At 37.4% G+C, this 72089-nt stretch overlaps 1 long non-coding RNA gene across 1 annotated transcript; it reads right to left on the bottom strand.

Moving 5' to 3' along the window:
• Positions 1 to 28435: 28435 nt before the first annotated feature.
• On the bottom strand, positions 28436 to 53056 carry LOC124408134. The gene is made up of 3 exons (XR_006929399.1): positions 52929 to 53056; positions 37362 to 37363; positions 28436 to 28447 (listed from the first exon to the last, which is right to left on the bottom strand). It is a non-coding gene; the product is annotated as an uncharacterized LOC124408134 (long non-coding RNA).
• Between the last annotated feature and the right edge of the window lie 19033 nt (positions 53057 to 72089).

The raw sequence follows: 72089 nt of genomic DNA on the forward strand, positions 1-72089 counted from the left end.
TTTTTTTTTGAGCTGTCATTTGGAGTGGGCTCTTAAAACATCAAAATCTAACATTTTGTCACACGAGACCCGAAAAAAAAAATATAGTCGGATTTTTTTGCGCCACCCTAATATGTACGTATATAAGGGTTGCTTGAATTTGGGGCGGGGGTGAAGTTCCGAATTTTGAAACTTCCGGTAGAGCCTAATTCTGAATTATTTGCCGACGAAACTTGAGGCAAGGTATTGAAACTTTGAAGAAACAAATAAGTTTTAAACGGTTGGAAAACCGTCGGCTTAAAGTTCCGAAAAAATTCATGTTACGATAGAGCAAAATGTTTCGAAAAGTAAAATTTTCAGCGAGTCGAGTTTCGGAAATTAAGCGTAATTGAATCAACGATTGGTCGTTAAAAATCGGAATAAACAGGATTTCGGAATTGAAAATCTTGGATCGTTTGGAATTTCGACGTTTCAGATTTTAATACTTTCGAAACTGATTTAAGAATCTTGTGTAAATAAATAAATTTTTTTAAATCAATTTCAAGTTAATCAAACTTAACAAATAGAATTTTCATTATACACGATCCAAATTTGAAAAAAAATTGTCTTTCTATTACAACTTGACGAAACAATTTTCGATCGACAAAATTTAGCCGCTGTAACCAAGTTTTCAAAACACCCTTCATTACACCATCAGATTTTAAAATCACCACCCTGTCGATTTTTCAAATTCAAAATCGCTTCTCCGTCCACGTTCAGATAACCAATAGTTTATATATATATATATATATATATATATATATATATATATATGTATATAATCGATATGATATATGTACGTAACTCGATTCGTTTTTAAAATTGAAAATTAAAACAGTATTTGTTAGAAAGAAGAAAAAAAAGCAGAAAATTGTAAACATAATGTAGAACATGTATAGATCAAATTTGACACTGATGCAATCCAGTTGCGCTGACTCTCTCGCGTCTGCATAATTCAAAGGGTTGCGCACCCGAGTTCGCGAAGGGCGGACGAGGCGCGTCATAAAAAAAAAAAAAAAAAAAAAAAAAACAAGAAAATAAATAAAAGAAAGGTGAAAGTGAAGAGTAAAAAAACAAAATTGAAATGACCGAGGGTGCGAGTTTCGCGCGGACACTTTACGCCCCTTTTTTCACGCGCGACCTGGCTTCGAGGGTGCAAGAGAGAGACAGAGAGAGAGAGAGAGCGAAAGTGTGTATGTGTCCGAAAATCATAAAAGTCAAGTGAATTACTGTAGATAGGGAATACGAGGGCGCGCGGGTTCAAAAAAGAAAAAGAAACGACCAAAAGGACCAGAAAAAAAAAAAAAAAACAAACGTGACGCAAGTGAGGAAAAAAAAAACACATAGACACAAAGAAAAGCGACCGGGCGAACTGAAAAATAGAAAAAAAAAGAACGCAAAGAAAAAATAGAATGTAGCGGCTCGGGGGGCGAACGGAAAAACGGCGCGAAGTGAGAAGCAAAACTAAAAACAAAAAACAGTGGTGCAAAAAAAAAAAAAAAAAAAAATCCACCAAAAAAAAAAAAGAAAAAGAAAAAAAAGAAAACACTGTATCCACCTCCTGGGAAATGCGAGCCGTCGAGAGGGTGGGAGTAATAAATGTAGAGAGTACTGCAGGTAGGGCAAGCGAAGGATAAAGAAGAGGGCGAAAAGCGAGGCTTGGAGAAAAAAAAAGTAAATAAAAAGAAAACTAATGAAATGAATAAAATATAATTACTCGTGTCCCTTTCGCATTTTTTCTACCTATACCTTATGTACCTATGTATAAATGACTGCCTTATACACGAGGGGGGAATCCTTGAAACAGTGGCCTGATTTTTTTCCGATTTTCTATTCTGTTACTTAATTTTAGACATTGAGTGTTTAGGGTAATTTGAAAAAGGTCCTTATTTGAGATTCTTGAAAAGTTTTCCAAAACTGAGAAAAAATCGAGACATCGTGGACTCGGTTTTGAAATGATTGGAAAAGATGATGGAGTTTTTGAGAATTTTCAAAAAAACGATCCTTCTCAAATTAACTTGGAATATTTCGCGTGACGAATGCCAAAACGGCGTTATTACAGCAGTTAGATAGGATTTTGTGTCAAAAGGGCGTACGAAAGAAAAATTTTGTTGCCATTCAACTTAGAATTTCTCAAAACGTAAAGATCTGACGGAAAAATTTTATGATGCACCAACGCCAAAAGGGCGTATAAAAAAAAAAAAAAAAAATTCAAGTTTCGCTCTGAAAGCGCAAAAGAAAATATTAAAAGATGTATAGACGGAAAATTTGTTTCTTGGAATAGTTTTTAAATAGTAAAAGAAAAAAATTTGTTTTATTCTCATTCGGTTACATTTTCTAATTAAAAAAAATAAATGTTTTATTCTTTTTTCATTTTTAGGCTTAGAATATGTTTGCAAAGCGATTGGCACAAAAAAAAAAAAATCTACGCCTTGTTGTTCCTGCAAAGGCAAAATGGCGTATAATTTTGTGAAAATTCTTTTCTCGCATTTGTTACACGATTTGTAAATAATTATTTGGTTTAACAGAAAATTTCGAGAAAATTCAACGTACTGCTTCAGAGTCGGGATAATTGCGGAAAATTTTTTTAAACAAAGTCCGAAATGGAGTGGATCAAGCATTGGTTGGATGCGCTTTAATCATCGTCTAGACTCGTGTCGCGGTAAAACCACGTGCCTTAACTCCCTCCCCCCCCCCCCCCCCCTCCCCCTCCATTTCTAACCCCTAACAGCTCTCGCTCTCTCTCGCTCTCTCTCTCTCTTTCTCTGAGCTTTTTGCATACATTATACCACGCGCCGCACGCGTTTAAATTTAATCGCTCAAGCCCTAAGGGTTATTCCCGGAGATCAAAGCGAGTCGCGTCGCGAAAGATTGATACTGTTTAAAAACCCTCGCTTCGCCAGGTTCTCCCTTCGGCAACGTGGCGTCGTCCTCGTCCTCGTCCTCGTCTTCACCTTACCCTTCGTTTCACAATTCCACTGAGAGACAACGGGGTGATACAATATATATATATATTTATAATATAAGTTTACCGCAAGTCTTGAGATCCATTTCTCTCTCTCTCTCTCTCTCTCTCTTTTTCTCTCTGTTATTTCACCGAGTTGTTGTGCTTCAGCAATATGTTCTCTAAAAATTCAAATTTTCATTTCGAACGCGCGTTTAATTGTACATTTTTTTTTTTACTTCCTCTACGCGATGCGGAAAATTTTTGCAAAACAATGAAATTTCATTTTTTTATTTTCATTGTTCCTCTTTCGAGTCAAGTCAAGAGACGGTTTTCAATTTCTCACTGTGATTTGTTTTTTTTTTTCTTCAAATTTTTCGCTCACATTCACTATGCTAAGATTTAACCAAAACGATCGTGATTATTGTTATTATTTTTGTTGTTGTTGTTGTTGTTATTATTATTATTTTTCGTTTCAAACTGTATCGAGATTTCTATTTAATTTAATTTGATTTGATTTTTGTTGGATTGTCAAGAATCGTGACATCGAAGTCATTGCATAATCCAGACGATCTATAACCGTTTAAACAATTTTTCATGCGAAAAAACAAAAAAAAAAAAAAAAAAAAACAACAACTCCGTTTATACTTAAATAAAGAAATTTTCATTCTATACATCGAATAATAATGAAAATCTTCATTCATTACTTGTAAAGTATATTTTTCTCTCTTTTTTTTTTTTTTTTTTTTAAGTTAACAAAGTAAACTTTATCTGATATAAAACTATTTTTTCTTTTATTAGTTAGCTGCTGGAAAAAATAAAAAAATTCGTATCGTTAATCAGTGTTATCACATATTTTTTTCAAAATGCATTCATTCTCCATTCATTCACTATATTACATAATATTCACTGGCTAGCCTTCAGCGGCGAAAAACATCCAACCTTTTCGAGATTTGGTTGCTTCTTCTCTTCTCCTCTCCTCTCTTCTTTTCACTTCTCTTCTCTTCTTTTCACTTCTCTTCTATTCTACTTCAGCTCGATGAACACAAATCTGTCGCAGTGCCAGGCACGCACGGGTCGCGGGATGCTTAATTTTAGCGAGACGACGAATGGGGGCCTCTGATCTCGCGGGACATATATTCTCAGAGCTGGAACGCGTCGACTGAGACGCGATGAACCGTGGCGTCCGCAAGACTATAACGCACCCTGGGAATCATTCGCTGCGTGTTTCGAATACCCCGCGCATCAACCTCCAAACTCCAAACTCCAAACTCCAAACCAAAGATGCATTTCTATCGCTCCACGACTCCTTTCGACTCTTCACCACTGATCGTCTCTTCCTTGCAACTACGTTTTTCCCATAAAAAAAAAAACTCTCTCATCCTCATCTTTTTTTGATTCAACAAATTCATCGTATGGGTAATTTGATTTTTGTACTGTTTTGAACTGTTTGGAAATTTTATGAATGAATATTAAAGTAATCATAGACACACACACACACATTGACATTGTACGTAAGCTCAACTTTATCAAATCCAAAGTTTCGGAATAGTGATTTTTTTTTTTTTTTTTCATCAAACTTGCTACCCTACTCGATGTTTTCCCTGAAATGAAGACCAACGTTGAATTGTAAAGTTGATCATTTTCTCGGATAAACTTTCCCTCCGCGATGTTGACCCGAAATCAGGGAATGAACGAAGCTACATCCGAGAAAAGGATCCAAGGATGAAGACGGGTCGAATTTGGGATCACAGAGTAGCTCGGGGGTAAGCGATAAGCGTAATTTCGAAGGAAGTGAGTCTCGAGGGTAATGGAGTTGGGGCATTAGTGGTTGTACCGGCCTCCGCGAGGAATTTCTTCTTCTTGGGGGTGGTAATTCATCCCCCAACAATCGTACCGTCGGCTACTCAACGGCCGAGGAGTAAAGAGTGAAGAGTGAAGAGTGAAGAGTGAAGAAAGCGCGAATGGGGTGGACGAGGTCAGTTGCTCCACCGTGAGCATTGGTATCACAGGCATCAGGATCAGCATCAGTAGAGCAGGTTCTTAAGGTTCTTAAATTGGCGGCCGACACGAGATCGTAAAGATCTTTTTATCAACCCGGTGCAGCGGCGGAAGTAGCAGCAGCAGCAGCAGACGAGAGTATATTTCTGGGGTTCTCTTGCTGGGAAAGACGAATAACACTCTCTTGGCTAAGTCTGATCTACGACTCCAGTTATTCTCCTGCCAAGGAACTACCGACCTTCCTTCCCTTTTTCCCCTTGCAACAGTTCGACATGGTCAGACCTGCTTCCGTACCTCCAACTTACTCTTACTTACTAGTTCCTATTTCATACATTTTCCAACCTGACATTTTTATACCGTCGTGGCTCTTGTACTCTCGCTTCTCCAGCCTTCGACGATACCTCAACTGGACAGCGCCAGGAGCCAGAAGACTCTGAGAATCGGGATGAGAGAGTCAGCTGGTCTGATATACTGCGAGAATAGACTATGTTTCAGTTTGGTTAGCCTTTTTCTTCTTTACAGAAAACCGTTCCAATTCGCAATTCTATTTTTCACCTGGCTTATGGATCCCCAGTCACGATATACATGCCAGTTTCGGCGTACAGATCCCGATACCGACGGTTACCGACATTCTTAGCCGCCTCAGAGCTTAGACACAAACCCTTTTTTGGCCCAGGAAAATCCACGCTTTGGTTGACTTCATCGATCATCAGGGAAAAAGGGTTTGTGTCTAAGCTGTGAAGCGGCGAAAAATGTCGGTAAGATGTCGGTAATGGGATCTGTACGCAGAACATCTTCAAACACTTTGATCTCGCGCTAAAAACGGATGTTGGTGAATATTAATTAACGATGCAGGTTGTCGTTGCGAGAGTTGTTTGGCGAGTAATTAGGATCATCGAAATGATTCTTGTTTGGAAGTTTCGAGGAGTTAGAAGCTTTCGACTGGAATTGTAAAGAAGAGAAGAATTCAATCGAATCATCTTCTTTCGAAATGTTATATATAAATTGAATGATTTTCTTCTTCAATGACAATTTCATTGTCAATTCAATTCCAAATCCTTCAGGATATTCGTTTACGCAGATGATGATGTAGATTTGACGAAAAAAAGGAAAGCCAGTCGCTGATTTTACTCTGCTGGTATCAACGTCGTTCTTTATTGGCTATTTTTATTATACACTATAATCATTATCGATGACTTTTGACGCGGGGTTTTGTATCGTATAGAACTAAATTCAACGAAATACGATTTTGCCTGGTTTAATTACTGTTTTGTAATCCAATCAGTACAGTCAGCGTCTGAATGTTGGTTAATTATTCGTTGATGATTGTATTTACATCCATATAAAGGGTGGAATCACCCTTATATTTTCATCATTTTGGTGGAGTAATTATCACAGATAAAATACATACGAAAGCTTTCGAATGTTATTAATCAAATGAATCAGGTTGCTACGTCAATCCATATTGTTATACAAACGTTCCTGTTTCAGACTTTAAACCGGAAACACGTATTGAGGATATATTACACTTAAGTAATTGTTTTTCGCACAAAATTAAATTGAGTTTATGAATAATTGGTTTATGATATCATATACTTTTCCAGGGATTTTTATTCACAGTCAACGTCATTTGTAATAAAAATCGTCAGAAAATCGTATTAAGGATATTGAAAAACGTTAACGAAGTTAAGAAAAGAAAAGGAAGGAAAAAGTATTTTTGAAAGGTTATCGTTGAACAATCCGAATGAAATTTAAATAAATTTTCTATTTATTCAGAATACTTAATTGCGTAAGTGCACGGATTGTATTTTGAAAATCAAATCTTTCCGAAGATCGTAGAAAAAAACAAATAAAAAAGGAAAAAGAGATGAAATTTCTTTGAATCATTCAAAATTTTTATTGTACAAAAGGATAAATCACATCCTTGTGTGTGTGTGTGTGTTTTTTTTTCTTTGAATACGAATGATTTCGTTGCTTTTTTTCTCTCTCCTCTCCTCTCCTCTCCTCTCTTCAGCAATGAAAGCGTCGCAAAAACAATTTACTCGTTCGTCGAACGAATAGAATAACAGAAGAACGAAAGTGGGAAAGAAAATTAAAAAAAAAAAAAAAAACGTGGCAAAAATACCAACGAACTAGAAAAAAAAACAACAAGAAAACAAAAAAAAAAAACAGAAAAAGAAGGAAACGGGAAAGCCGTTCGATTTCTCTATGCACACGGTTTGCGATAAAACGGCAACGGCAACGGAAGATAAAAAAAAAAAAAAAAAAAATAGAAAAAGGATGAAAAAAAAAGAGGGATAGAGCGAAAGAAAAAAAAAGGAAAAGGGAGAAAACGCTGTGCGGTTATATACGACAAAACGGCAGTCGGCGTCGCTGGCAGAATGAAGCAATCAACGCCGGTGATGTTTGCACAGCTACGATTTAAACGGGCAGAATCCCCTCGTCTCTCATCTATCGTTCTATTTCTCTCTCTCTCTCTCTCTCTCTCTTTTGCTATACCTCATCGTATGTTTCTCTCCTGTTTAGCAAAATCAATCAGCGTTGGATGCAGCTTTATTTACGTTTATTTTGGTATATATTTACGGGACAATGATTAAAAGTTAACTGATTTGTTCTGCGTTGATTTAATTTGTAAAATAAAAACAAAAACGTGATTTAGACAGATTATATCGTCGATTCTATGACAGCGAGAAACGAAATCAATTTGCGATAAGGGAAGACCCATCAATACCTATATATATATACATATATTAGGGTGGTAAAAAAAAAAAAAAAAAAATAACAATTCCATTCTTCACGCTCCTATCCCTAAAAATTTGAGTTTTTATAGAAAGATACATTCACGCGAATTTTATTCTCAAATTAGCGATAAAAGAAACGAAATTTTATTGAGTTATGTTTTTTTTTTTTTTTTTTTTGTTCAATCCTAATTGCTGATTGATACATTTTTTTTTTTTTTTTTTTCAATTCATATCCGACACCATCGCGTTCTTAATGATAATTCAGATCGATTTTAGTCGTATTTTAATGAATAATTTTACGATTAAAAATTGTTTGTAAATTGTCACGGGCAATAGGAATGTGGTCGAGTTTTTTTTTTTTTTTATTTGTTTTTTCTTAATTCGAAATACAATCCTCATCCAAAAAATTCGTCAAAGACGTCAATTGGCATTCGATTTCTCAACAAAACTCAATTTTTTACGCGCAGGAGCATGAAAAATGGTTTTTTTTTTTTCTTCTTTTTTTTTTTTCTGAAACACCCTAACGTATACATATGTATATATATATGTATGGGGCATTCCAAATAAAATCGAGGAATCATTTCTTCAGGTCATCGGGTCTTCGCATAAAAAAATATTTTTTTTTTGTCGCATTGATTTGACTTTTTAGAAGGTTTTTCATTGCGGTGAATGATGAATAATTTTTTTTTTTCCCGAAACACCCTGATATACATATATGTATAAATATACACGTGTACCTATATTACGCAAGCTTGCACCACCATACAGATCATTCACCGACCTTCTTTAATTGGAAAATCCTTTTTCCACAATGCGGTGCACGGAAAACCGCGATTCGAAGAGAGAGAGAGAGAGAGAGAGAGAGAGAGAGAAAATCTTTGGGGAAGTCGGGAAGCCTCATTCCTTATCATCCCGTTTCAGAAAGGGACTTCAATCTTCCCACTGCTGCTGAAGATTAGCGCCCCGAACGACAAGAAAGACGTAAGAAATAGGAGAATAAAAATGGGGAAGAAAAATTCTCGTTACCTTTTGCTACCGATTTTCTATACACCGTTCGCTCAAGAGTTAATCTCTAATCCTCGTCCTGCAAAAGGCTGAAAGTCGAACCTGTATTGGATCGGTCGAACCGGCTTCTCTCTCTCTGTCTCTTTCTCTCTTGATTTCTTCCTATCCTCCCACGTCGCTTTTTCACTATCCTCACCCCCCCCTCACCCCCCCCCCCCCCCCCCCCGCCCCACAACCTTTCTTATACGCTCGATCTGTCAATGATCGAAGGGTCGACGGACCTCCGAGGAAAACCAGAAGCCAAGGCGCAACGAAACAGGCGCTTCGAGGAACCAAAGGACACGTCCAATTATCGGCTGTCACCAGGACCTGGGATCGAGTAATGGCGCGTATCCTGTCGACTGACGAAACGATCCTTTTTTTCCTCCTGTGTCTAAAAATTTTTCCCTCATTTCGTCGTACCTCAATTGTTCTTATTCCACCCTTTTTAAATGTATGTTCTTTCAATTTTCTTAATTGTACGTAATTACTTCAGTTCGATTAGTCGAGATAGATATATATATATATATATATATTTAATATCGATTTTAATTAAGGAATCAGAAATTTATTTTGCTCGCGATTTTTGATATTCTTTGTTAAATTTTACTTACGCCTGAATGTGATGATGAAAAAAAAAAAAATATCTCATTATATCAACGATAAATAGATTAATTTTTTTTCATTCTTTTTATCTTCTTTTTTTTGTTACAGGTCTTCGTTTCATACGACACGATGCGATGCTTCGAATTGTCAGGAAGACATCGGATCGGTGAGTGATTTGAACATCCTGTAATAAACTGTAAAATATTTCGGAAAGACGATATATAGACAATATTTATAATAGTTGTTAGAATAAATCGAAAGTTTAACATTTTCCTATCGATACACCGAATTTTTTCATTTGCGTATAATTTATACATATATAATCCGTTCGTTAACCGCGTGAGAAAATACGATACACATTACGGAATTAAATCATTCAATATTCACCCTCAATTTCACCCTGAAGAGAATGAAGAAAGAAAAAAGAAAAACACTGATTTTCGGGTTGGAAAAAATCATACTAAAATACTAACTTTTTATATATATGTACTCCATTCGTTAAACGTATGAGATCGTGTACGATACATAATCCGGAATTAAATCATTCAATATTCATTCTCAATTTCACTCTGAAGAAAAACAAAAGAAAAGAAAAGAAAAGAAAAGTAGAAGAAAAAAAATACGAAACCCACTGATTTTCGGGTTTGAAAAATTGATGCCTTTGCATAATTTGTGTAAATTAAGAAATATTTTGCCTTTTGTATTGATATAATATTCAAAAGAAAAATAACAGGTCCAAGTATTGTACAATATGTGTATTAGGGTGGCGCAAAAAAACCGACTATTTTTTTTTTCTGAGTCTCGTGTGACAAAATGTTAGTTTTTGATGTCTTAAGAGCCCACTCCAAAGGACAGCTAACAAAAAAAAATTTTAGGAGGTCGCTCCAAATTTTAAAAAATGTCAAAAATCGTCAAAAAATTTAATTATAAAAATTATATTTTCAGTATTTTGTTTGATTTTTAATTCATGTCGTCGTGTATTGTTATCGATTCTTTCTTATTAAATTAAAGAAAAAAAATGTATGAAATTTTAATATGAATATTAAAAGGTCGCTCGAAAAGAAATGCACCAAAAAATTGAAAAAAAATTATGAGCCACCATTAAAAATTCAAATTTTGAACCGAAACTTTCGGAAGCTTATTTTTTTTTTGTCTATAAAATTATACCGTAACGAGAAAAAAAAATTAAAAAAAAAAAAAATCGATTTTTGACGATTTTTGACGTTTTAAAAAATTTGGAGCGACCTCTTAAAAAATTTTTTTTGAACTGTCCCTTGGAGTGGGCTCTCAAAACATCAAAAACTAACATTTTGTCACACGAGACTCGAAAAAAAAAAAAAAAAAAATAGTCGGTTTTTCTGCGCCACCTTAATATGTTTATATATTGTTCGAAAAATGTGGGGTTAAAACGTTGTTGGTAAATGGATACCCTGAACCCCTTAACCTTATTGTACATATATGCGTATATGTATACATAGATATATACGTATATACGTCGGTCTGAACCCTCGTTCATTTATTTTCATCAGGTTTATTTTCTCCGAAAGAACAACGCGGCGTTACGGCACCGTTTCGCCAATTTGTAAACGGGTTGAAAATTGTTTTTGTTTATATATGTATATATGTATAATGCACAGTGTAAAATATATTTATCTCTTATACTTTGTCCGTTTTATTAGCTACTCTGGGTAATAATACTTTCGACGGTTCGCATCTTTGCACACGTGTGTAGTGTTTTTGCAAAGGTGATTCGCAAATTTTGCCTCAACTACCCCCCCCCCCCTCGACCCCTCCCCCTCGACCCCTTTAATATCAACCCTTAACGACGCTCAATGTTTTCGGTATATTATCATATCAATCGCGTACCGATTCAAATGCAGATATGAGAAATAATTTTTCAGATCAGAGTCAGAACAAAGATTGTTGGAATAATAATAGTAATAATACTAATAGCAATAAAATTTCCTTCACGTTTTCTGGAAATTGAATTTTTTCTCATCCAGGGGTGGGGATGAATCTGTTTCTCTTTTTCTTTTCTTTTTCTTCATCTTTTTCTTACTTTTCTTTTTTCTCTTTCTCCTGATCTTATCACCGTAACGTAAAAACGATCACTTTGCACGGTTATTATCGCGTAGCTGTTCTCTGCAGTGTCGAATAATTTTACATTCTGTAATGGGAAAAAAATGATTTTTTTCTTTTTCGTTTTTTTCGTAGTCGAAATTCGTTGCAAATGAATATAAAACGTATTATTATGCAATTTAAAAAGACAAAAACGATGAAACAAAGAAACAGAAAAAAAAGTCGAGATCAAATCGAGATAAAAATCATACCTTGTGTGTCTATACGTAAAGCTTATAGGTTCAGCGAGCTGTTCGATCGCATCGCCATTCTTTTAATATTTTATTAACAGGCAAGTCGAGACGACGACGAGACGCGGTAAAAAAGAAACCGCATAAACGTGCCGGAAGGCGCGCGCGTTGATCGAGGATCGGGAAAAATACTCGAATTAAATTGTTGATCGGTGGGAAAAATTAGAGGAAGACGAACGAGAAAAAGAGGAATAATGGAAGAGGGGAAAAGCGGAGGGAAATAACTATAATAACAATAATCGGATAACGAAATAAGATACAAATACATTTGCGTTTTACAACGTGTGTGGGAATTTATTTTTATAAGTATACGTGTTCTGACATCTTAAACTTCTTTCTTTTATGGCGTTGGTTTAGTTTTTTTTTTTTTTAGTTTTTTCTCTCTATTTCTTTCTTTCTTTCGTTACGTATCGACGAAAGAGAAAATGTGAGAGGACGGTTCGATTCACTTTAGCGACGAATTTTCTTCTACATTCAGACTATTTTGTACCCTTAAAGTTTGATGAAAAAAATGTTGTTTTCAAAATTTATTTTAAATAGTCAAAAAATGACTTCCATATCAAAGTTATGCATCATTATTTTGAATTTTCAAAAATTAAATTCATATTTAATACTCGAAGCTTTCATGAATATCTGTAGGTAGTTGAAACTTTGTTCGTTAATTACATGTTTCAAATTGACTCGAGGAAAAGTATTTTTATTAGAAAAAAAAGGGGGCGTTTGAAATTAACGGTAAATTAATAAATATACATACACAAACAGATATTGGAATTGTTGATAGAAGAAATTTTTTCGCACTTCGGGAAAGTCTCGACGTTTCATCGAATCTGGATAAATGAGTGAGAAAAGTTGTTTTCCTTACTTTCGTTATTTGAGAGGAGAAAAAGAAAAGAAGAAAAAAATGAATTTAGCGAATCGGAACAATTTTACAATACGGAATGTTTTTATCGGCGAAATGTAGAGGCAAAAAAAAAAAAAAAAAAAAAAAAAAAAAGAGAAAAATGTCTTGCGAAAAATCTGGTATAAAATATAAAAATCTTTCAGCAATCATCCATAGTAAAACGATTGCTGCTTCTAATTTTTTTAAAGTTTTTTTTTTTTTTCTCTAAAAAAGCTTGAAAACAGTGAGAAAGAAATACGTACTTTTACCCACTTCGGTTCTAAGAGCTTGAAAATTTTCAGATTCTTAAATTGCGTCGATATCGATAAGATAGTTTTGAAAAATTGTTTGCAAATTCGAAACGTGTCGAAAAAACGTAGACTAAAAAAAAAACAACAAAAAACAAAACAGTAGTGCTTTTTAAAATTAGAAGAATCGTATAAAAAATTGCTGACCAAATACGAGAGGTCAAGGAGTGTACGTAGGTCGACGTGACCTCGACTGTCTCTTATACATATATATATATATCATTACACATACATGCATATTGTATAATATATCCGACGTGGTTTTCTGCATCGCGGATGTGCGTGCCTCGGCAAATGGTTCTGACAAAGGGTGAAACCGGCGGGGATTATTCTTCCGTGAAATAATTACACCTTACACACCCTGTATGATATATATATATATATATATATATATATATATATATATATATATATATGTAATAAAACATGCATATCATATACGTATACCATATAATACATATATATCTGTGTATGTATTATTTTTTTTTTTTCATTCATTATTTTTTATTATCAAATTTCTATATTATTTTTACTCCTTCCTTTTGCTCGTTCAAAGAAAAAAAAGAAAAAGAAAAGAAAAGAAAAAAAAATGTTCACTTTTATTTTCGACGTGTGGACAATCGGAGGAGCTTTGTATCGTTACTGATCGTGCGATTATTCGTATTTTAATCGGTTTTAATTCTAAACATCTATATACGCGTACAGAATACGATTAGAATGAGACGAAACGCTGATTTTTGCGACTTTCAACCCCCCAACCTCCCCCCGAGTAACGCACTATAACGTTCGTAAAGGCTCGTCACCCCCTCCCCCTTCCCCCCCTCACCACCTTCCACCCCTTGCCATGCCACAACATCTCCGACGTTACGTAAAATTACGAGAATCAGACATTTTACCAAGAATCATATTCAAATTACTTTCGTTCAACCCCCCCCTCCCCCCCCCCCCCTACCCGGGCGTTACGTAATATTTGAACGGTGCCTCTACGGAGTAACTCGCTGCGTTATATTTCTCTCTCTCGCTATTTATATATATATATATATATAATATATCGGTCTAGCAGAATGAAATTAGAAGAAAAAAAAAAAAAAAAAATAGGTGTACAGATTTCAAGTATATACAATGTATAAATATTATCTGAACGTGTACACGCATACAACCATGAACACAAAAGCGGACACACAGGTATCAATCTCATCGAATTTCCTCACATCAAAGCGCGTTGCCCCCCTGAACCTTTAACCACCCTTGAACCACCCCCGTAAGACTTGGGTCGGCCGGGGTTTGCCTCTCCCTTTACTCTTCATCGTCCGTACTTCGTGGCATCTACAGGAACTGGAGAGAGTGCGAAGTTGGTCGGCTTTGCTCGGGGTTTTTGGCTACGGGGTGGTGGTGATGGTGGCGGAGGGAGGGAGGGGGTGGGGGTGGTTAGGCAGTGGTCTGTATAGCTGTAGCTTTGTCCAGTGCGGACCTTCGCCTAGCTTCCGTGGGCATTGTTTTCCCTTGTAATAAATCGTCGAGGGCCCGCACTTTCTTACCCCCAACCCCTCGCATCCCCCATCAGTTCACCACCAAAGTCGAAACGACGCAACGGGCACTGTTCGCCGTACTTGTAACCTGACCGTTCGTAGTCTACGTGTTTTTGGCTCTACGCGTCTCTGCAGCAGGCTAACGTCATCTCTCTACCGAATCGTGGAACTATAAGAGGGGTGGAAGGGAGAAGGAGGAGGAGGAGGAAGGGGGTGGGGGGTTAAAGGGAACCTCGGAGCTTTCCAGCCTCCGGGCGCCACGCCACGCCACGCCACGCCACGCCACGCCCGAAACCATTTTACCGCGTTCTGACGCTCCTTAACAGAATTAGGAACTGTTTGCGACGGAGATGTTATGACTGTGTGTGTGTGTGTGGAGGAGGTGATGTAGGCATATATATATATATATATATATGTGTGTGTGTGTAGAAAGTTTGTTACACGTGTGTGAGTGGAGGAGGATGTGCAGATTCTACGGATGGGGATGAGGACTTGTCGAACTTTGGGGGGGTGGGGGCGAAGCGGGTAAATTTAAGATTTTTTTAAATAACAAGAGTTAAAATTAACCAACTGAATTATTTTTATTGAATGTGAATTATTTGGAAATAATAATTGTTTTGTATATTTTATTCTGATTTTAGTATCTACCGAATCGATTGTTGTTACGACGTAATATTTATCAAATAGCGAGAATTTTTGTTCAGCATTTTTTTCTTCAAAGTTTTTTGTATCAAATTTCGACAGAGATTAAGTTTATATGCGTATGTACAGTATCGAAGGATAATCGAGTCGTATAGTAAGTATATAATTTTTACTGTCTTTTTTTGTTTTATACGAGGTTGATATCGAATATCGAAGAACAACAATTAAGATTTCGGAATAACGGTGGTGTTTTTTTTCTCTTTTTTTCTTTCTAAGAAACTAATTCTCGGTAGTAAATCTCATTTAACAAGTCTTGTGAAAATATGGTGAAATTTTTCGTACAGAGTAAAAAAGCACATATTGTAACGACAACTTTCTGTATCTTTCGAAATTCGCAGAGAGACGCATTGTGTTTAACACCCTATGATAAAAGTTACGTTTCGATTACTTTTTTTCTTTTTTTTTTTTTTTTTTTTTTTTTTTCCTGCTCAAGTCAACCGTACCTGATGACCCTGATAATTACGTGCCTGCGATGTTTGAAAAAAACAAAAAAAATAAATTGCTTACCTCAAATCGTTGAAATTGCATCATCGGTGAAAATCGTTAGTTAATAAAAACGTTTTCCTTTTTTCATCTCTGCTATTTTACGCCCATCGTATTGTATATGTACATATATATATATATATATATGTATATGTTTTTTTTGTTTTTTTTTTGGAATGTTTTTTTTTTCCATACGTTTCGTTCGATCGCGTCACGAGAGTGGGGGTGGATTTGGGAATATAGATAACGTCAAGCCCGGCACGGGCAGCTGCGGGAAGGGTTCGTAACTCCCATGAATAGATAGATGAATATAGAGGAAGAGGGAGGGGCGGGGAGGGGGGGGAGGGGGGGGGGGGTAGATAGCGCGACGTATATACCAACGCTATTAATTCAAATATCTACCCCCCCCCCCATCTATTTTCATCGGCACCCGTTCAGGGGCGCGGACCATTTTGAACCCGAAAAGGTCGCGCCGTCGCTGCATGACAGTGAAGATCTGTCGTCACGCTACGCCTGCATATTCTATGTGTTTATGTATATATGTATATATATATATATATTATATATAAATATTAGGGTGAATCGAAAAAATAAAGACTACCCTCAAAAATCAAGGATATCGCTGGAATAAAAGTCTCCGTGCAGCGATTCGATTTTTTGACAATTATATAATTATATAAATGTTTCATATCTTCGAGAGGAATTTTTGATAATTTGATATTTTCACGAATTTTTAAATTCATTATCATTAAAGACTGATTTTTTTTTTTTTTTTTACCTTTTGAAACGTTGTTTTATTTCTTTCATATTTTTTTCTTACAAAGCTCGGTATCGGTATTGCTTAAAATGTGAAAATTGGTGAAAAATAAAGATTCAATGAAATCAATGTAATATGAAAATTTTCAAAATAAATCTATTTTCAATATGTGTATATGTATAAAATTTAATTTTCCGAATTTTACTCATTCGAAACTTGATTTTTTGGAATTTCGTTCCATCGAAACTTTGCTCTATCGTAACTTGAATTTTTCCGACCATTAGAAACTTTGTTGTTTTGCAGAAATTTTGATTTATTTACTTGAAGTTTAGTCACAAAATAATTCAGAATTAGGGCGCTTTTCGAACTTTTTAACTTTGATACTTTAACCCCGTCCGGAGTTATCTGATGTTCGAGATGAAAATCGAGATAATTTAATTACATGTAAGCTTATTAAAAAGCCGATTTTTATTAAAATTTGGTTCGTCAGGTTTATGTATATATATATATATATAAGATTTAAACTTGAAAATTGGGAAGAAAAAAACATTTTTTAAACCTTTTGGAGTGCTATAAATTTTTTATATTGATATTCAGCGATTTTCACCCTCAACTTTTCACCCGATCAATATTGTGAAACTTTTTTCTTCACTATTCTGAGTTCGAGGTTTTGGTTTTGGATTATAAAAATCGTCTTGACTTTGACTAACGCGATTAAAATTTGGAATTGAGAAAAGCGGTGAAAAAAGCACTTTTTCCTGAAATTTGAAACAAATCACTGGAATGGATTCCAGAAAAAAAAAAAAAAAAGCAGAGACAAAAAACGGTGCGACATCGCTCAAAGAGTTGAAACGTGTTTCAAACGCTCTGAACTTTTCACTTTTCTACTTCTTTTTCTTCCGAATACCAGTTCATATGTACATACATCTCGCGTGAATAAATACGGCAAAATCCGATGCAGTCGAACTCGACTCGAAGCTTATCGATGAAATTCGGTCAAAGCTTGAAGCCACTCAAAGCGAGCGTGGCGTTAAGGGTGAAGCCGGCGTAGAGTCTAATCGGAAAAACGTCCGAACGAAAGAATTTATCCATGAAATAAAAAAATTGAACAAGTTTGAACGAAGTTATTCAAGCTGATTCAGGTCAGATCAAAAATATATTTCTCTAAAATGGGGAAAGAGAGGGAAAGAAATAAGGTGAAAAAAATTGATAAATAAATAAAGTAAATAAAAAATAACGCAGCATAATATTTTGCCTTTTTTTTTTGTAAACTGAAACAGCTATACTTCATATCTGATTTCAGCGAATATCATAAAACTCAGTTTGTTTGTTAAAATAAAAGTTTTTTCTTTTCGACTCTTCGTTTTCAATGGAAATAACGAACAACTTGTGTGAAATTAATACAGTTGTTCGCGAGTGATATTTTTAATAAAAACTTCGTGCTTCACTTCAAAGTATTTTCATGATATCGACGATCTGCGTGTCGGGTTATTTCATCAGATTTCATTAGCGAAAAAAGTGTATATCAGGTTCAACGAAATTGGAGAAACTGTCGTATGAATTTTGCCACCGAGAAATGTTATTCAATAATTATGTAAATCGTTTTTAAATCCGTTTAAATATCTTATATTTTACAAGTTTTTTGGGATCATGAAGAAAGTTGTAATTGTGTATGTGTAATAAGACTACCGAAATGATGATAAAAAAAATTTTCACTCATTATTCAGTTTTAAATTACGAAAAAATCAAAATTTTACTAAACTCTCGTTTTTCTCACTATATTTCCTACCCAGAGAAATATTTTTCTACTACCAAAGTGGGTGTCGAAATTAAGGAGTTTGTGGCAAACCGATTTCTATATCTATACGTATACATTTATAATAGAAAATTCTAAACCAATTTTTTCTTCTTCGGTAAAAATCGATTGTTTTGGAATGAGAGGTTTGAAAAGCTTGAAGAGTCAGCTTCAACGATTTATAAACGTGATTGAAAAATCTAGAACAATTGACGAGAATTTTGACTTTGATAAAAAATTGAAACTTTTTCCACGTCTATTAAACGAACAGGAAAATTTGAGTAAAAAAAAAAAAAAAAAAAAAAAAGGCGATTCGTCAAATTTGAGCCAGAAAGCTCATCTTTTGGTTTCATATCTTTTTTTTTTTTTTTCTTTTTCTTTATTCAAACACCAATACTTTAGGGGACAAGAGCGGGAAAAAAGTCATGTTTTTTTATTTATTTATTCTTGACCCAACCTAATATACACCGACAAAAAAAAAAAAAAACCTATTTCAAAAACGATTCCGGCGGCCCTCGAACAAACAACTTATGGAGAGCGAGACGTGCAACGAGCGTTTAGAGAGCCTTAAGCCGGAGACGATTATCCCCTGTAATCGTCATCCGCACAGTCCATATCTAACCCCCCAACCCTCAACCCCCGAGGCCGCGTGCCGCGTCTGCGACGCCGACGACGACGACGACGACGACGATGCAATGACGCCTGGTTCGAGAGGGTTAACAACTCGGGAGCAGAGAGTCCGTCCTGGATTACGCTCGTACCGTATTGTCGGGGGTGCGAAGACCCCGCGTCACCCCCACCGGTAGCTGAATATACAAAGATAATGTCACGGTGCGGCTGCCACCGCCAACCGAACCAACTCCGGGGGTCAGAACCCCAAATGCCAACCAAAGGTCGCACGAATCTGTGCGGGGGTGATAAGCCTCGCGTTGTTTTTACTTGTAGTTTTTTTTTTTGTTTTTTGTTTCTTATAATTGCAACCCCGCGGTATGTCGAATCGCAATTCGTACGAGAAATTGGTGGAAACGGCTGAGCACTTGGGGTAAAAGAACACGTTTTTGCGTCACACTTTGGAAGGGAACGAATTGTCAAATTTTATGGTACTTTGTTTTATTTATCTGTCGGTAGACTTATATAGACGTGAAGGTGGAAAATATTTTGAATGATGAAAAATGAAGAGGAAATTTTTTTTTTTTTTTTTTTTTTTTTTTTTTTTGGGAATGCGGTAAAGAATCGAGTCAACGTGATTTGGTTTCATCTCGCAAAGAAGCAAACTGTAGAATTTTGTGTAAATTTTTTTCTGTATTGGCAGATTGATCAGTAACTATAAATTGGAGAATATAAATTTATACAGAATTGAAGGTTAATTTGAATTTTTTTATTTTTATTTTTTGAATCAGCAAGAGTCAGAATAATTTTTGATTCATAGTCATAGTGCAGTCTTGATTCAATTATTCTTACAATAGATTAATAAGTGGTTTTCGGGGCTTTAAATATCTACGGAATTACATTTATTATACCATTGATTGATTGAAAAACGGTGAAAAAATGCAATAAAAAAAAGAATAACATTAACAATAATGAAAAAAGAGAATCGGGAGTGTAAAGTCGGGTGGAGGTTAAAAATTTAGAATGATTAGGATTAGGAATTAGATATGTAAAATATCAGGCATTTCTCAGTGCTATTAATTAATCCCGAGTTAAGGACTCGAATACGCGTAAAAATCGCGTTTAAATGCTCGACGAAGTGTCGATTTTGCAATAAGGGATGAAACGAGATAATTTATTTATCATCATTCCCTTGATTAAAAAAAATTATCATCGTTTAACAATTAATTATTCGCAACTGTTCGCAAATTTTTTTTCTCTCTCTCTCTCTGCTTCGTTCACCCCCCTCCCCCTCCTCCCTCCCTCGCCCCAGCCATCTTGAAGATCTTTTTTCGCTTTATAAAATGAAAATAGACAAAAAAAATCATCTGAAGGCGCATGCAAAAGCGCAAGTGGGTGTGCAAAATGCCGATGTCGCTTTTCGTTCTTTTTCGCGTTTTTGCTGAGCTTTTTCATCTTCGCTGCCCCCCCCCCCCCCCCCCCCCCCACTTCTTCACCCCCGCGCCTGCGAGCTTTTCGCTCGCTGGTACAGAGGGTAGTTAGGAATATTCCAACTTCGCCTGCTCTTCGCTCGTTCTTCACCAGCGCGAATATTCCTCCTCTGAAGAGAAGCTTTTCCAGAAGTAGGTCGAGCCTCGACTCAACGACGCTCTTCGGCTTGCGCGCTCCTTCGCATCTGCAGCCGAGAGAACCGCGACCGCCACTAGAAGCCGGGCCCGGTGCCTTGGTTGGAGGGGTCGTTGCCTTACGCTTCTTCGCGATGACGGGGAAAAGGGAAAAGGTAAAACGAGGAAAGGAAAAGGGAAAACGGGAAGAGAAAATCGGAGAATAGAAAATGGAAAATCTAAGATGGGAAAAGAAAAGAGGAAAATGGAACATGAAAGATGGGAAGTCGAAGAAGGATGAAGGATGAAAGGAAAAAAGAAGGAAGGTAAAGGGGATAAAGGAAAATGAAAAAAGAGAAAAGGAAACAGCAAGAGGAAAGAGGAAAGAGGAAAGAATAAAGAAGAAAATGGAAGATGAAAAGGGAAAAAGGAAAGAGGATAGAGGAAAATGGGAAGTCGAAGAAGGAAGAATGAAGAAGGAAAAAGGAAGAAAGAAAGTTCAAAGAAGTGTTTGAAAATTCGGTTCACTTCAGAATCTCGAGAAAGAAGTTTGACGAGAATATGATGGAATATGGCGAGTTTCGCATTTTATTTTTTCTTCTTTTTTTTTCTTCCGCTTCTTCAGTTTTAACTCCCTTTTTTTCATTTGATTTTTATCACCTACCAGAGGGATCGAAGGAAGGTTTTGGCGGCGGATACAGACACTCGGATAAGATATCGGATCCTCCTTATTCTTCTCTCACTCACTTTCTGCCTCTTTCTCCATCTTTCTTAGCCTCTTGAAAAAACTTTCAACGAAAACCACTCAACCGTTGCACGCATATCGTTCTCTTCCTCAAACCTCTCTTATATATACATATATATATATATATGTATATACCATACGTATCCCTGATCAAATAAAATGAAACGATAAACCCGCGACGCCCTTTGCCTCGCCATATATAATACATCCGCATTCTGATCTGCAGACTCCCTTTAAACCTACCCTTCATTGCATCACTCCGTATTTTCAATTATTCGGATTCAGTTTCACCTCGCCTGAAACCGTTGACGTTTGAAAGACCAAAACAGACAGAGAAAGAGAGAGAGGAAATAAATTTTTTGTGTACACGATCAGTTTGACTGTCTTAATTCTTTTTTTTTTTTTTTATTTTTTTTTTTTTTTTACGTAAATAAATAACGATAAGGTGGAATTTACCGTAAATTTATAAGGGTGAAACGGAATTTCAAGATCGTTTTTACTCGTCGTTAACGATATGGTACATAATTTTGATAAATCTGTAAAACAATCGTAGTTGTTTGAAAATTTTTTTCTCTCTTCCTCGTGCAATCCATCGTTTCTTAAAAAATTTTGGGGAAAAATTCAAGTATCGAAAATAGCAACGAAATTATTCGAGTGATAATGTTAGGTTAATTTTTTGGTTTTTTCTTTTGGATTGTTATTTTCTTTTTTCACACAAGAGACTAATGTCATTCGAAAAAAAAATTAACTCGTTCGAAATTTAAACTTCTATAACCATGGAATATCCGGTCTTCGTATGATAAACAGACAAAAGTTGAAAGGGTGGTGTTTTAAAAAAAAATATACCTATAAATTCTAAATACATTGAGATTGAAAATAAATAAATAGAATTTCCAGAAGCTTAGTTAATGAAGAAAAGCGTTAATTTTTGCAAAAACTAATCATCCCCGAGGATCGCAAGCCTTTGACGAACAGACAAGTTCAAATTCAAGTTCAAGTACAAGTGTATCGATGTGTGTGGATTGACGGAAAATTTGTGTCGGTTTCTCGGGCTCGTTGAGCTGCACACTAAAGTCCATTTGAGTAACACGAAACTCTCGTAACTCCGTTGTGCAATCCCCTTTCAACTCTGAGGTCTGACACGCGTGTATGCCTGCTTATAAGAGGGTCGGACACGTGGAAGGCGTGCCTAACACTCGCGTGCAGGGGTGCCTAAAAGCTCGAGGGGTCAGAAGGGTAGATCGCATTAAGATACTCCCCGGCATTTATAGGCTTCCAAAGAGTGCATTGCAGGATTGACGGTACATGCCAGACTCAATTTTCCTCAACCTGCACCCACCGAATAATTCTACCCTCCTTGCCCCAAAATCTCTCTCTCTCTCTCTCTCTCTCTCTCTCTTTCTCTCTTTCTACTACACTACATTTTCATTTTATTTTATTTTACAATAACTAATCTTTGTTTTATCGATGTGTACTTCGTTCAAGCTCTTAGGGGTTCGGCTTTCTTTTGCCAGGCTTAATTTTCCTGAACCTGCGAACCCACCGAATTCTACCCTTCTTGTCCCGAAATTTTTCCCTCATTTTTTTTCTTTTCTTTTCGTTTTTTTTTTTATGACCAATCTTTTGTTTTATTGTTGTTTACTTCTTCTAAGCTTTTAAGGGTTTGGCATTTGAGGGGTAGGGGCACGGGGGGGGGGGGGGGGGGGGAGACCTTTTCTTTGTACTTTTTCTTGACCTTTTCTCTCCACTGTAAATTACTTTAATTTTTTCTTATTCAATTCTTTTATTTATTTTTAGTGTATTGTATTATTTTCTTAAGAATCTATGAATTTTTTTCAATATTTCTATCGAGATGATGAATTTTATCTATCCGTTTATCTGTTTATTTATTGTATATCGAAACTGCGTCTGAACGAATAACAAAATTTTCTGTATAGACTTGAAAAGAAATGAATAAAAAAATTTTATACATAGAATTTTTATACGTCGAGATTCCGATGTCTTAAAAATTTTTTGAATTGAATGCGAAATTTATTGTCGATCATAAAAATATCGAACTGAAAGATATTGAAACAGTGCAGTATAATAGATGAAATGATCGAAATTTGAAACTCACGACGATAGTAATATCAACCCCCTAAACAACAATTTGTTGTACTTTGTAAGCGTAAGTCTCGTGTAAGTAAAAAAGCGATTCTTCAAAGCGTTTTAAATTTTTGAATTTCTTTAATTCTCTGAACGTCGATACAGGTGTTTAAAAAAATATTCAAACAATGTGAGAAAACCTCGAGGAATTGGATGAATTTTTTACTCTGATTTTACAGAATTAGAGTCAAACGTGATATTTTGACCAACTTTTTTTCACAAAAATAAGTATAGCTATCTGTGTACGTGAAAACATACGCGTATATTGTAAGTATATGTAGAGAAATTTATATGTATATAGAGGATGAAGGGCTGCTTGGAGTATAGAAAAGCGTGAGCCCTCGATTTGAAGAAACGGGAATCCAATTTGAGCCCGGGGTGAACGCGCCGTCTCCTAAACACCCTCTTGTCGAAAAGAGAGTGACTGCGTGCGGGGCGCACTTAGCCTCCCCCTTTTAGCCCCCCCACCCCCCATCAACCCCCACTTTAACGTCAGTAGGGATTCGCCGTGACGTTATCCGCGCTCATTGTCAGACGAAAGGAAAAACGTTTTGATTCAATGATTTTTCAAAAAATTTTCGACAACTGATTTTTCAACGATAGATCTATACTTTACGGATCTTGTATATCGCGTTAGAAATGCCAAAAGGGTGTATCAAAAAAATTCGATAGATTTATACATCGAACAGATTTTTAAGTTGATTGGAGAGAAGGTAGTTTTTTTTTTTTTTTTCTTCTACACGCCCCTTTGGTTCTGCAGAGATATTTTTAAATACACATCCTTAAATGAATAAAGAAAAAAAAAAGAAAAAGAAAACGAACACTTATTACAATGAGTTATGGAGTTAAATACAGTAGGAATCAGGCGTGCGAGTGAATGTTTTTTTGAAGAAATTTTGCTGAATGCATTTTTTCTTCTCTGGAAAAACCCGTTAAATATTTGATCGTTGAATTTCACGATATTGCTTGGAAATAACGCGGATTCACTGCATGCAACTCTCACGTATATAATTCATTTCTTCATTTATTTATCCAAGCATACGTTCATTTTTCGTTTTCACCTTATCTCGCCTCGAGGATCGCGCGGATTCGTACGGATCCCTTTTTCCACATCTTGGACCACGTGACGGGAATAATACCGCGGTTTTACGTTATGCACACTTGTACATACGCTCCACTCACTCGCCTTACAGGCTGAATCCGAAACTTGCTATACGCTGCAGCGGGTTTCTTTTCGCCGATTTTAAAATGCCGGCTACGTTCAAGACGAGGTGGAAAGCCTCCACGCCTACGGGCGATGCCGTAAAAACACCCTCGACTTTTTACTGTCAAAAAATACGAGGAAAAACTGAGGTGAAAACCACCGACGAATAAACGAAAAATAATACCAAACAGAATTGAGAAACGAATACTTGTAGAATAAATGTTTAAAAGATATTTATTATAGTTTTTTTCACTGTTTAAACGTTTTTAAAAAATATTCTTTCCACCACGAATTATGGAGTTTAGTTGCCTGGCTGTAACTAACTAACTAAAAATAAAAGCGGTTGATGATATTACATTAGCTGGTAAAATTTTGTCGATTATAGTAGTAATACAAGGTTGTTTATACTTAGAGATTCCTGTTACCGACACTTACCGACATCTTCCCTAGACTCAAACCTTTCTCCGCGACGACGTCACAGTCTGCTGTACTGACCGAAGGTCAAAATTGCGTTACCTATCAAGCCTAGGGATGATGTCGGTAAGTGTCGGTAACAGGAAACTGTAAATAGAACCGACTTTGTATTACTACTGATAATTTCGCTAAAAAGTTGAGGAAATTTTGAAAATAATCTAATCACAAATAAAATTTTCCTCGGTACGGAGTCCAGTAGAGAAAAAAAAAAAAACTGACAGCTTAAGGAGCTGCCGAAGAAGTGGAAGGCAAGCTTTGCTATTCTTTGCACTTGGAATTTCTCTCTCTCTCTCTTTCCTTTTACTCCGATATTTTCCAGCTTCTCTACTACTTGACACTTATTTTGCACTTGACGTAGTCTTCGCGCTACGCCCCTCGGGCCTTTTTTCCTTTGTTTAACGTGCACGGTGATTGTCGACGATATAATCCCTCTTTGCCTCTAAAGCTTACTTATTTTTTCTCCGTATTCGTTTTTCAACTTCTCGTAGTTTGCGCACATCCATATATCGTATTACAATATTTAAACTCTACGTACATACTTTTCAACATTTCAACATTTAATGAAGATTAAACAAGTTTCTAATTTTTTTTTAAAGTTCGTGTAATAATAAATTTAACAGTCCAGCGACAAATTTGTGAAACAATGATGGTAATATTAATGCACATTATTCACTTCACCGTGTATGGGAAAAAGTTGACTATCAATGGAAAATAATAATAATCCATCTGATCCACGAGTATTGTTACAAAATTTATCTCCACGGTTTACAATTTATATTATATACGTGCGTGATTTTTTTTTTTTTTACAATTTTTCACACCCAGAAAAATTTACGTACAATACAATAAAAGATTTCATTTGAAAAAAGGATATGATTGAGACAAAATTTTAATTTGATTGAAAAAAAAACCTATATATATATCCACCTTACGAAAATTGAATAAATCGATCTTCGATATAGGTCGGTGATGAGAAAATGAAAAAGAAAAAAAGAAAATGAAAAAAAATTTCACTCCAGAGCGAATATCGACTTTTTTTAGTCTCAAAAGAAATGAGCGGAAAAAGTTAGACGCGGAGGAGAGAGAGAGAGAGAAAAAGGAAAAAAGAATTCAAACACGGAGAAAAACTTCCGTCGACCGATTGAGTAAAAATCGAGGTGCGTGTTCCTGTCGGTGGCGATGTGTAAAACTTCTGGTTTCTTTTTTGTACCCCTCCCCCCTCCCGCCCCCTTTTTTTTTTGTTTTCTTTTTCTACTTCTCACGTTCACGTGACACGACGCATCGAAACAGCGAATGATGGAGGATTGAGAAGTTTACCCTTAAACTTTGAGAGTGAAAGTCACACGCGCACGCGTGTCAAATGCGTTTGAAAATATGTATATATAGATATAATATATGTATATAGATATGCGTAGGGTGTATTTTGGTTTGACTAGTAAATCTAGCAGAGCGAAGCTTATACGCCGATGTTCATTCTAGCTGTGCAGCATTTCTCAAATCCTGTTAACACACATACGTGTTAGCACGTAATATACACAGTGAATGTAGAGGCTCAACGTATATTTATAGAATTACACATATTTCATTTCAAGTCTTACTTTTCTCCTTATAGTTAAAATAAGACTTACGTGCGAGAGCAGGGGTTTAATTTTATACAAAACTTGGACATGTGTGTAATATATAAATAAATTGTGCTGATGAGTTTGTTTTTGGAGAGAAATTTTTGCAAAATTTTATCAGGTAAATGAAATTATTGTGATTATTAGAGTTTTTGTTTCACACTTATTAAATACGGATGACATAGATTTATTTTTCTTAATCATTTTTTAACTTTCCGTTTTGTTTGTGTTCAGGGATGAGAGGAGGTTGTAGGATTTTTCTTTTATTATTTAAATAACAAAATTGAAAAATATAAAATAAAAATTATGATGTCTTGAGAATGGATGAACTGGTGTGAATGAAAATTCGTACCGAGGAAGTTTTTTGAGTCGCTAATCACGAATGTAAGGTTCAATTTGTTAAATTTAAATCTGGCGTATTCGATAAGCTGAATAAAAACAAACTAAAAACATTTGGATTTTTATGAAAATTGGTAATCGTCGGTTTGTCGGTTGGCTGATGACGAAACTGAGGTCAGATTGCGAAATTCAAAATGTCGATCCAATTTGGTGGGAAAAAAAAATCTAAAAATATTCCAATTTTGGTAGAAATTGGCAGGCGGACGTTTTTTGGCTCACCGATAACGAATCAAAGGTCAGACATCCAACATTTGTAACGGTGGATTCATTTTAGCGATTTAAAACAAAAAAATCCTCATATTTTCAGGTAATATTGTATCTGAGGGCTTTGAATCGTTGATCAAGAATCTGAATTTGTAGTTCGAAATTCGAATTGGGTATCATTCTTTTTTTTTCTTCCTCTGTGAACTTGGATCTTGCAGTTTGAGAACAATATATAATTCGATCTGTATGATTAAATTCTCTTACTAGATATCGATTGATTAATTATTATCTGTAACCTGTGCAGAAAGGTGTAAAAAATTGAAAGAAGAGAAAGAAAAAAAAAAAAAGAGATAAAACGAGAGAGAGAGAGAGAGAGAGAGAGAGATAGAGAAAATTTTGTCGAAATGAACGGAAGAGAGCTCGAATTTCGCGAATCGAATTCTCATGACGATATATTAAGGAAAAGAAGAAGAAACGCTTTCGTGAGTATTGGCAATTCCCCCCGCATCGTCGCTTCAGAGGGTGAAAAGTATAACCCACCCTTATACTCTGTACATATATATATATATATATATATACACACGCATACATGTACGAAATACTGTAGAATACGCGACGATTGCATGGTGAAAAATCGATATTGTGTGTATAAATAAAAGCAAATCAGGAAGAAGCGACATTGACGAATCCTTCCGGGGAAATTCGTGACCCCAAATCGTGATCGTGAATTTTTCAATCCGACGCGCAAAATTGTTGCGCTTTAAATAACTTCTATTTTTTTTTTTTTACACGATTATAGGTAGTATAAAATTACGGGTAAAGTAGGTATATCTATTTTATATATACCTAATACAGAATCGCATGACGAACGGCAATTGTATATCCGTTGTATTATTATTATTATTATTATTATTATTATTATTATTATTATTATTATTATTATTATTAAAGTTTTACTGAAACAACTTCTTAATAGAATATGCCGGTGAAATTATTCGTTCATTTTCTGCGTTTCGTGCTTGTAATTTCTCTTTTCTTTCTTTTCTTCTCTCTTCGTGGCTCTTGAGCTTTTTTTTTTTTGGAATTCATCGTTCCAGTTTTGTCTTTCAACTATACTTTTTTATCACGATCCTCGATTCAACCTCGTGTATTTTTCGAAGCGTCGGTGTTCTTTTTTTCTCTAGTTTTGTTTTTCAAGAATCTTTTTTTTTTTTTTTCTCCTCTTACTTTAAAAGTAAAGAAGAATCGCAAGTCGTCGTCGTCGGCGCTGGTCGCGACTATTTTATTACATCGTTCGCAAACTAATTAGCGTAAAAATGATTGAATGGTAAATTTACTCGAGTACGATTGAAAAGGTGGGGAAAATATCTTTGTCAAATGCAGTCGACGCGACGCGGCGGTGGAGAAGTGTTCGCAATTAAAATCTAACTGAAAGAGAAATAAATTGGGTATCTCGGTCTCGCCGGATATGGCGTTTACATCGTTTTTACTACCCTCGGAGAAATATTCCGTTATACAATCTGAGGGATATAAAATATCACCTTACAACCACACGACTATAATATATATATAATATATATATATATATATATATATATATATATATATATATATATATATGATTTTCAATTAATTAATTTAATTGGTTTCATCGGAAATATTATTTGGCCTTATTGTTTATAATTCACGATGTTTAATATTCTGAATTCAATGTTTCGTGTTGATCGATGTTCAGTCAAGTTATACACCGATATACACAACGATAATCTACGTTATGTAATTATAATTAACTGTCTGGCTGTGATATTGTTGTTGTTGTTATACTTGTACGTTATACATATTATTATATTAGGATGGACGAAGAAAATGATTTTTTTTTTTTTTTTATCTTTTTCTTTACTCACCGTGAAAATATCGTTCAAGATGAAGAAAAAGAAAAAGACAACAAAAAAAAAAAAAAAAAAAAAGTTCCGTCAAAGTTTGAGCGTCAAAATATTTAAATTAAAAGGTGCTTATTTGCGATTTTCTATTTTTTTTTTTTTTTTTTTGGTCAACCGATTATCACGATTATTATTATCCGAATATTTTTTTAAATAATTTTTTTATTGAATTTTACATTTTTGTGTAGGTATAATATAAAACGGGAAGAATATATTACAATGCCAGGGTTGTGAAAGAATTTCGTTACAAAAATTTACCACTAATTGGGGTTATTTTCGAGTAAATTCACAAGCCCAGGTTTTATTAATTTCCACAATCCTCAATCACGCGGCTATAGAATTTTTAAATAATCAAATATTTCGAATTCCTGCGGCGAGGAAAATTTCAAACTTCGATGCTGAGTAGAAGGGGTGACAATGAAGTATATTGTGCAAAAAGGAAACTACGATTCGATCGCGTGTTTCGATTATATAAAAAAGAGAAGAGAAAAAACGATAAACGAAAAAGAAAATAATAGCAATAATATTAATAAAAATCATCAAGTAAATAGCATAAATTTCTTGAATGAGGAAAATAAAAAAGTATCATTTCGAATTCGTTTACTGTTCCTGAGGTTTCAACGTTAATATTCCTTGAAGTAGTTATTTTTGTTTCTCCACAATCGAGAGCTTGCGGTTCTTGAGTAAATTCTCTCGGTATACTCGCGAAGTTATTTCAGCGCGAAGAACTTGCGCTGCAGAAGGTTTGTATTCGTTTCGTGCGGAAAGCTGATTAACAACGATTCGCCTTCGCAGCGTACGCGAAAACACATACATATATATATATATATATATATATATATATGTGTGTATACATATATTGTAGGGTTTAGTGTGAGTGGGTATATAAATGGCTGTAAATATTGCTTGAAAATTGTTTTCCTCGACCTGCAGCATTTCTATGGTGTACGCTTGTGCCTCGTACACTCTCGTTTAATGGCTTACCGTTTAGAGATTTAACAGAACACTTCTTCGTTCGAGTTGATAATTATTTGCACAAACTGAATCCAAACACGATCACATATATATGTATATATATATATGTATATAAATTTGTATTGGGAATTCCATGCGAATACAACTAACGTCTGACCCTCATTCGTTTTTAATTTTGTTGAAAAAATTTTCCGGAATTGTCCAAAGTTTGATACAGTACACTGAATTTTTTCAGATTTTTTATTCAACTGATAAATTATTTATAAATATTTAAAACGATTTTGAAAATGATCCTGAAAATATTGTCAAAAACTGTATTTTCTACTCTCAATATTTCAAGACCAGGTACAAGGATGAGTTGATTTTTTACCATTTTTTGTAGCACTTGAATTTGGTCTTTTTTTTTTCTTTTTTTTTTTTTCTGAGGTATTAAAACATCTTTTGAACAGTCTGAAAATTAGCGACAAATTGTCAACACTTGTATTTTTCATTTGAATTGAAATATATTTTGAGATTTAAAAACAAAAGTTTTGAAAATTTTTCGATAGTTTTCAGACGGTTCAAAGAATGTTTTAGTTGGTCAAAAAATGAATGGTGCTATAAAAAATGGAGAAAAAAATAAGCCTATCGTGAGATCAGTGTGGAAATGTTTGGAATAGAAAATACAGTTTTTGAAAATTTTAAAAATGGTCCTTTTCCCGAATCACTTCTAATATTTATGAATAAAAAATTGGAAAAAAATTCGGGCAACTGTTTCAGAGTTAAAACAATTACAGTCAAAAAAATTTTCAACAAAATTAGAAATGTTGAGTGACTGAGTTTGGTTGAATTCGCATGGAATTCACTATACATATATGTATAGGGTGTTTTCCATTATTTCCGTCTTCCCATTCTCATCATCCTGCAGCTTTCTCCCCTTCGTTTTGCCAGGATCGAATAAATTCACTGGTCATTCAAGAGCTCGTTCCGTTTCCCACCCTCGATTTTTTATTTCTCTCTTCCACATTTTCACGGCTTACTCGCATCTTCATTGCAATTTATATACCTACACGAAATCCGATCAACGATTTCCCTCGAATGCTTACAAATTGTGTGTTTTTTAAACGCGCGATGTTTTTATCGTCATGCAGCAGCTTCGAATTCTATGCGACGGACTAATTCAATTAGTCGATTTTTCTTTTTTTTTTTTTCCAAACATTCGATTCTCAGTTGTTTGTTCATTCATTTTTTATTCGATCTTAGTCACAGATATATATTTTTACTTTTTTTTTTTTTTTTTTTTTTTTTTTCTTACCGAGGTTGGTGAAATAAAATCTCATTACCGCGATTAATTTTCGTCAAGGCAAAGAAAAATTTGAATGATATTAACTGGAGGGTGAGGTTTATTTTTTTTTTTTGCCTCGGTCTTTGTATTAAGAAGAAAATGTTGTTTTTTTCTTCTCCTTTGGCACCTGCAAAGAAATATTTATTAGCCGGTTCACACAATTCTTTGTCCCTACGAGTGTAATGAAAATATAGGCAAGTCAAAATTACGTCCATTTAATAACAGTTCGATTTTTTTTTTATCCTCTTGACTTCGCCAAATCATATTTGAGATTGTAAAAAAATCAAAATTAAAAAACTAAATGAATAAATAGAAAATGGATTTTCGGTGTTTGCCAAAATTCGATATAGCAGTCCAGACCCTTCTTTCTAAAATGCTCCTAGATTTCTAACCCCCGACCCCTGACCCCTGACCCCCGATTTACGAACCTTCCAACGCGACGAGGTGCTTCAGTTTCGCGTCGAGAGCTGTCTGGGCATTGGGCTTGACGGTTTATACGGGGGCCAAAAGTACGGGACACTCGACGTACAAGGAATATACGGACATAGAGAGAGAGAGAGAGAGAGAGAGAGAGAGAGAGAGAGAGAGAGAGAAGAAGAACGTTCTTCAAGAGGCAGTTGTGAGTTCTCACACGAGTTAAGGGATGGACAAGGGACGGGGGTGAAGCGACGGTGTGACCACCCCTGGGCCCTTCAACGACCCTCGTGTTTCATCTCTTAAGGGCACGCATTACCGTGTTAAGGAATTCAAACTGCCGGAAGTAGCTCTGCCACGTAGGACTTGACGTCCCCCATGCACGCCCTGATTTCTCATTTCTCACCTCACGGATGTAAATAGTTATCATTCAGAAGATTCGGATTCTAGCCACGATTGATGCGAAGTTCTTCTTGACGATAGAAGAAAAAAAAAAAAAAAAAAACAATATATATGAGAGGCAATTTAGTTATTTTATTCCCCGGCTCAACCGTAATGTTCATTTTTTTCCACCCGAAAAGCGGGACGAAAAGTGTGTATAATTTTATTTTTATTTTCTTGCCAATCGCTTTGTAAACATATTCTGAGCGTAGATATGGAAAAAAAAAAAAAAAAAAAAAAAAATGAAGAGTAAAAACAAATTTTTGACTATTTAAAAACTGTTCCGAAGAAATAAAAAAAAATTTGACACGTACGTAATTTATTTGTATCAAAATCAATTTGCAACAGAGATTATAAAAAATACACATTCGTTAACTTGCTGTATCAATATTATTTAAAAAATAATCGTTATTACGTTGATAAGAAATTTTTTCAACGTATGACAAGATTCTGCACATTGAAATAATATAGATTTTTTTTTTCACAATCCTAAGTTACGAAATTCGCCCCAAGTCCAAAGGAAATACTTATGATCTCTTAATCCAAGATAATTAAGGGGGTTCTAGAGTGAAATTTTGATAATATCGAGTTTTTGATTTTTCAAAGGATTAAAAAAAAAAGAATACTAATCTCCTGCGATGAAAGTATATGCGCAATGAAAATTTGACACAAGATTTACTTTGTTTTTTTTGGAAAGAAATTTTGTTGGAAGAAATTTTTCATCACGTCTTTTTCTGTCATTCCAAAAACAAAAAACTCGATGTCGACGAAATTTCACCGACGTCCCCCACCCTTAAATTCTTGTATTACTTGTATAATATTATACATATATGTATATATAAGGAGTAATCTCAGGTGGGCTAGTGGTGTAGCTTAAGGGGTGCGGTTATCTTCACCGTCGATAAATCAACCCCTATTCGCCCTTCCCCATCCACCCCTCCCCTCCACCCCCGCCCGACTTGGTATTGATAAACAAATAATAATACTCGACTTGGCCATAACTCAGTGGTGTACGAGCATTTAACGGCAGTTACCCGAACTTTGTTGTTTAATGTCAACTTGATATATTGAAGGTCGCCGAGAAACCCGGGAAACCGTTTACGAGGTGATACCTTCTCCTTCTACGTCTCCTTTTCACCCCCACCCACCACTCTCCATACTCTCGCCCCTCTTTCTCGAATCTCAACTGTACGGGTGTTACCGCCCTTTTGGCACGAGCCGAAGAAATTTCGCGTTCACGTGATTTATCATATATATATATAATTTATATATATGTGTATACATATATTAGGGTGGCGCAAAAAAAACCGACTATTTTTTTTTTTTTTGAGTCTCGTGTGACAAAATGTTAGTTTTTGATGTTTTAAGAGCCCACTTCAAAGGACAGTTCAAAAAAAAAATTTTTAAGAGGTCGATCCACATTTTTTCAAACGTCAGAAATCGTCAAAAATCGATTTTTTTTTTCTCGTTACGGTATAATTTTTTAGACAAAAAAAAAAAAATAAGTTTCCGAAAGTTTCAGTTCAAAATTTGAATTTTGAAAGGTCGCTCATAATTTTTTTTCAATTTTTTGGTGCATTTCTTTAGATCTTCTCGAGCGACCTTTTAATATTCATATTCAAATTTCATACATTTTTTTTCTTTAATTTAATAAGAAAGAATCGATAACAATACACCACGACATGAATTAAAAATCAAACAAAATACTGAAAATACAATTTTTTTAATTTAATTTTTTGACGATTTTTGACATTTTTAAAAATTTGGAGCGACCTCTTAAAATTTTTTTTTTCAGCTGTCCTTTGGAGTTGGCTCTTAAAACATCAAAAACTAACATTTTGTCACACGAGGCTCAAAAAAAAAAAAATAGTCGGTTTTTTTGCGACACCCTAATATATATATATATTATGTGTACTATAGTATATATACGAACCGAGTTCAAATTTTTATGCAGGGTTGTTTAGTGCGGGGCGGTAGAAATATTGCATCGCAGGGAAAATCGTGATTGTTTTAATAATTCAAATTCACGACCGAATCGAGGTGGGTCTACCGCAGGTTTCACGAATATTGTTTTTTTTTGTTGTTGTTGTTATTGTCGTTGAACAGGTACAGTGTAAAAAAATTTTTAATCGTAGCAAATCGAAGAATATCCACTTTCTTATTCACCCATTTTGGGTTAATGTTCGTGTCTCTGGACTTTATTGTAATATTGAAACAAAAGATTTTAAAACATTTATATACGTTAGGGTGGTCCCTATTCAGGGTGTTATAGAACTTTTGCCGTTTCATCCCTCAAATCAAGTTTGTATAATTAGAAAGCAATTACCTAGTTTTTTTTAGATTTTTACCTCAAATCTAAGTCAGTCCGCTTTGTGGTCGAAGTTTCTTGTGGAAATAATGTGGGAAAAACTTTTTTTTTTCTCAGCATATATTTTATTGTTGAAGTAATAATGTTGAAAAAAAAAATTGTAAGTGTGAGGTTTTAGTCGGTATTAATGCTACTGTCTGGGAAAAAAATTCACATAATCGTATCACGCAATCTCGACGAATCGTAGACTCTCGAAATCTGACTTTTTTTGCATAATTAGAGGAAGTGCAATTCGTCTAGATTTGCTGGTATTGTGATGTAAATTTTTTTTACAGATAGTAGCACTAATGCCTACCAAAACGTAGTGGTTACAGATTTTTTTTACATATTATTACTCTTGCAACAAAATATATATCAAGGAAACAAGTTTTTCTCATGTTATTTTCGTAAGAAACTTTGACCACAAATCAGGGTATCTTAGAGTTGAGGTAGAAATTTGAAAAAATTAGGCAATTGTTTTCGAATTATTTGAAGTTGATTTCGGGGGTTGGGGTGGCAAAAATTCGTCAACACTCTAAATAACGACCATTATGATATATGTACATATGTGTCTAAATTGTATTTTGAAATCAACGCGTGTAAGTGTATTGTACACTTGATACAATATATTTAGAAAAGAAAAATCACAGATAGAATTTGAATTGAAAATTGGTAGAGAATAGGAAATAACTATTTACGAATTGACTTTTTTCATCAATTCACTCCACGCAAATTGAAAAATATACTAAAGTTTCGGAAGATAAAAAAAAAAAAAAGAAAAAAAAAAAAGATAATCGTTTCGAATTTCTACGGTGACGTCAAGTTTTTCGGTGAGAAAAAAAGAGAAATACAGATAAACAATTAATTACGGTTGGAAAAAGTGGAGAACAGGGTTGATGTACACACACACACGCATGCACACTTTGTTTTATTTGTTTAATTTCTATTCTCTCTACTTTTTCAACGTCATTCCAAGTCATCCAATACCCACATTGCGTGTCGTGCAGGGTGTGTGTACAAATTGTGTTAACTCACAAGCTAGAAATTTCTCTCTCTCGGATTGGGGAGAGGAGAGAGCGTCCGGATCCCTGTACTTGTTACACGTGAGTGCTGACAGGCTGACTTACGTTTAACAAACAGGAGCTGATACGTTTGAACGCTTCCAAAGCTGAAAGCGCCCCTTGGATACGAAATGTAATACAGTGTGTGTGTGTGTGTGTGTGTGTGTGTGTGTGTGTGTGTGTCTCTCTGTGTGTGTGTGTGGTTGTAGTGAGTGTGCGAGTAACGTGTCCGCCTACATTATTACACACATTGTCGAGAATGCGAGAATGCGAGAAAGAGAAACAGAAAGGGAGAGAATCGGTTTGGTCGAGTCATCGAAAGGCTTGAAAAGGTCCGACTGCCTAACCTAACCTAACCTAACCTAACCTAACAGAAATATGAATTGGATTGGTTCTCGTTTTGGACTTTTTCGAAAAATTTTACTGAAACCGGAAACGTAGTTTCGAGATAATCGAGTTTAAAGTTCGACGAATAGGTTTTTCGAATCGAATTTCATTATGTAATTTACAAAAAATATTCTTCATAGTTGAAACTTTTAGAAACGCGAATAAAAAGGAAATCGATTCTTAAAATATTCTACTCGGATGTGCTCCTTTAATTGATTTCAAATCAGTTGTAAACATAAATATCCTCAAAAGCACAAAATCTCTGTCTTAACCCTTCAACCCTTAACTAGCTTTTCACCAGGGGTTAGAGTCGAGCTATATACAGATAGATCTGTGCTTCGAAGGAGATTATTTTCTTTAATTATTTATTTATAAACAATCTGTAAAAAAGGCATGCAGTGAGCGGGGGGGGGGGGGGGGGGGGTTGACTAAGTAGAAATTCAAAAAAATTGTACCTATTAACATCCCTTAGATTAGTCGCGTTACGCTTGAAACCTTTTGCATACATACAACAAACAGAGAGAGAGAGAGTTCTTCGTTCGGGGATTTGAATAAATATTCCCTTTCCAATTTTATTCTATACGTTTTCTTTTCCTCCTCTTCTAATTCTCAGAGGAGTAAAATTTAAACCTACCCTATACGTGTAGGATATAAATTCTCCTCTAAGTCAAGAACGCGAATTTCGATTATCCGTATACGTATGTCTTATCCGTTCTGTTTTTTTTTTTTGTTGTTGTTTTTTGTTTCCTTTTAAAAAAAAAAAACAACAGAAAGAATGATCTTTTTACCATCCCCTTGAATAGTCGATACGCGATACACAAGATTCGATCTTTGCCTTTCCGTTATTTCGAAGGAGTATTGTACGTATGTACTTTCGTTTTTTTTTTTCTCTCTTTCTATTCTTTTCTCTTCCAGTTTAACGTACTGGGGGTCCTGAAGGAATTAGGGCCTTAGGTTGACTCCCTTGAATTCTCGCATCAGCCATTCTTCCCTTGATTAGTTTCCTTCCCGATATATCCGCGGCAGCCCTTCGCGAGTTCTTCCTCCTCTCCCCTCTCGGGTCCCAAGGGACGACAGAATGCATTGCGATCCTTGTTTCTGACTCACGACGCGACGGGTTTTCGAGTCTGGTAAATAACCCTATGCGAGATACGTGTTACTCGTGGAACGGCAATTTTCTACACGTTGACTCAAAAACAGCCGGTTAATCTTAAGGGTGAAAATATGATATCGAAAAAGGTGACGAAAAATTGAACTATGAATTCTATTTTGCTATGGAAAATTTATAAAACTACTTTACGAACGGAATTGTGATATTTTTTTGAGTCGGATTTCTAAAAATAGGCATTTGCAATCGACTTCAAATATTTATAAAAAAATAAACGGTTTGATAAAAAAAAATTGAAAAAATTTAGGTCGCGTTTTTTACCGAGTAGAATGTTAGAAAAAAATATGAAACGATTTTTAGATCGTCGGGGTTTAGCACTCGTTGAGTTGGCGTGGAATGCCACATACATTTTTATCGTTTTGACTTTCTAGACTTTGACCTGTCTAAATATCGACTTTTCTCGCATATCTAGACCCCTTCTAGGTTTTAAAATTCAGTGCAAAAAACACTTCTGTTACATTTTTTATTATTTTTTTTTTCTCTTGGAAATTCTATATCCAGTGAGATAAAAGATGAGAGAAGTAGAAAAAAAAAAAATTAACAAATAAATGAAATGAAAATTTCAGCCAACCAAAGGTACAAATTGAAGTCAAAATATCTGCAGTTTACCGACCGCCTGATGAGGTTTTTTCGGGGTTACTTTGGAACGTCTGGTATCCTGGACCGTTCCCGGGACGGTATGAGGTGGGGGTGGGGGTGCGTAACAGTGACAGATAACTAGGGGGGTGGTTTTGCCCCGGGCAGAGAAGTGAACGCGTTTTCTCACTCCGACTCTCACTCTCTCATTCCGTAGCGTCACGAGTTCACCCCGCCCCATCCATCCCTCCATTCCTCCCTTACTCCCTTCCACCCTCGCCCATAAATTATTCGCCGCGGTGTTTTCCGGCAAAGATTGTTTTCCGTTGTTGCGAAATAAGGGAGGCAGGAAAGACTGCGTGTACACACACACAAACACACACGTGTTTATACGTGTATGGCCGAACGGCGACTGGAGGGTAGTTTCGAGATCGAGATGGGGTGTATAATCTAATGTTATTGCGCGTCATCGTCCACCGTCGTTCGGAATTGTCCGCGTTAAAGGATAAGGGAAGAAAAAAATATAGTGACGAATAATACGGTTGGGGATCAAGACCGCGTCGAGTAATAGACGATGAGGAGGGGGGTGGTGGTGGGGTTGAAATTCCGAATTTGAGGTGTTGCGAGAACGCTGAATTCTGATTTTTTTTTTTTTTTTGCGGAAAATGAAATTGTTTTGAAATTCGACGCTGAAAGTCCTGAAATTAAAAAATTTCGAAATTGCGGAAATTTGAAAATTTGAAACATCGAAATTCCGAATGATCCGAGATTTTTAGTTCTGTGAATTTCTGACTTGGCGAAATTTCACCGTTTTGATATTTCTCTGTTTTGGACTTTTCAAATATTTTGAATCTTCGTAATCGTGGGTTGTTTCGATTTTTTATTTTTCTCATTTTTTTTTACACCCAGTCGTTGAGTAAACCACGCTGTGCGAGTTCATGTTAATTTTACGAATCTTACTACGTCGAAATTTTATTTTTTCAAATTCCGTTCCATCGTAACAATCCAACGAAAATTTCGTCTCAAATGCATTAGGATTCAATTTTATTATTACTCCAGTGTTTTTTTTCGTTATTTCATTTCTGTTTGAGCCGTTTAAATGTGATTTTATATAAACATATATATATATATATATATACAATATACATGTTATATTTCATCATACAGAAGATTTAGTTACAAGTAACCCCGTACAACCGGCGTGCAGCAATCAAAACGCCGGACATAAAAATTTCCCCTCAATTTACATGAAAATTAGCATTCAGGGAATTTTCGGGCTCGGTGATTCCTCCTAAATCTTTGACCTCGCAAAAACAGGAAGAATATAAAGAGTATTATTCTTTCTACATATTCGTGAAGGCAGCGAAGGGGTCGAGTGAAAGCTTTTAGAGAAGGAAAGGATAGAAAAGAAAAAAAGAAAAAGAAAAGAACAATTTCGAATATTTATACAGAAGGCGAAATAACAGCTCACCGAAAATAAAGTTCGCTTCACCGCATCGCTCAATTCAAATTCTCCACCCTAGAGTTTTATATACATATATATATATGTCATGTACATGTTGAGTCTAGTCTATAATAATTGAACCAACAACCCTTGGGGAGGGGGGGTTGAATTTCGACGAAGGGTGTTTTTGCGGACTTGAGAGCGGACTGCGTAGAAGATGTCCTCGTTGATTCGAGAGGGACTCTCAATTTTATGCACCTATTCATACACACACATACAAATATAACACATCCATAAAGGGGCAGCGCGAAATTTTTTTTCAATACCATTTAGTAGCCAGATGCGCATATACGACAGATCCAATCAGCCGTATTTATTCAAGCTGTTTGTACCCTAGCTCTCGTGTTGGAATAAATAAAAAGTAGAAAGAAAGAAAGCGAAGTGGAAGCAAAGCAGATAGAAAGAGAGAGAGAAAGTGAGAAGAGCTAAACGATAAAAGGAATGGAAACGAGGGACGAAAAGTGAAAAAACAAAAAAAAATAACATACGTATGTATAATACCTCCGCGTACATTTGAATCCACGGCCGCTGCAAGGGTAGTTCGCATCCCCTCGAGTGGAAGGAATGAAAAAAAAAAGTAAATAATAAAAAGAGAGAGAGAGAGAGAGAAAGAGAAGAAATAAGAGAGGTCAGCATGTCGCGTTTTCGAGTCTCTAAAACGGCTCGCCACTTACATATTCTTTGTTTCTCTGTTGCGGCCTATTCGACAGGAGTGCGAATTGTTTTTTTTTTTTTTTTTTTCATTTCTTTTTTTTTTCAGTGGGGTGCAGACGCGTATCGATCAATTGCAAGAACTTAACGAACCGTACAACTCTTATGTTTTTTTTCCATTCACAATCGAATGTTTTGTCTTTCACACCAGCCACGGGACGAACGACGTTGAAAAACGATTTTGATGAAATTTTTTTTTTTTTTTTTTTTTTTTTTTTTTCCACCCCCCGCGTGTCAGACGAACTTCTGCGTAGTGGAAATTGGTGTTCGGTACGATTTTCTTTTACAATCTTCTATTTCAAGCTCACAATCGGATGAGAATGAAGTAAAAAAAAAAAAAAAAAAAAAAAAAGAGATGAGAATTTTTTTTCACTGTTTTTAACTTTCTTCTTTTCTTCTTAGGTCGAATATCTTTGAAAGAAGAACAAGAAAAAAATAAATAAACAAATAAACAAATAAAGAAAAACACGGGGTGGGTAGAAGAAAATATGAAGGAAAAAAAAAAAAAAAAACACGAATCGTTTTCCAGCTCGACAATATCACTTGACGAAATAGCTGGCTCCAGAGACGATAAAGGTATAGGATCTGTTTACCAAGCCTCGGGATCAGATCACGTCGCCTCTCTTCTCTTAACAACTCGACTTAGTAGATATGGTGGATATACAGTCGTTTTATGTTATACACACGTATAGACATCCTCGAATGCTTTCATGCGCGTGGAATATACTGTACATAAGTGTGAATCGTGCTAAGGACAGAATCGTTCGTCGTCTGTTTTAGTTTAAATTTGAGAGCAATTTTTTGGTCAGTATGTACCGTTTTTGCCGTTTTGAATATAGTCACTTTTTGAATGGGAAAATGGTTAATACCGGGTGTCACAAACCAACCGTACACTTATCCTTTGTTATGCGTGTAATTGACAGGTGCATTCGGCTTGTGTAAAATTAATCACGCGAATGAAATATTTAATGCGCCAGTATAATTCATTCTCATTGAATTCCCACCTTCGTTACTTAATCGTGAATTTTTGATCCGAAGGTTATTCGATAGCCGTGTTGTTCCACGTGGTTGGACGCGTTTCGATGTCAGCTTCCTTACTGTGAACAAGAAAATAGGAAGTCCCATTTGAAAAAAAAATATCGCGAGTACCGAAATCTCATTAATTCCCAAAAATTATTTTCCCTTTTCAAATGCAACAACTTTTTCATAAAGAACTTTTTGGTTCGATCGATAATAAACGAGTTATTCGGGGTGGACGGGTTGTTTGGGACACCCGGTATATTCGTATTATACATATATTTATTGCCGATGGAATTATATTATGTTACATAGATATATATTAATTATGCTAAAAAGACCCGCGAAAATTCGAGCCAAGAATTTAGTCGGAAATCAAATCAATTATTCGATTTTATTGACATTTATTTTCACTGATTTTCGAGCTTACCAGGCAATTTTCACCGACTTCCGGGTGCTGTGGAATCACAGAAAATTACTCGAAACGCTGGGCAGCGATTCGAAATCAGTGGTAATCACTTAGTGAAGTGATAATCGAGGAAAACACACGATAAGATGGACGATGTTAATGGAATGTTAATGAATTTAGGCTGTTAGAACTTTACGGCAATCAGACTCGGAACGATTTCCATGAGTTCAAAGCTTGTCACGTGAACTTCCATTCCCTAGTGTAATCACGATTCGAAGTTTATGCCGAATCTGTTAAATGATTTCATCATTTCATGACGGTTTCGAACAAATTTTGATAGTTGATTTCCTCAATTTTTTTTCATTTTTTTTTATTAACCCTCTAAACAGGCTTTCTGGTAAATAGTGAGATATTTTTCATTGCTTGTTAAAAATAATATAAAATTTTCAAAAAAATCGGAAGTTACACTCAATTTCAGAACTCAAAATTCTTGATCAAAAACACTGTGAATATTTTTTTTCGTATTTTTCTGTCCTCAAAGGTTACTTAAAAACAAAGTATTTAAAAGGAAAAAAAAAGGAAAAATACTTCAATTCGAACGATTATTAAGAAAGTTATGAATAAAAAACCAAAAAAAGGACGATTTTTTTTCTCCAAATTTGACATGTCTTTGACAAGTAATCATAAAAATCTCAAAATTCATCAGAAAAACTTTTTTGAGGGATACTAAAAAATAGGAAAAAATTGAGGAAATGAAAAACGAAAATTATGGAACGCCCCATATACGTAATATCAGTAATTCAAGTCCGATTGATCGATAATTTTATATCCGCACTTCTTTGAAAGTATATATGACTGAGTGAAATATTCCGTCACTCTTGAGATTCTCGCACGCGTGACACACACGCGTCATTATTTTCAGCCCCGCAATTCCATTGTGCAAAAGCATCTCGACTCTCTGTGCGAAAAAAGATTAGGCCGTATATCTGGCACAAAAGCACCGCGGCTCGTTTCTTGCGCGTTTTTTCTTCTTTTCTCCTTTTTTCTCTTCTCCTTCATCTTCAGCAATCAGTATTCAGTATATGCGCAACCTTTATTCCCCTGGCTTTCATACTTTAATGGCAAAAGCTCTCGACGCTCTAATCTTTGCCGCTCATCTTTATATACCTACCTTACACCACACTGCCATAGGCATGGGTGCAAAAGAGAAACGGAGCGAAGGAAAGAAATAGAGGAGGATAAGGAAAAGAAAGAAAAACAGAAAGAAAGAAACAAGATTTTATGTAGAAATGTAGAAATCCGATTTCACTTTTATATATATTTTTATATATATATATTAGGGTAGCGCAAAAAAACCGACTATTTTTTGTTTTTTTGAGTCTCGTGTGGCAAGATGTTAGTTTTTGATGTTTTAAGAGCCGAATCCAAAGGACAGTTCCAAAAAAAAATTTTTAAGAGGTCGCTTCGCATTTTTTAAAACGTCAGAAATCGTCAAAAATCGATTTTTTTTTCAAATTTTTTTTCTCGTTATGGTATAATTTTACAAACAAAAAAAAAAAATAAGTTTCCGAAAGTTTCAGTACAAAATTTGAAGTTTGATAGGTCGCTCATAATTTTTTTTCAATTTTTTGGTCCATTTCTTTAGATCTTTTCGAGCGACCTTTTAATATTCATATTAAAATTTCATACATTTTTTTAAATTAATTTAGTAAGAAAGAATCGACGACAATACACCGCGACATGAATTAAAAATCAAACAAAATACTGAAAACATAATTTTTTTAATTTAATTTTTTAACGATTCTTGACATTTTAAAAAATTCGGAGCGACCTCTTAAAATTTTTTTTCGAACTGTCCTTTGTAGTAGGCTCTTAAAACATCAAAAACTAACATTTTGTCACACGAGATTAAAAAAAAAACAAAAATATTCGGTTTTTTTGCGCCACCCTAATATATATATATCGACAATTTTTCGATATCACTTTTGCAAATCATTTTCTCTCGTTTTTTTTTAAATACTTATTAAAATTAAAATGTGCAGCGTTCACCTGCTTAACCGAGAAGCAACCTTTATGGAAAATTTGTCATCAAGGAATGCATCTTCGTTGCTGTCTTGACGCGTGTTTGTACGAAGATAAAGAAATGACGGCTGCATTTTTTTCACTCTACTTTCTATTTCGATAAGATTAGGTTCTACAACACAACGTGTCTGAGAATAATTTGTCTTCTGATATCTAAGTCAAGCTAGACATCGTTGAAATGGGTGATAAAGAAACAGTCTTAAGAAAAGAAGAAAAAGAAGAAGAAAATACGGTCAATATGAAAATCGACGTGAGACGTGAACAAGTCAAATTACAGAGACGAACGAGTCTGTTTATGTCTACATATATACATATACTAGGGTGGCCCTTAAATTGGCTCGAATTGACCTAACAAAAGATTAACATTTTTGTAAAACCATTTTTTTTTATTTTATTGAATAATAAAAATTACACAAATTAAAAATAAAATAAGAATATCAAAAATCTTTCATTGCCGTTTCTTTTTTTTAGCGATTTTAACTCCTTGAAAGGACCTTTGAGTTAGTGTTAAAATTGAGAGTAGATTTCACGTTTAAGAATCATTTTTTAGTATTTCGAGTCAACTTAAGGGATGAAAAAAAAAATAAAAAATTTATTACCAATATTAAGGACAACCCTGATATCTACCTACGCGTAGAAATCTATGACGTATACGAATTGACGATAAATTCGCGGCGTAAACTCGTCGTTTAAGGATGATTGATGACGGTTTCGGTGTGAATAAATGCTTCAAACATTCGCGGATAAGCTCGAGAAGTTTTTGAGATCGGCGAGTTCGCATGGTTAAAAGTACGTAGAATATAAATTAGGAATAAAATATATCGATCAATTCAGGTTGTACAAATTTGCAAATCATATTTTCGACAAATTGATGATCTGTTTAAGGGCGTCCACCCCGTGTGATGAGGTGTTTTTTTTTTTTTTTTTTTTTTTTACTTCTTTTCTTAACGACCAATAGAGAGATAGAACTTTAAACTTTTTATGATACATTTATTAACATTTCAGTAGTGTGTAAAAAAATTTTCAGGCATAAATCTCCGTAGCAAATTTAGTTGTACCACCTGGAAGATATGAGTTTTGAAAAAAAGGTTGTTGAGTGGTTCCACAATATTTATATTAAAAACGGTTCGACCGGTTGCTTTGAAATTTTAATGCTAGATTGAGGAAGTGTATAGTCGTAGGATGAACTAGAATCATTTGAAAATTCCGATCGGTTTGTATTTTTTTTTTTTTTTTTTTTTTTTTTCTATAAGCAAAATTACTGACAAAAAATTAATTGTACAATTTTATGATTTTTTAAATATATTCTGGCAACACTCAACAACCTTTTTTTCAAGACGGGTCTCTTCGAGATGGTAAAACTCATTTTCTTATGGAGAATTATGCCTGGAAATTTTTTTTCACACATTACTGAAATGTTAATGAATATATCATAAAAAGTTTGAAGTACTACATTTCAGTTGGTCGTCAAGAAAAAAGAAAATGCCGAGAAAATGATCCAAAAAAAAGTTTGCCATACAGGGTGACCACCTTAATGTATCGAAATCACTCCCCGATAATTTGGAGAGTTTTTTTTAAAGTTGACGGAGAGTTTCTTGTTGACCGAAAAATTTACAAAGGAGGAAAAACGAGGAGAAAAATTTCTGGCTTCACTGCCTCGTAACGCGCATGTTCGCGATAAACTCAGGCGTATCGGAAACCGCACCGGCATTCCTTCCTGGTGACGGTTTCGTTCAACGTCGCCGAGCTGGTATTCCGGACTTTTCAACCTCTGAACTTCGTATCGCAGCTCAGCCGACGAGACGCTTTCTTCAAACTAACAGCGTCTCTTATCGTTGCCTTGTGTGTACATAGAATTATATATATATATATTAGGGTGGCGCAAAAAAACCGACTATTTTTTTTTTTTTTTTGAGTCTCGTGTGACAAAATGTTACTTTTTGATGTTTTAAGAGCACAACCCAAAGGATAGTTGAAAAAAAAAAATTTTTAAGAGGTCGCTCCACATTTTTTAACACGTCAGAAATCGTCAAAAATCGATTTTTTTTGTTTTTAATTTTTTTTCTCGTTACGGTATAATTTTATAGACAGAAAAAAAAATAAGTTTCCGAAAGTTTCAGTTCAAAATTTGAGTTTTGAGAGGTCGCTCATAATTTTTTTTTCAATTTTTTGCTGCATTTTTTTAGATCTTTTCGAGCGACCTTTTGATATTCATATTAAAATTTCATAAACTTTTTTTTCTTCAATTTAGTAAGAAAGAATCGATAACAATACACCACGACATGAATTAAAAATCAAACAAAATACTAAAAATATAATTTTTTCAATTAAATTTTTTGACGATTTTTCTTCAGATTTTTTTTCCCAGGTACTTGGACCTTTTTTATAGAACTTTTTTCCTGGCTTCAGAAATTTATTTTTAATCTTCATTTGTTATTGAAAGTAGAATATAAAAAAAAAAAAAACCAACAAACGAAAATCACCTGCATCCTCTTTTTTCTTCTCAACTCTCCTCCTCAATTGTTGCGGATCGATCGACCGTCGGGTTAATTTATAGACGCCTTGATCGTTTCGTGCGAAAGAGAAAACGAAAATAGAAGAAAAAAAAAAAAAATAGTAATAATAATACTAATAACAAGTAAATAGATAAAATGTAATAGAAAAAAAAAAGATAAGAATCACGACCCCCCGCAGTGCAGATAACCGTTAGAACCTTAAGCGATATTCCCGTTGTTAGAACGAAGTGCGTGACGTCCCGTGGTTCTGTGCACTCCGCCTACTCGAAAGGTAAATTTATTTACGAAGAGGCGGGGGTGGCAGACGGTAGCACACAGCATACCGATATGGGGGATGATTTACATACATATCAGTTTCATTTCGTCGCTTGGTTATAGAAAACTGGCAACGCGAACAGGAGAGAGAGAGAGAGAGAAAAATAGAGAAAAAAGAGAGAAAGAGAGAGAGAGAGAGAGAGGGAGGGATGCTGGAAACCCCGCCGAGCGACAGATGCCCGAAGTACAATATTCCTAATTATGGTTATGCTGCTAGGCCATCAGACGCACGTCATAGATGCACGTACATACACCATAACGTGGGCATCTTCGCTCTTCTTTCTCTCTCTCTCTCTTGCATTAATTCTCTCTCGTTTTCTCTCTCTTTTTCCCATTCTCCGAGATCTATCATTGATTTTAAATTTGATTTTATAGGAAGATATTCGTACGTACTCACGCAAGGCTCAAGACTACGATTAGATTATTATTGTTAAGAAGACGAGAATTTTTCCCACGCGCGAGATCTATCCTAGAAAATTCGACATCCTATTTATCACACTCGGCATCTATTTCTATTATACATATATATATATATATATATTACCCTCCTGCGTTTAATATTACGTGTAATGGTGCATACTCGTAAACATATATATATATATATATGCACATTATTATACGCTTTTCATCTTACAGATATTACTGATTTTTATCGCCGCGATCGTTTTTATTTACTGTCCATATATATGTATATTGTATATGCATGCATCGATGCCGAAGGTCGATTGTCCGTTATCCGATTGAAAATATAATATACACGTGGCTTGTATTTTTATTCAAAATCTCGTTTTGATTCTCGAAATGGGATTGAAAATTTGGATACAATAATAATAACAATAATAATATCGATTAATCAAAACTGGATTATAACTTATGACGGCGATTTTTTATTCGAAAAATTTTTCAATCAATCATTTTCTCTTCGTTCGCACAACGTAAAAAATTATACAAATCAAGGCTAAGTAATTTGAGATCGAAAGAGAAAAGAAAGAAACATTGGCAAGGAAAAAAAAAAAATCAAGAAAGAAAGAAAAAACAAAACAAAAAATAAACCCTTAAATCGGTCATCAAATTTCATTCGAGCATAGAAATTATCTTTACGAAGTCTTGTTTTGTTTTCTTTTTCTCGTGTTTCATCCTCGATATAATTCTTTCGATTAGAAATTTTCTCGTCATCGCGTCTATAAATTATAGGCAAGTGGATGATTGAGAAAAAAAAAATAAATAAATAAATAAATAAATAAATAAAAAGAAGATTACAGACAATCGTTTCGTCTTATTGAAATTTTTTCATCTATTATAAAAACCTGCATCATTTTGACAAATAACTGATAATAAGTCGAGGGGAGAATAAACCCGATCGAAGGAACAAGGCGCGTAGACGTCGTGGTTTTCCCCAAAGGGAAAAGGAGACTTTTCGCCTCCAATTATTCAAAATTAGTCAATTCTAAGCCACCCTAACCCTCCACCCCTCCGCCACTCCCGTGCCAAGCCTCTCTTCGTTTTGGAATTAAACTTATTAATTCCTTCAGTAATCTCGACGACCATTTCGAGGGATATTTCACCCCTTCCTTACTATGTAATAATAATAATAATAATAATAATAATAATAACAACAACAACAACAACAATGATATGCGTGGGGCGTTTGTTGTACATGCATATACCTATACTCGTATTCAAAATACACACACACATATATATATATTATTATTATTATTATTATTACTATTATTATTATTATTACATGTAGATATAGACACGCGCCTTCGAGGCTCAATCATGCAAATTTGACTCTTGGAAATGTGGGTGTGTATATATAGGCTGTAATTATAATAGTTCGCGGGGGTTGATTGCAGGCGACGTCGACGTCGCGACGCAGGCTTTGTACGAGGGGGGTGTCAGTCGCAGCTGTTTCTCCCCGCTGCTTTCTGATGCTGATGCTGATGCTGCCTCTGCTGCTGCTGCTGCTGCTGTTGCTCGAGTCAGTCGGTCATTACGGGCCTGATCGGTGTTTGATTGCCTAGCTTTTTTCCCCCCTTTTCGTCTAGCCAGCCTGTATACGTATAATCTGTGTTTAGTTTCCCTTGTACTAATGCAAGGAACGTCAGTTCTGTGCCCTCCCTCTGATTTCATCGAGAACTTATGTATGTTGGTCGAAGTTTGAAAATCAAGAGATAAGGTTTTTTTTATAGCTGTGGAAAAACGGTTTAGAGGGGTGAAAACTACCCTTAAGGATCGGTACCGAACGGGGTGATTTCTTGAAGCGTTTGATGGATTTGAATGAAACCAAGACTGAAATATTTTATTAATGTATAGTAGGGTGGCGCAGAAATACCAACTGTTTTTTTTTTTTTTTTGAGTCTCGTGTGACAAAATGTTAGTTTTAGATGTCTTAAGGGCCCACTCCAAGGGACAGTTAAAAAAAAATTTTCAAGAGGTCGCTCCACATTTTTTAAAACGTCAGAAATCGTAAAAAATCGAGTCTTTTTTTAAATTTTTTTTTTCGTTACGGTATAATTTTACAGACAAAAAAAAAAATAAGTTTCCGAAAGTTTCAGTTCGAAATTTGATTTTTGAAAGGTCATTCATAATTTTTTTTCAATTTTTTCCTGCATTTCTTTAGATTTTTTCGAGCGACCTTTTAATATTCATATTAAAATTTCATACATTTTTTTCTTCAATTTAGTAAGAAAGCATCGATAACAATACACCACGACATGGATTAAAAATCAAACAAAATACTGAAAATATAATTTTTTTAATTTAATTCTTTGACGATTTTTGACATTTAAAAAAAAAAATGGAGTGACCTCTAAAAATCTTTCTCGAGAAAGAAACTGCACTCCTAGGCACACCGTGTATACTCACACCTTGGTCTGAAACCGCTTTTTTAAAATGGAACACCCTGTATCACAGTCTTCCAAAACGGTGCAACCGATTTGTCTGGCGGTATGACGATGATCCCACGCGTATAACCGCAGTAGCCTCGGTCATTTAGAGTTGATATATCACCGCCTGCGCTAACGACTCGGAGTTATTTCACCACCGATATAACAGGTTACTCTACCTTATCAACCGAGTCTGAACACATGCGCAGGAAGCTGCGCAAGTCGCGTTTCTCGATTTTATGATCTGCGGGAACGGATCGAGTTTCTTTCGAGCAAAGTCTGGAGGTCCGGAGATCTAAGAGATCGTTAATAAGCGGTTGAAACTCGACAGCTTTTAATAATACATCTAGAGACTTGGTAGAGACTCGCGCCGTGCAGCGTGCCCTCGTAATCGTCGCTGAAACATTTATCCGGGTGAAAATGTGGACACGAACGTCGACTCGTTCTCTCGAGGAATCCAAGCTAACTATTTCTGAACGAGACTCGGTCGTCACTCGCATAAATTGACCTCCACGTGTCACCCCCGTGGTGGATGCGGAAAACCTCTGAATTCCACTTAAATCTACTGGATTAACCGGCTTCTGGCCTCGTGCCGATCTTCGGACGCGTGGCGAAATACCGATTTTCACTTCGTTCCAAAACTGCATTAATCCAAATTCACACGTTGCTTCGAGGTTATGTAGCAGTTCTACCATTACCGACCGAGCAAACTCGCCCTTTTTTTCTTCGTACATCGAATAAACTCAGCAATTCAGGAAAGCTGCTCATATCTTGTTAAACGTAAAAAAATACTGTTACTGTTTCCACATTTCACGTGTTTCTGGGGGGGTAAAAAAGATTCACAGTTGATATACTTTCAGCAATTTTCGAATGAACGAGGAGTGAAATGAGCCATCGGGAAACGGTTCTCATCTAATATCGACACCGATAAATGAAAATTAGAAATTACAGTCATTTCGCAAATGAAAGATGCTCAGTCGGTAAGAGTATCGCTGCTACCCAACCTTAAGGTGAAATCGAGGTCCGTTCGAATGATCGAAGGATCATCTTTTCACCGGCCTTCAACTCCTTCATTCGTCTATATTATAAACCGATGGAGTCCGCGTATCAAGCTGATTGTGCAACGCTGGGAGATTTTAAAGGCCAATGTAATATACCTGCTACAACGAGGTGAGAATAACTGCTGATTAGTTCTAGCCGGTATAACCTGCTGGCTCTTCGATTCTTCTTTTATTACACTTTTCACCCACCTTTACTTACTTTATATATACTTGCCGTCGGCGAAATCCTGAATGTTCCAGGTGTTAGTTACAATCTTATACATATACATATATATATATATATATATATATACACACACATACACGTGGGTCACCATGAAACGTGAGAAAAGAATAGGAGAGAAATCGATTAAGCGTAGATTTAAAAGGTGTAACATAAATCGGCGTCGATACTTCGTCGCCGTTACATCCTAGTTGGAAAAAATCCGATTATTATTTAACTGTTCGGCTGCAATAGTTATAACGATGCATTCCTGCCGCCTGGAATTATTTAAAAGAGACGCGACCCTTCGGGCGAGCCAAGTTAATTACTAATTAAATCTTATTACCCTGATTCTTGTCGCTGGATGCTGACGTAATATAGTCGCCAATTTACCCCGTCGTCACCGCGTCGCGCCGCTTCGTCCCCATGGATACACCTCTGATTGGATATTTATTCTTATTTATATGCTATATATCACTTTTACATAGACAATATATAATGTAACAATTATATAGCCGCAGGGTAACTCGACGAGCAATGAAAATTGTTTATATTATTATTCGATGTTAAATAATTGAGAGTTTCTTTTTGTTTTTTTTGTTTTTCTTTCACTTCCATATATATATTTTTACAAATAATATTATTCAGTGAAATTATTACATTTCAATTACCTCAATTAATTTTCATTTAGTGAATATTTATTTCTGCGTTATTTTATCACGTTGGAAATAAAAGTCTGTGTATATATATATATATATAATTTTACAACTGGGCGAAAATTGATTTTACATGCCGGAACCAATTAGACTCACTGTGACGTGAATTATTAGCAAACACCCCCGGCATTTCCCTTAATTAACTTCCGAGCAAACGGAGAGCCTCCCTCCTTCCACCCTCCCCTCCCCCCCCCCACTTTTTACCACTATCAATTATGTACGCAGTAGGTAAATGTTTAATACAATACTGTACGTCATACATAGGAAAACTTATACGTACAGTGTGTGATTATATGAATATATAGGTATGTATGTACGTCGTTATCACCGTAAAATTTCTTTGTAATAATTATTACAAGTAAATAGATTCAACGTGAAATATCTCGGTCGTCTACTATTCAAGGGGGGTGGGGTTGGGGGGTGGTTTAAATAACACGTAATATCGTTGGTAAGATTGTGTAATAAATATTACCTCTCGATTTAAAAACATTCGGAAATATTTTTTTTTTTTTCTGTTTTTTTTTTTTCTCTGCGGAATGAAAAAAGTTGAAAGAAAATTTACAAACATGAAAAATGGTCAGCAAGCTGTTGTAATAAATCTGTTGTAAAATTTTTTTCCAATCGTTTGAAAAATATTCTCTCAAATTTTATTTGTTTATTTGTTTATTTTTTTTTTTCACTTTTACTTTAAGCAACACGTTTTAGGCAATCGATTACATATATCTTGGGGTATGAGAGGAAATTTTCAATGTATCCAAATACCGTACAAATATGTTTACGACGGTAACGCATTCGGGTGGTGGTTCGGATCAGTATTTCCGGTGAAATCTCAACCCGTTCCGGGTTTCGTAATGAGTTTATACCCTGAGGGAACGGCTTTGCCACATTGGGGGGAGTCGAGCTCGGGCTGTCACCGAAACAGTTTCGGTCTGCGTTAACACGCGTTTCTATAACCAGGAAAGTGAAATTACGCGTGCGGGCGATCGTTGATCTTGACACACAATACGATAATTGAATATCGTTTCATTTATTCGAGAGATTCATCACGTTTCGTGACGAAATTCTAATAATAATCACGCTTATCGTCAACGGATTAGTGACGATTAGAAGAGATGATATCTAGGCTGAAAATTTTAAAGAAAGAAACCATAAAAAAAGAAAAGAAGAAGAGGAGAAAAGGAATCGTCCAACTTCTTCCAAGCAATTTTCTTTACTTTTCAATTTTCACCCCTCCCGCGTAGGGGTATAATGATATCACCTGTCAGGTTTCAGTCTCTTTTATTACCCCTGGAACACTTTTTTTTTTTTTTTTATTTTCTTTTCTCCTTCATCCTGCGTATAAAATTCAAGAGACAAGCACTAGATCGATTTACATTGTAATATATATATATATATATATATATATATACACCTGCGAGTTTCATACGAGTTCAATTTTTTCTTATACACATAAAACGCGCGAAGAATATTGCGAAAATGCGATAAAAATCGCAGAAGCAACATCGTTCGAACCTCCGAAGGATAAGAGGGAGGTAAAAATAAATCTGAGTAACGAGACGATTTTCGAATTAAATAAACGAAAAAAAAAAACCATTCTCTGACCAATCAATTTTATATTCAGCATACGGAGGGCAATTGTTAACGGTAAGAAAAAAAAAAAATTTTTTTTTTTAATACGTATCATGACTCACCAAAGGCTTGGAAAGGTCTCCACGTGTCACGTGCAGTTGGCGGGCATCACTGATCCTCCTGTCGATCCTTTGGACGTGGCAATTTTTGTCGATTCCACCGACGATTATCACTGACTATATATATATTTATATATATATATATATATATATATATATATATATATTATATATATTTCTTATCAGTTGTTTTGCCGCCCGTTTTAGTATGGAATAGAATATACCTATAAATAACTCACGAGAAGTTCAATTTATCACCGATATAAAGTCGACAATGATTTTTTACTAGTAGTTTCTGTGTGTTTTTTTTTTTTTTCTTTTCTTCTGTTTTCCTTCAATATTTTGATATTTTCCTTGAACAAAATTTCTTCACACGTGTTCACACGCGGCATTCGAAAGTTTACATTCTTCGACATAATTAACCATCGTTACCACATATATATATATATATATATATATATATATATATATATACGTATATAATCCTATAAATAATTAATTTGAAATCCGATTATAACTTTGGAAAAAATTTCATTAATTAATTAATTAATTACAAGATATGAAATTTATTTCTTGTCGCGTGTTGTATCGATATATAGAAAAACAAAAAAAGAAAAAGAAGAAGAAAAAGAAAAAGAAGAAGAAGAAGGGAAAAACGAAGTGCCAAAAAAAAAAAAAAAGAAAAAAAAACGAAACGAAACGAAACGAAACGAAACTACTCTAGCATAATTGTTCTCATAACGAACCAAGGTATTATAATTGGCTTGACGCAAAGTGGTATAAAGTATGTGCTGTCGACTTGCTAATTGGTGCGAAGATAGGAAACTACTACTGTATTATTCCGGTCTGGTATCATGATTATTATTATTATTATTATTATTATTATTACTACGTACAACCTTTCATGTATAAGAGTTTTATACCCTTGGTGTATAGGTATAATACAACTCTGTACTCTTATTACGTGTACATTAAATACCAGCTGCACACAGGTATGCAGCAGGCACCATATAAATGACCACCATACATGCAGACAACACTGCAGCCGTGAGTCGCAGGCGTTAATTATAATAATTAATTGAGTCCTAATTAACAATTGCGCAACTGGGAAGCGTGTAACGCGTCTGATGGAAAATAAAATAAATGAATAATAATTTAATCAGGGGAAAGGGGGTCGCAGCAGCACCAGCAAAACAACTGCACACAGAGATCTTTGAACCACGTTGAAAAACCGCGTGTATATCTATATATATATATATATATATATATATATATATATATATATATACAGACATATACATACACAAATATATATATACCTATAAATAATAGATATATATATATATATATAGATATATATCTAGGTATGCATTATAGTATAAAGTTTGGATTTAATAACGATGCCAATTATAACCACCCCATCACCTACCCCCCAAGGTAGAATCGTTCTTTCGATTTTTCGACCTAAGGACTTGAGCTTAGCGATGCTCGAAGGACGACGAGACCGGGAGAACTTTATAGGGAGAATAAATCTTGACCATTTCACTATCGAGGTTGTTATAGAAAAGCGACGGGATGAAGCTAGTCGCGAGGACCTCACGGCTCAACTGAGGGTGAAACCTCGCCTCGCTTCCAACCCTCCGTCGCCTACGTCGCGACGACTATCCACGATTTTCCCCGACCCGTTTCGCGGACAAACCGCGCAGCCGCTTCAGGTAGAAATTCGTCTACCTATAACTATATCCTTGCGGATTTCGCACGTTCTCGATAAGAGCCTCTCTCTCTCTCTCTCTCTCTCTCTCTCTCTCTTTCTCTCGTAGGTATACTAGAAGAACATCGTGAAACTCTTTTCGGCACAATAAAAATACTTTGGTACATTGGCTCTATGTCTCGGTGGCTCGCAGATTGATTGCTAAATCGTTTTCGCGACTAGCGATGGCTGGTTTTGAAATGCATGAGCTAGAGTGTGTTTCCAAATTTTTCACCGATCCCAATACCGATCATTTATGTAAAATTGCAGTTGGATTCGTATTCCGTACACCATTTTGCTGGACAAGTGTACTTTTGCTGGATTTTTATTTTTTATTTTTTTATTTTATTTATGTTTAACAAACCTGTTTTTTTCCCATCTTTTTAATCGTCGATTCTGAAATTGTTACTACGAACGTTTTTTTTCGCGATAGTAAAATCTGATATATAGAAACATGAATTGGAAAAAGAGATAAGATTTTTTCAGATGCAAGATGAAATTGAGATGATTTTGAATGATAAATTTAGCGAGGAAATATAAAAAACTAACCTAAATCTTATCGATAGTTTCGTTGTTTGAGAGATTATGATGGACAGTTTTTCATACGAAGATTATTATTCTCCGAAAGATCGACTGAAGAGAAAAAAGATTTTCCTTCATTGATAGAAATCTGATCAGTTTGTTTATAAATAATTAAATAGACATGGGATAATTGACTAATTGGTAAATTAATTAGATCTGAGTTAATTTTCAACAAAAAAAAAAAAATTGCCACTTTTGCAAATCAATGAGGAACAGCTAACCCAAATTCGTTGAAAATCTGACTAATAAATATTTAGATTCAAGATTGATCGGCACAAAAAATACTAAAATTCAGTCACCCGTTGTCGAAATATAATCTGCATGAAAAATGAATATTGTACCGAGAAACTGGGCCCTTAAAAACGTCACATCTGTAACGATGGCCACGTTTTCAGCTTGCTACGGTGGCTGCAGGTCCACCGAGCACCGGCCGCACCTATAAACCATAAACATACCGCGCCCACGAAGATCCAACTCTTTTGGGAACGCAAAGAGCTCTTTAAGGCGCTTTCGGCCCACGGGATTCTGCCTTAGACCACCTTGTCAACCTTCCGGAGCACCTAAGAGGTCCGAACTTTTCGAGCAATTTTTTCCTGATTTTATTTTCACGCGTGTCTTGGTCTTATCCAACCGCTGTCACCAGAAAACAAATTTATTCCCTCTTCATGCTCGTGTCCGTTGGCATTTCTTCACGTCAATTTGTGTGTCTCGTTTTTTTTTCTCTGAGAGTGTGAAATTGGTCTTCTTCTTTATTTTTTTATTTTTTTCTTTAATTTGATCAGTCGATAGTGATTATTGAATATTATTGTTTTATCGGGTTTTCCAGATAATTGGACTTCAAGCTTCAAACGGGCGACGCAATTACGACGACTTGAATTCGACGAAATTTTAGTATTTTAGCTCGTTTTCTCGTCACTTCTACATTTCTCGCAGATACGCAGTCTGTGCTTGCGTTTTGCGGTTTTCGCCAGGTTGTGATTAATTAACTCTACTGCGTATCACAGCGGATTTTCTGTTTGGATAAGCGTGTTTATGCCTTTTTCAATCTTCCGCGCTAGTCCAACTCAAGCCGAACTCTCGGAATTCGGTGTTTAACCCAGGGGCTTTCTTAACTCAGCTGAATAAATACGCCACGCGCAGTATTTTAACACGGAGTAAGTAGGTATATATGTCCTTGGTAAGGAGTGCGAAGGTATAAGGAATTTAATGACTTTCCAAAAAAAAAGAAAACAGAATCACTGACAAAAATATGTTAAAGTTCACTTAAAATCATAAATGACGAAGTTTTTTTTTGTTTTTTTTTTTTTTTTTCCTATCCTCCGAAACTCTTCTCCTAACTCGAATTTTTTTTTTCAAGTTTAGAAAAATTAGTTTCGATTTGGGAAAAAAATTGAAAAAAAATTAAAAAATTTCTTTCGAACTTTTACTCGGCGTCGAGCGAATGCTGGGATAAAATAAAAGGAGAAAACAAAAAAAAGACAAAAAAAAAAAAACAAACAAAAAAGAAATCGTGCACCGTTGGAGAGAATTTTTCTCGTCCAGGGTAATTAACCAGAAGTGTTTTTACCGATTCACTCGCGAGGTGTTTCTCGACGACGCCGCGGTCTCGTTTTAACCATCCACTATAAGGCATATTTTTTTTATTTCAATTTTTTCTTTTTTTCTCTTCACTCTTCGAGTGAAAAGCTGCAGAAAGTAGCCGATGGGGAAAAGAGACGAGCTTGAAGAGTGCAAGAGCTAGCTCGGCGTCTGGACTACGGGTATTCACTGCGGAAACTCGGCTGACCCTTGTCCGCGTCTGCGGGAGACGTTGTATATATATATATGTATAGTGTTATACGGTGTGGGACTTGACGCCGTACTCGCATTAGTTGCGGCATGGTCGCGGCGCTACGCCCCTGGTGCCCCTGGGCTGAGGGGCGCCGGCTGAGGAGCGGTTATTTCGCTATTTTCACCGACACAAATGGAGAGCCGGTGGAGCCCCGGGCACTTTGCTCGGCCGCGACATCGTGTTACAACTCGCTATTGTATCGCGCGAAATTCACTACGAAAATGTTTCGGCCCAGGCACCGCTAGACCCAAGAGCTTTCCCCCCTTTCCCCCCCCCCCCCCCCCCCCCCCCGCCCTTTTCATCCCTCGTTCGCCGCAAGCCCCGCACAACCGAACCCCTAAGTCCTAACTCTTGTCCGTTTAAACCACTTTACCGAGAAATTATCCCTGCTCGTGTTCACTGCTTTTATCGTTTTTTTTTTCTTTTTTTCTTTTTTTTTTTTTGGCGGAAATTAGACGGGAATCCGGGCAACGTATGATATTTTTGTAACACGGTTATGGTTTTTTATATCATCTACGTTATGCGTCAACTGTAATTTTTTAGTTCATATTTTTATAATGACGCTCTGATCGGCTGTTTAGTTTGATTTTTGGATTTTTTTTTTTTTTTGCGGCCTATAACGGACATCGAGACTAAAATAACTGACGGATTATTTCTTGCCCTTTGGCGAACGGGAATAAGAAGCATCGAATGAGAATAATAGCGACGTGGAGAGGAGAGAATGGAGGAGATCCTCGTTGACTGATAAGCGTGAAGAAAGAGGCAGAAAATGGGAGGAAAAGTCTTCGAAGGAAGATCCAGGGCAATAATTCTAAGAGACTTTTCACCCCCCGTTCGTCCGCAGACCCCAACCTTGAAGGGATTGGAATATCCTCAAGGAATGAACGCGTTCGAGCCAACGAAATCAGCATAGGGCTGACATTAATATCCATTATATTCCGTCCTCCCGCCGCTGTCTTTTGCCCCCCCCCCCCCCCCCCCTTCCACCCCGCTCGTTTTCATCCCTCCTCCATCCCCGCTTTCCGATCCATTTCGTGATTTATCGTCAAAGTTTAGCCTACCGATTACCCGCAAGCTTCTCTGCGACAGTTGGCATTCTGCTTTTCCGTTCGCCCCATGGTCACGCGACTTTCGTTGCTTCCGGTCCCCTCTCTCTCTTTCCCTGGATCTCCATTTCACGTTGGTTGCAAAAACCACGCTGCAATTCGAGCAGGACCATCGATTAGTTCGTTCAAATTTATGCTCATATTTTGGTGTGCCTGAAAATTTCAATCGATCTAAGCTTCGTTGAAAATTCTTAAGATCCTGAAGAGTAAGATATGAAACTCGTTGTCAGATAACTCAAAAAAACACAGAAATCAAAAAAATGGTTACCTTGTGATTAATGAGTTGATTCCGTTACCGACACTCGACACGAATGTTGTTTGAAAAAAAAAAGGTTTGTGTCTTGGCTTGGATGTCGGTAATATGTCTGTAACGAAATCTGTATCCACAAACAGAACTGTGTAACTTGAATAATCCACTGATGGGAATCGGTTCATTATAGGAACTCGGAATACGTGAAAGGAATAAAAAAATAATAGATTCGACGGACACGCACTCCGAGACAAGCTGACACGCGAGGGGCAATTCGGAACGCCTTCGGAACCTGAGCAACCTCATTTCGAATGAGCGTTATGACGCCATCTGTGGCATGTAATGATTTGTTTTACGCTCGCGAGGAAGGATCATTCGCGGTGAAACTGGCGGGCGGATCCTTCATCCCCTACTACATTCGTCGTCGTACCGGAAATTCTCATCACCCGGTCTTTTCACCCGACCGATAAATCCTTATACAGCCTGTTATAACAGGCTTCTCGGCTGCAAGCACAATGATGATGATGATGATGACGATCCTTGCGTCTATATTATCTTTATTATAATCACCCTCACTGAAATATTGATATTGCGAAACGGGGTGATTAACGTAAACGACGATCATCTTTATCGCCGGATCTTACTCTGTCCTACATGAGCTAAGATTTTACGTTCACCACCGTCAGGTTTTCGTTGTCCGCTGATCTTCAAAGATGGCGAACGATTCTAGCCGACACCGCAATTTCAATACCAAACATGGCGATCGTCGTGCAGGAGCAAAAAGATTGTAACGTCTTCTTTGTCGGTGTAACCGGGGTGTAGATCAAGTTTTTTGCCCCTTCGCGATGGCCGATGTAGTACCTGGGCACCAAGACCCGGTCTTCTTGCAACCCCTGAACCACTCCCAGGACGCCTTCTAGCGAGCCACCAAAAACCTGCCCCTAGCTCATCCTCCGGTCCTTCCTTCCTTCCTCCATCCATCCCTTCCTTCCTTCCTTCCTTTCGTCGGGCCCCGCCTCACTCGTTCCGAACAGATGTCGCGTTATGACTCTTGTGCAACCAACTACTGCCAGCCACCACCGGCGCCTCCATTCTCGACGACACCTTTACCCGCACCACTACAAGCTCAGATCTATTTTTTACCCCAACAACGCTATCTGCCCGCGGTCGACGACACATAAAAAGCCCATTTAACACAGACCTTTTCGTCCTCTTCACCGTTATTCTATACATATGTATGTATGTATACATAACGTCTCTGTATAGCGTTGCATGTGGAAAGTGTGGCTTGTCATTTGGCTACGAAAGATCCCGCAGAATCCTTATGGGAATTGGTTGGATTTACAGTACGGTGTAGTACATATTCTGCCGATCAAAATTTTTCGTAAACGCAAGTCCCAAAATCAGTATTTTCCGAGATATAGACTGCGGAAGAAGGGTGTTCACTTTTTTTGATGTCTATGGATTTCGAGATTTTCATCAATTATAAAGCCTTGAGGGAATTTGAACTTCAAACAAATCACTTCAAAATTGCATGATTCCATCCATGAGCAGCTCGCTGGTTTACTGGAAGGAGGTGCAACGTCAGATTTCACGTGAAGAACGAGACTCTACGATTCTTGCAATAATCGAATTGTCCGATTTTCAAGTGACATATTTGATTTCAAGCCCCCGTCGAAGCTTTGCATTTCGTAAAAATCGCGTAACCCACAGATATAAAGAAAAAAAAATCCATAAACCCTTCTGCCGAGGCTAATATCTCGAAAACTAGTGACTTTTGGGACTTGTGTTCATGGGTAATTTACTTACTACTGGAGCCAATTGCCATTAGGATTCTGCCTTTCCGTTTTCCTTATATCTTCTCCATTGATCATGCGGTCTCTAAGGTTTGTAACGTGTCCCTAATATACAGATCTAGAACGTTGGGTGAATGAGAAATTGATCCCGATGCCTAATATACCGCAATTTTCGTGAGTAATGTGCGGGCGAAGCGTTTAATCGCTGTTTCGCAGCACGTGTCAACCTTTTCTCTGGTCGTCGGTCGTAAGGGGTGGGGGTCGATGTCTTTGTGCCCAATTTCGATGGTATTCGCACATTGCCGATCACGCTCTGTACCTTCCAATGCGACGTCGCGTGCCGGTTTCATTCCCTCTGCAACGGTATTATAGTTACTTGTTTGATATAGCATCGCGGATACATTTGTCGCGTGTTATAAGCTCGGCCGACTGCTGTTGGGGATTGGGATATTAAAATTTCGAGGATTACCGGGGTCTCGTTGGATATTAATCACCCTCCGTTAGTACCGCGTCGCAGAACTGCCTCGATTTAGGGTCGCCACGTAACCACTGACGGTAATTTTATACCCCGAAACCGAATTTGACCGATTTTCCCGATCGTCGTCATTCGACAGGCTCTTTGATACTTCCTCAAAAAGAGGTGAAAAACAAATAAAAAATGGATCGGTATGATCAGGAGTAGACTCGTTTACTGAAAAATTGAATACTTTCTGCAGCCAAAATCACATTGCATATGGAGGGTGAAAATTTGGGGACCATCAATTGATACCAATATTTAAAATCTAAGCAATACCTGAAGAGAGTTGAGTATTTTGTTGACATGCGATTGTTTTTTTTTTTTTTTATAGGAACGAGGCGTTGGACGCTTCGCGAGGATCTAATCCAAAGGCAAGATGGAGGTTGGCATTAGTCTAATCATTCGCACTCGCCAGGCTGCAGTTGTTGTTCCGGTAAGTTCTGACTGGATTTGTAGTTTCTAGTTCTCGCTTCAAAGTTTGAGTTCCCTGGTGTATCTACCTACCCGGAATACGACAACGTCTCCGCGGAGAATCTCGACGTTGAGGGGCAGACGGTGCCGCGGAAATCCATACGTACGTACCCAGTCTCTGCCCTTGCTTGTGCACCAGTCCCACGTGTCTTACACGTATTACCATTACACACCAGCACCATCACCTACGTGTTTCCCTTAAAGTAGGTTTAGTGCCTCCCTTGCCAAGTCTAATATCCGCCGGCGTTCCTGAGCGCTGCAGACGTCCCAACGGCTCCTTTCGCTTCGCGACGAATAGCCCAGACAAGGGTCTTCATGAATCTAGCTTCGGAAAAGTTACTTTGAAATTCACCTGCCCATAGACAACTTCGAGACGCTCGAATGGGTCGAAAATAGTTTGACGACTGTTAAGGCCTTAGGCCACTTTAGAGGCCGAAAAAAATTGGATTTTTGGGGATTTTTTTTTCAGAAATACTAAAAAATTAATCGAGATAACAGAAACGTGATTTTATTATTCATATCAGTGACTGCTTACAATAATTTTTTTGAAGCGATTTATTTCAAAATGGCAGCTGTGCAGCGTTTTCGCGACGACGTCTCCTTTTTTTCGGGGTCCACAGCCGGACTAACAGCTCCTGTAATTTTTTTAATCATAATGAGCCAATGAATTTTTTTGATTATATATATAATAGCCTTGTCAAAAGCTTTTCTGAGGTAAGTGTACCAGTTGTTGACCTTTTTTGATTGTATCTTTTTGATCGTTAGTTCCGAAGTCACCAAAAAATAAATTTCCGTTGTTTAACCTTCTAGAAATTGATTTCAGTAATTGAGAAATTCACAATTTGAGACATAAATTTATAATTTTGTAAAATAAAAGGGTCAAAAAGGATTGGCACACTTACCTCATACGTGAATATGGAAAACGAGTATTGAATCTCGAAGTGTAAGCTCTTTCTTTTTATTAAACATAGAACAAACTGCGCATGACGAAAATCGTAGAAATCCTAATCCCGAATACGGGAGAAAGTTTTCTAGATTTGAGGGTTGGGGATTGAGTCTGGGTTCGGTTTAGGTTGTTAGGCCTTTTGTCCATCGGGACGTTATTTGTCACGGATTCCCATGGGACCAAGTGACGGGACCATCAGGTTTCGCCCCTCGAAACGGCGCGGCGGCTGCAGGAGCAGCCCGAAATCCGGATTCCCGACGTACGTCGCGTCGCGAAGGCCGCACAGCGCACCACCGACGCCCGGCGTCGCGACGCTCCTTCTCACCCTCGACTTCATTCATCCCCCGCTCTGTATGGTGCGGGTAATATTTAATTTCTTGCCCGAATGATTTCTACCCCAGTATATATACCCGGGTTTATACATATATATATATATATATATATATATATATATATATCTATGTATGTATGTATGTATATGTACGTGCATGCCTCTCGGGACACGAGCACCGTCATCCCCGAGGACCCGTCCGTCCCTCCCTTTCTGCCGCACAACGCGACGGTCTACGATGATAAAATGCCGAATAAATGGACTTTGAAGCTATACCATTTATTATATAGGTACGTACGATCTGCACGACGATGCGACGCGATGCCCAATTTTTTGGTCATTGCCCGTGACGCCGATCCGGAAAACTCCTCGGCGCTCGCACCCTTAATCCACAACCATCGCTGCAGTATCACGTTGCCTCCTTTCTGCACTTTGGAGATTTTCAAATGCGTTTCAATTCTGCGATTTAATTGTTGGCTAGCCATTCGAAACTCCTTGGAAATACCCGAGACAAGTTACAAACGGTTACGAACCGGTCAGGAGTGATTTTAAAATTTTCAAATTACGGTTTCGTGGTTATTTAGAACGGTTTTAGACTGATTTCGAGGAGACGAGGAATTTATTCGTAGTCAAGTTGTTTCGAACAGTTTTATAAGGTTTACACAAATTATTACAAAACGGTTTTGGATTAGGTTCATGGAGTTTCAAACGGTTAGAAAATTATTTCAAACTAATTTTAACGTGTTTCAAACGATTTCACAATGGTGAAAATAATTACAAACCTTTTTAAACTGATCTCGACAAGTTTAAAACTATTTGAAAGTTGTTTCAAACTGTTTCTATATAACTTTGAACGAATTCAAGCGATTTGATACAATATCTGAGCAATTGTGATGAAAATTAGCTTGTGATCTCAACACATGGAGATTATTCTTCTTCAGATAACTAATTCTAACATAAAAACGTAGTTTAGTGATAGTAGTGACTTGATCAGTAGATCTCTGATAAGAATTGAAAAATTTTTTAGTGGCTAAAAAAAAAAAAAAAAAGAAAAACGTTAGGATGACTTTCGTTAAAAAATTTCTAAACCAGCCACTACTTAACGGTGATTTCGAATATTCATCGTTCACTTCCCTCTGAACGTTATCTTTCCTTGACGATAAAACGATATTAATTTTCGCGGTTCGAAAGGAGCCGTTCAAAAGCACTTAGACCAGGCTATACTTGCGCGCCCATCAGCTGAAGTATAAAACGGCGGAGTATGGTTTACGTGTTCAACAGGCGCCGCCGCTCAGAGGCTCGTGAATTCCCAGGATACGAGGATAGGTAGGTAGAACATCCTCAGAGGCCAAACTTGGCCAATATAACCCGGCGCTACGCGATCCTTTGGACTTTATCCATTTGCCTGAAAAGGTAGGAGAGGCTGCGTATATATATAAGCCCTTCGTTCTTATACGTTCGGGGCTTTTCGAACGATCGGGCATATCCGAAACGCCTCGTCGTTTTGACTTCCGAGGTCAATTTCCTGGCCCACGGCATCCACTCAACTAATTCCGATCCTCTGGTCAGCCGCGATATATGTTTATCGCCAAATCTGCGCCCGCCGGCTTTTCGTCCGGGGGTTGGTGGCGGCTTGGGATTCTCTTTACGAGCTAGAAGAGATATCCTCCCTTCTCTTCTTCCCACCCCCACCCCCATGAGGCGGTAATTGATTCCTGAGCCTCCCGAACACTCCTCGCTTTTCAACCAACCAACCAACCAACCAACCAACCATCCTCCGAAAGCCCATATCCTTGCGACTTTTTCCCCCCAGGTCCAATCAACCAGAATCAATGAGGGGTTGACAGATTAGCCTCAGCATCTATCTCTCGCGTCCACACTTTTTCCTCGAAATTCTCCTCCGGTTTTAAAACCCCTTTTCACATGTATATATACGATACATCTTTCGAAGAATTGCCCCCGAGTTGCTGCGCGGAATGATTTTGTAGAAAATTTTTTCAAACGCCTCTTTTTCTTACCCTGATTTTTTTCACCCCTCTTTTTATTGTTTTTGACGAGGGACCTACAGGGATCTCGTCGAAATAGCCTGGCTCGCATATCCCGGTCGGTCCGGGTGACGGTACTTTTTTCCTTCCATCTTTTCTTCCTTCCTTCCTTCCTTCCTTCCGTCCTTTCGTCCTTCCTACAGGACACATATTACCTATCCGAGGGTTACGAGGAGCGTGAGCAGGGGGCATATGTGACAGGAGAGAAAATTGTCTGAAGGGTGTGGGGTGTGGGGGGGTGGGGGGGTGGGAGAAGCTCCCCCTTCGTATGGCACGTATGGCCGCACATGCTTCGCATAATATGGCCTGTGCAGGCATTATTCTGATGTCTGTGTACACATACACGCGAGAGAGTTTTTTGCGGATATCGAAACTGTGTACATACAATGTATAACCGAGTTGTTATCTTTTTTCTACGTGAATACTCAAATTTTTCTACCCTTGTCCAACGTTCGTATTCGTTCCCTATACAAGCATGTTAGTCACATATACGCTATTGAAGGCACGTAAGCCATATATGAGATGCGAAAACGCCTGGGATGACCAAATTGAAATATCTCGAGAGTGGAAGGAAAGTCGGTGAATTATAAATAATATATATCGCATGTACTGTGTTCAGGGGGACGCCGGACGGGAAAAATGACAGAAAAGTAAAAAAAGAAAAAAAAAAAAAAAGAAATGAAATGAAATCATACAAATGAATAAAAATGGAAATAACAATGCCACACTCCCCTAAAATGCGAGGAACATAAATTCCGGTTAAGAGGATGTGTCTCTGGCTTTTCGTTTTTTTAGAGATAATTTGCTCCAACGTATATACCTATACCTACGTTGTAAATTTTTTTCGCAGGTTTAACAATTTTTTTTATATATCTTCACGTCTTCCCACGATGTTTAAAATTAAGTTATAATTTGTTTTTCCATCACGTTTACTCGATGGAAAAAAGTAGGAAGAAATAATTCACGTCTGATTGTATGCACGCAATATTACAAACATTTAAGTCCTTTCGCGTGATGATTAATTATCGAAGCTTAGAAGGACGAGGGGGGACGGGACGTGTGAAAAGACTGTTCGGGATGAGTATTAGTCCTGCGAAGAAGTTGAGCTAGAAACAATGGCCGTGGGAAACCCTAATCGTGGAAGATAGTACGACGGGTAGGTACGATCATTGAAAGTTTTGTTATAGAAGCGAGAGTAACGGGGAATGATACGATACTGGGAATATCCCAAGTCTCGTTCTGGACTTCCGTATTGAGAGACGGGTCTCGAGGTTCGGTCGGTAGGTCGTCTATGGGTTTCGGCTTGGTTCCGATGCCGGAATCTTTGGGGGTGAGGGGTGGGTGCGGGAAACCAGGTCAGGGAGAGCCTCCGAAGTGGAGACAATAAGCTGGGATACAGTGAATGAGTATAGGTCTGAAATGCACGGGCTCAATTGAAAGCCTCTGCCAAATGGGACGCAAATACAATGAGAGAGAGAGAGAGAGAGAGAGAGAGAACTCTTCGTTCTCCGTTCCTTGGTTTCTTCGTTCTTGGCGAGCGCCAACCTCTGATAAAAGCCAATAATCCTTCGAGCAATAGAAATCTCCTAGGTATAGGCCATCCTCTTCTATCCACCACGCGACCCGTTTTATATAGATATCACTTCACTCTCAATCTACTGGGTGATCCGCATTCCTGTATTTTCAATTGAAACCGCATCGTTAATATACAGAGTTTCAGGCCGGAAAAAGGAAATCGTTGAGCTTCTATTCACCTTTCGAATCAGCGAGTAGAAAGATGAAAGAAACTGGTTCGCTTCAAAAGAACACGTTTAGTGAAACGCGTTATTTTCCTTCTTCCTCCGCTTCCACATCTGCATCGTTACGTTTCATCCCCCATGCTTATCAGTGATGAATTTGCAATCGCCATATTGGTCTTTTGTATCCAGGATCTAAACGTGGATGAAGTTTTTGCGAGCTTCCATGATTGTTAGGAGAAGCGAATAAGCCAGTGTCCATTGTGCACGCGGGAGTTATGAGGTCGAGACATTTACTGGCAAACTTGTAACTCCTCGTATCCAAGCACGGTGCTGCAAATTATTATTTCTTGGTCCTTGTAGCTGCTGCAAGCTGCAGCTGCGGCTGCAGCGGATTCTGGATAGCCCCGGTAAGTTTATTTCAATTTGGCTCAGGCAGCAAGAAACACTGTGCTGGACTGGATTTACGGAAGCTTTGTTTGCTTCGACCTCGGTACCTCGGAACGTCTTGTCAACGTTCCCGGTCTTGGCATTTATAGTAGTCTTGACGTACACTTCGTCGGCAAATTTACCTTTGAAGAAGTCTCACGTGGGTTGAAAAGCAATCGTTAAACTTCTCTGTACAGTTTCAAGGAAGTGTTGATAACGATGTTGTGTCTTGTTTATCATACCTCACGACATCATAAACTTGAACACATCACTTCAATCATCCTCGCATCGATGTTTCTCATCCAACCGACAGATTGCTTTTCATATAAACGTATTTAGCGACGTAATAGAGACTTGGAGACCCGGGGTAATGTACGTGGGCGTAGATCTCATCGAAGTCAAATATATCTTCCACCGAAGGGGATTTCCTACCGACGTGTAATTCGCCCTCTTCTGTCACATTGACAAATTATTCAACAGGACGGTATTCAAGAGGATTCGAATCTCGGATATTGATATCCATCAATCGGTCCATAAACTTTTAGTAGAGCATTATCCTGATACCACAAACATTATTTCCAGCAACGGTTTCGGTCACCAGCTGCACCGCATCGTCCAGAGTCGATTCACGAACAACCATCGGTTCTCGGTGTTTTAGATGTATTGCTGGAAGTTACACCGAGTGACACGAATGCGTCATTGGACAAATTATTATCAGCGTCTGAGCTCTCGCATACCAAGCTGCTGGTCTCTCAGGGCTACGAGAATATCGTACCGGCTCATTTAAAATTCGAACATTTAGTGGGGCACGTGGTTATCGGGGCTTCCAGTTCACTGGCTTTAGCCCACTGTGCAAGCCGGCTTTAGCCACGGGTTTTCGGTCGGTGATACCGAATCCCGGGTGCCGGGTTTTACGCGCTCACACGACGACCTGCATGCAACCATCCTCTCTCTTTCTCTCTTTCTCTCTTGGTTTCTCGTTTTGTCGAGGAGCCAAACAACCCCGCTGCAATGCACGAGGTGGAAGCGCGCCAGCAGTGGCCAGACTATTACAACCGTGAAGCACAGGGTGCGGCGAAACGGCTTAGCTCATCGGTGTCGAGTGTTACCTGGCAAAATTGCGAACCTGGATCTGGACTGAGTGCAGCGGAAGCGGTGCCTGGACGAAACGGTTAACAGTGGCAGCAACAACAACGACAACAACCTCGCTGCTTGAAGCGATTCGGGTCAGCGGTGTAACGTCCGCCACAGGTAGCAGCTTTCTATATTTCACTGCAATTGCACCCCCTGACCATTTCCAGTTTCCCATTCACCAAGTGGAAAGAGGAAACGAACGAACGCGCAATCGGATTCCCTCTCACGTTTTTACACCACCACCTATATGGCTAAATGTGCCTCCGTATGCTGGGACGTAAAAGACAACCTCGAACTAGCTATAAAATTTTTTACATCAACCCTTGGTTGATACCCATATTATATAAGTGTCCCCGACTAATACATTTAAGCGGAGTTTCTTCCTTCGTCGCTTCACGCCTCCAACCACTCGGACCAGCCTGATTTCCGCCTCCAAACACCGAAGCTGATTGTTCCGATGGTGGTCCTGATTGTGAGCAGCCACAGTCGAGTCGTACCTGCAGTATTTACACCCCCGAAACTCAGCTAACGCGATAATTATATTAGCTTTGAGTGTGGACTGCTCTATCGAACGCTCCACGCCGTCTCGTTAGCGACACCTGAACACACAGCCGATTGCTCTGGAGACCGGACTCTGGCATCCCGAATCCAACCACAACTTGGGAGACTCGCTTCGCTCGGGGCGGTTCTCCCTGGTAACCTGCCATTGATATTCTATTTACAGATGGACAATAGCGGGTGATCACCACGTCTAATAGACTACCCGTGTTCGACCCACAGACGCTCACCCCTTTTGCTATGACTGATTCTCCGACGAGGATCACCATGGCGAGGTTGACCTAGGTCGGGATCCCTGGAATGGACCAATGACCAAATCGCTGGAGGCATGTTATTACTACATGCACTTCGCCCGTCCCATTTCTCGTCTCACCGTTAACCGACTCTCTCTCTCTTTCTCTTTCTCTCTCTACCAGGGTCCTCTGATACCGCGCCAGCTGTATAGCTGATGGCAAAAATTTACCAACTCCACTAGTGTCACTTGCAGTCTTTTGAGATCCATCTCTCAAATGTTTGTGGAAAAGTTACAAACTTCATGTCCACATTCCACTGCGAGCTGGTTTCCATCATTGTACATCGATAGAAATTCTTATTCTGCTTCAAGTGTGACGTGTTGTGATGTTTCAACCACGTAGCTATCATATCTTGAAAGATGAACGTTCACTATCGAAATGTCGATGTGTAAACTGGCTAAGCTTGTGTTGGTTAAAACAAACAAAGACTTGTTTTACGATAGTCGTGGGTCATTATCACGTTTGCTCCAAATATTACAAGAGCTCGAGTAAAAGTCTCAAGCGTGGTAGTCATGAGAGCGATTTTCACGTCGAGCGTGAGAACGGGTGAAAATTCTGTCGAGGGCTGTACACCTACTTGTGCACCCATTCTTGGCACGGTGCACATCGTCGGGTTGGGTTGAGGGTACGTGGACTCGGACGATGATAGCCGAGGCGTATGGAGCGGCGGTTGATTTGGACGTTGAGTGAGTGGGTACCGGGTGTAAACCTTGTAGTCAGGATTGTCTTTGAGATTTTATTACGCCGCCGCAGGTTACTTCAGGCGTATTATAGTTTCGGGCACAGTAGTCCGCAGATGCGATGCGGCGGGTCGAGGGATCGTCCACTTGAAAAGCGGTTAAAGGAACAAAGCACAGCTGCTGTCTTTGACGCGTCAAGTCTTACTTCTCGAGTGTTTCAAATCCCAACGAGGCAACATACGACCTCTCAATGTCTTGCTTTATGTTAAACGTGACACTCGTTAACTTACAGACAGACCACTCGATCCTGGTGGTTAACCGAACTCGCGTAGAGTCGCGTCACTTCGCGTTTTAGTCGAGTGATCGATTCAGGAACAAGAACTCCTCGACGACGGTCGAGCACTATTAACCACCCTGAAAACTGGGGACTGAACTTGATAAAGAGCTCGAATAAACTACAACTGAACCTGATATTGTTCGATGTGCTCTGCGCTTGTGGCCTGACTTTTCTCAGGCCAACGTTATACTACGAGATAAGATCTTGAACTTGCGATTCTCACCCAAGACGGAATAGCAGAAGGTGCTTATAAAGGCCCGTTGTACACCTCGAAAACGCGGGGATGCAAAACTCCTATATCGCTCAAGCGATCAGACTGAAACTTGGGCAGTTGATGCCTTATTTTGGCAAAAAGTGGAGCGTCTTTTTACTTTTTCAAAATTCGGAATTAACTCCCAGTCAGGTGGTGACGTGAACGATTACCACAATTCCAGAGTGGCCCAGTAATTAGTGGCTACATTTACCATGGATAGCGAATTGGCTCAGGCTCAAAAACCCTCTTGGTGAGGAACGGGGTCTTTGGTCCGCAGTTTGACCCTCGTTTTCTCAAAACTAGAGTCAACTGGGGTAGTCTCAAGTCGTTTTACCGCAGTATCTGCGATTACCACTGCGGCTGCTGCTGTCCGCAGCTTCTGCTTCTGCTTCTGCTTCTGCTATAGGCCTCAACGGGCTAATTTTATGCAAACGCGCCGGGCGCGGGAGAGTTAATTTGTAGACACGGACAAGTTAATATTTCACCAAGCTAATAAGACCGGTATAACTTTCAGTGTGGTACAGAGCTATTTTACTCCTTCCTTCCTTAGTTTTCTCTTTTGTGCTGATGTAACTTCCCGCGTTGACTGTCAGGACTCGGGGTTCTTAAGTTGGACTGACGGACCTGACTCCGCATAGCAAGGACTCCAGTCTTCTTGGACCGCTTAAACAAGGCAGGAAATCCTGGCCAGTGATTCGTTCGACGGTTTAAAGGACTCGTATCAATCGGATCCTGGTCTTGAAGAGAATGCGCATCGTGTCCGATCCGATCACTCAATTAAAACTGACGATGATGTCGCCTCATCGATTACCAATAATCGAAACTGGGCCTTGGATACCGTTACGCGTACCAAAGCGATTCGAGATGATGGACCGACGGTATTCATTCCACGTTCTCATACCGCGGAAAATCGAACGGAGAGATGCTCTGTGCTGATGAAAGATATCGGAGAGGAGCGCGCTATCTATAGACCACTTTCGGAATATTGAACAAAGTCAGCTTCATCTCCACGTCCTATTTAACTCCGTGTATAATGTATTCGACGTCGAGTAGGTACCGGCTCTGGGTATAGTTATGATTTCTATTCCACAGATATGGTTATGGTGGAATTATCCAGCGACAGCCTCAAGTCACTTCGACGACGACGAGTGGCTGAATGGAATCGAATGAATTTCACCTTTTCCACCTTACATACCTGTCTTGCTATCTCTGATGAACACAGTCTCGATAAGTGCCTTCGGGCTACCTTTTTGCTCTTCTCTGGCTCTCTGCACTTGGTTTTATTAAAAGCTTAATTACCCGGCGTAATTCCATCAGACTCTTGCAGCGGCAGCTCTTTCTATCCTCGGTTAAGTACCTACCCGTACAGCCTACGTCTGTACCTACCTGCTTTCAGAGGGAAGACGATCATAAATGGAGAGAGAGACGAGGGGTGGAGAAAATGGAAGCTCTCTCTAGCCCCGCGCGAGCCACGATGTCGTCGATAATAATTGCGCCACTAAGGCTTTCATCCACCTCTGACCATCCAGATATCTGTAGATCGTTAACGAATCCGGTATGAAAAAAATTTATCACAAAAAATTGCATCCCGTCATTCCGACCGTTCGTTCCCCTGCACCTCTTATCCGCTGAGTACGGACCGTAGTTCCGGTGCTGAGTTTCGGCTGAAATTCGAGCATCAGCATCAGCATCAGCATCATCAGGACCATTACCAGAAAAGCAGTGGTGGTAGCATGGGCAGGCATTGTATGATTGATGGAGTGACGTGGCGTAATTAGGCGGCAGCATCGATTCATCACGTAATTTTCGCTTATACCTCAAATCCACACACAAGGGTCTAGCGGTGTTTTTTTCACCTCCCCCCCTTGACGCTTCACCACCACCACCACCACCACCCTCTTTATTATTCGCTTCCAAAGTGGGCGGAGGAAAAAAGCGGCGAAGAGTCCTTGTTTACGTCGGTTCGGTCAAGAGTTTCAGCGAGGGTGTGAACCGGAAGTGAACGATTCTTTAGACGCGTTGTACAAGGAGTGGGTGCAGCAATGAAAAGAATCAGAAGAGCTGCGAAAAAAGATGTCCTTGAAATCGATCCTTCAGTCTCGATGCTTTGCTTGTACAT

This window comes from Diprion similis, chromosome 7 (assembly GCF_021155765.1).
Source record: "Diprion similis isolate iyDipSimi1 chromosome 7, iyDipSimi1.1, whole genome shotgun sequence".
Lineage (NCBI taxonomy): Eukaryota > Metazoa > Arthropoda > Insecta > Hymenoptera > Diprionidae > Diprion > Diprion similis.